Below are 72,089 nucleotides of genomic sequence, written 5' to 3'. Positions count from 1 at the left end.
AGGCGTGGTGTGAGGCATAGGTTTGGTGTTGGAGGACGTCTTCAACTGTTACCGTTCATATCACTGCAGCCATGACATCAGAGTCCCAGCTTCAGCGACTTCACATGCCTTCAACATGTCTGACCACTTTCAGTTCATGTCGAACGACTCCAAAATCGTATCCTGATTTAAAGGCTTGGCACCTGAAGATGAGCTGCCACCAACAGCTGCAGGACAAACGCGACGCACTTTTGAGAGTTAGCAACAGAAAGGTAGCTTTTCGATCTAAAAACTCAACCACTGCTATTGATCCTGTCTAATACCATTGGAATGTACACCTGACACCGTGGAAGTCCTGATCCATCTGGGACTGACCAGTTGTGCCGGAAGCCTGGACGGAGCAACGCCAGGTCCAAGTGGTGTCGGGGGTCATTTGTTATGCTTAATTCCCCACCCCTGCATTAACACGACAGACTTGACCCATTTCGCTCCAAAGCCGTCGGAGGTTTTCTCCCCAGCGTGTGTGTCCAAGGCAGGAATCTGATTTCACGGAGCACAACTACATCGTCAACAGCAGCAGCTTCTCATTTGTCTTTGTTTTTTCCTTCCTCTTCCCTCACGCTGCCTTTGCAGAGAAAATATTCCGTGAAAAATGGACTTGGACGCCAGATAAAGTACCACCTGCAGGTCCCGGGTGCCAGGCGAGCAGGATACCGGGTGACACCGTGATCCGTCATGGTAATGAGCGCGGCTGACGTACCTGCTCAGAATGATACGACTTTGAGGCCTCGGCTGGCGAGTTCAAGCGTCTCATCCGCCGTGAAGTTTTAACTGCCATCCTTCTTTTTCGGGCGGAATTACTCAGCAGTGGAGCAGAGAGTTGTCGGTCTCCATAGCGACGGCGGATGATTCATGGCAACACCATGTTTGTGCTCATGTTTGCCTTTATTTCTGACCGCAGATGCATTTGCTAATTGTATTCCACTTCCTGCGCTGCCGTTATTAATTTATCTCTGAAGAACCGACGCGGCGGCGGCCATCATTCATGTCCACGCATCCGATAGTTAAGAAGAGCGCTTCCGTAAAAATCCATCATCTACATCAATGCACATTAGCGAGGTAATTAAACAGGAGGTAATACCGCCAGATATCGTAAAATATCACGGGGCAATCAAACGCGGAGCGGCACATGATGCAGAAGATGAAGAATCAGCAGCGGAAATATCATTTATCTATTCTACACTCTCTGTTCTTTGCCACGTGAAAACCACTAATTACATGAAGCATACTGATCGCAGGACGGCCGGAAAGTGGCACTAAAATAATGACTGCGCAGCCTTTTTGGGTAGTTGGTGGATCCGCCGCCGCGTGGCCATTAGGAATAATCTGTCCAATTAAAGGTTGTGTAATTAATAAAGTGCGCGTCGTGTGATGAGGAGAGGAGAGGAGATTCATCACGCTGCTGAGATATGACCTATCTTGTCCCAAAGACTAATATGTTTAAAGAAAAGATGAGAATTGATGACAACATTATTCCTAACAAAATGCTCACCGTGCAACTGTGATGCATCTGTACCTGGGACCGGGCTTTGTGGAGCTGTCCTCACAAAACAGCTGTGATGGATCACCCCCGAGTGCCCGGCAATAACTTTCCATGAAGGGCGCTTTGTCTATCTGCAGGAACAGGCTGTTACCTTATCGCAGCGCAAACAATCATCTTGTCGATGAAGACGTGCGCCTCACCAAAGACAGATCCTGACATCGCTGGGCCAGTGGTACCGACACCTTAGAGCAACCTAGGCCTGTGCATTAACCCGCGAGTCGCGGATTGTGACTTGAAGTGCAGCGGAGCATGCGGTGGCAGGGTAAAAAAAGAGGAAAGCTTTGTTGCTCCTGCTTTTGACCAGGTTTAACCACACATATGTGAACACGTGGCAAACCTCTGGAGCAAAGCAACATTTCTAATGGCAGCCTTGGTGTTACGGTCGCTGATCTTTGCTCGATAAAAATATCTCCGGCTCAGTGAAGGTGTGAAGCAGAAACCATCTGGTGCCACCGGGGGGCTTGTACGTACGTCCTGTGTGCTAGACATAGACAGGGATGAGTGTTTGTTGCCGACGTAACACCCATCGAGCAGAACAAGAGACAACAAGCCAGCAGGTCGTGAGAACGCTCATCCCTCCGAACTCAACAACAGTCTGTCGGATCGTAACGTCACACAAGAGGAATGTCCGTGTTTGCAGCACAAACTGCGAGATGATGCAAAGATGGACACGTCAGCAGCAGGAAACGCGCGTCCGTCACTCGCTCCTCACGCAGTCTTCCTCGTGACAGGTTCTGTCTCTCCTCTACTTTATTTACAGTTCTGGACTCTGTTTATGTCACGCTGCTCTAAATGTTTAGACTCGACGAACGCCAGCCGAGTGCGTACGGTCCGAGCCAGAGAGATGTGCAGCGTGTTGACGGAGACGACTTGTTATGAGGAATGTGATTTGAAGGCAAGCAGACGGTTGTGTTCCGGTGACGGTCGTCAGACATTCGGGTCCAAAAAAGGTCACTGACTCAAATGACCTCACTCATGACTGAATGTTTTTGATCGACAAGTTGGAAGATACACAAGGTCAGTGCACACTGATTCCTCACCCCTAAACCAGCATGCTGGCTAGCAACCACAGTTGTAGCCAAGGAAGCCACTCCAGGTTGGAGGTCAGGAGGAAGGGGAGGGGCCACAGAATCCACTGAGTCAAGCACAGCCAACCAGGAGCAGCTTCCAGACAATATCGCCCTTGAAGCTCCTTCCTGCACCTGAACCCTCACAGAACCTGCAGGAACCAAAATAGACAGAATTCAGGGCAGAGCTGTGAATACAGGGAGGATCTTGTCTCTGGACTGAGAGGACCTCGCTTGATGAATGCTTTTCCCCATTGTCCATGTAGGCCGAGGTGTTCCTCTGTAAAGAAAATGGCTCTCCGTCCACTTTTGATGACTCGGTGCAGCAGATGTAATCATAAAGCCAGAGCAGGTAAGAAGCCAGTGATAAAGAAGGAAGTGAATCCCTAAAAGTCTCCAGCCACCTCTCAGTGCAGCGATGGAGCGGGACGCTGGCGGATGGAAGGCATAAATCCTGCACCTATATAAAGAGAAATACAATGTGTGTCATGAAAAGGTGGGACGCCCTAAAATGAGTGATAACAGACTCATTAAAAATAACAGCTGCCGGGGTGATGAACGGCTCGTGTCCCCAAAAGAGCTGAGGACAATGGCTCCAACAAATTAAGACGGCATCGTTGGCCGAAAGGTCTTATGGCTCTTTGTCATTGTGGCTGCCCTGAATCGCGGCAGAGCTGATGACCGCGGCTCCGGCGTCACAAACTTTTCTGATCGTGTCGTGGCTCTTCATGGCTCTGTTTGCCTGTTATAGTGGTTTGTTTATGTGATGGTGGAATTTTGCCTTGGTTTTCAGTTTTCTTTTTCACTCTTTTTTACTGTTGTGGTCAAAACATTTCTCCTTTTTTCTTCAATACCGTAAGCTCATTTTCAGAACCCCCCTCCCTGTTGACTCCTTGAGGATATTTTGTCATTGTAAACAAACATGGAGGATTCTGTTTGCCTCCTTCTTCTCAGTTCCTTAAATCTCTTCTGCGACTGTTTCAACCGTCTGAATCGGATTGTTCTCTGTGTCCTGCAGCAGGTCTCACAAACAAGTGACCCTGCGATGCGCGCGGCGTGGCCTCACCGGGGCGTGAGAGCGGTCGCGGACCAGAGCATCACAGAAGGATGCTGGCGGGCCGCTCTTGTAGTGCTTGATTATACAACGCCGTGAGCTGATAAGGCTTCACTGAAATTTACAACCGACATATGGACTTGCCGACGGAGATCACAGGCTGGCAAAAGCAATCAGCTTTTTTAATTAACGGAATTAACAGCGCGGTGTTAGAGCGTAATGGCGGCCGTAAAACGCGCTGATGTGACAATCAACGTGCGGCGACAACATTCATAACCGTTACTTTCATTAGCGGGGAAACACAACAGCAGCAGCGGGTCGAGTGCGGGGACTGCGGAGACACTGCGACAGACATGCGTCACATGTGACATACCGTGACTCACGAGGACCGTGACTCGTGAGGACCGGGCATCACTGAACCGATCCGACTCTCTGGAAGGTTTGGGACGTATTGAATCCTCTCCAGCATCCTGGACTGAATCACTTCCTGTCAGGCCGCCCTTCTGTAGGCAGTCAGCGTGAAGACTACAAATGCTTTCACCGCCGAAGATGACCTACGGCTACAGAGTCACATGACCATCCGTAATGAAAAGGCGCTGGTGAGGACTCAGCGGAGGCTTGTTGGGTTCCATTATTTTGTGTAAATGTTAAGATCGGCTGGCTCGCCGATCGATTCTATTATTTCTGACCTTGCATTAGCGTCGGCTAATCTCGCTCGCTGTAAAATTTCATTTCTTCGTGAGAAACGCAGCAGGCCCTCGGGGCGAGTTCCACACAGGTTGCGGCCCCCGCGGGATTCATAAGTGCACACGCGGGTAAACAAACCGTACATTTAATATTTCCTAGATGAGTGAGCAGCGCTGCGCTTTCATTTCTTTTTGAAAACCTGATGATTTCTTTCTGCTTTTGTCAACGTGGCCCGCTCTGAGATGAATGCAGCATCTTCCCGCCGTTATTGTGTTTCCACTCGCCGCAGAAGAATGCTGATCCACCGAGCCAAGTACCTGTTTTGTGTTCCAGCCTTTGTGGAAGATTGTATTTCAGATCAGCAGCAGGACACGGAGCGGATAACAAGGCCACTCTCTTGCTCGATTATTATATCCCAAAAGAAACTGCTGGGGTCCAGGGGGCGCTGTTCAGCAACAGTGCCAGAAAGACAATGATGTAGAACGTGAAACACGGGAAATTCATCACCACTTGACCACGTGGTTTGTCCTTCATCCCTCGCTTCAAAGACTTCTGTCCCAAACATGGAGGAGCACTTTAGCACTGCTTTCCACATGAGCACGAGAACGAAGGCAGCGGCAGTTTTTTCCACAGTTGTGGCGTCGCTTTGGTTAATAGCCTGCAGTGGGACTCATGGTGCAGCTGCATGGTTTCATGAGTCCCGCCCACTTCCTGTTCATCAGATGACACCACTGCAGCAGGTCTGAGTCCACGTTCTGTCCGAGTCTGAAGTGACAGCCACTCGATGTTGCATCAGACGAGGGAGATTCAACAAGATTGTTTTGAGTTGGGAGAGGACTGAAAACCCCTGCTGGATGCATGAACTGATGATTCCATGAGATTAATAGCAGTGCAGTGCAGGGAGCTCCTCACTCTGAAGGCCTGGTGTCTTCAAGTGGCCTGCATCCGAGGCGTAGCAGCTCAGTGAGGAATGCAGTGTTTGTTTTCCTTCTGAAGACCTCTATTATGTTTTCTAAGCCAGAGATGGAATCGTCCGGTTCCCTGGGGTTCATGCAGTCAACCTGAAGCTTGCCGCTCCTCTCATGGTGATGAATAAATGAGCAGACGGGTTGGGTCCTGACGCTCCCGCTGCATTTTTGATAGCGATCTAATTCATCTGGCAGGCGTGGATGTTGATGGAATCGGAGTGTCAGCCACTTGACAGGACAAGACGCTGGACCTGTTTGAACAGCGGGAGCCATGGCGAGATTGCGGTGGAGATCTGCGAAGGCGCGTGGCCGCAGAGCCCGCCGCCATGTTATCGCTTTCTGCAACACGTCCAGAGAGACAGACAGACGGGCCCTGGCACGGTTGCTACTCATGGTGACACCGGTCTACTGACACGTGATGATGTCTGGCTTCACTCACGTGCTTCACAACCCCAGTACGATGACTCTGATGGACGAGAGGCGACAAACGCGGCCTCTGAAAGATGGATCCTGTGCATTCATCAGCACTAACCACAGAGTCCGCGACAGAAAGCGTGTAGTTCCTCTTATACACCTGGTTTTAGTGTCCTCCAAGGGGCTCTGAACAAAGAACAAAGGAAGTGGTCAACAGGAAGTGGTTCTCACTCAAGGACGACTTGAAACCAACCAATGGGTTTCCACTTGTCAGGCCGAGTCAGGGAGCCAACAGCAAGTTAGCAGATCAACTTTACTCCGCATCTTTCAAATTTCAGCTCAAAGTCTTATGAGATGCTAATTTTCACCCTCCAAGGTTCTCCGAGCTTCTAATCTCCCTGTTACAAAAGGAATCTTTATTTCTGAGTCATAAATAAGATCCTGCGGCTGTTTAAACATCAGACACGACTCTGGAGTTCCAAGCCATCTTTTTTCCCCTCCATCCAACATTGATAAGTTTAATGACATTTTTAAAGACAATAATCTTGTATTATTACTGACAAGGCATCAGTCAACGCCATATAAGGTATTTCTTCCTCTCTCAGACATCCGAGGCCATCAATAATCCAGGCCTTCTCCGATTCCTCAGAGTAATTATCTGTGTTCTCTGACAGCCGCGGCGGCAGCAAACTGACAGGCCTCCATGAGGGACGTGTTGTGTAAATTTTATGAGTGACAAAGAAGATTAGTGGAGCGACTTTGTACATGCAACTTTGACCTCCTTGGAGCTGAGCAGACGTGAGGGCGAGACGCCGACCAACCCGCGTCGCCATAGACTTTGCTTCACCATCAAACCTGATCAAACTTGTGTTGACGTGTCAGAACACAAACAGTTCAAGTCTTTTGGACGGAGTGGGACTTGGGGTACATCCTGAGGACACAGGACACCTCAGGTGTACGCTCTAGATGCAGTAGTGTGTGTTGACGAACGTTTTCAGACACCATCAGCCGCCTCCTTCTTACAGCTCATACAGGCTAAGAGGTCAGGTTTGTGATCTCATCTGCCTTGAAGAGCAGTTGAGGGTCGGACCAATGTTCTTATCTGGTCATAGAGTTTGGTCAGTCGGTGGAGAGACCTGCTCACGCCGGCTTCACCGTGGTGCAGTTGACCTGCTCTTGGGCTCTGAGCTGTAACCCTGGCTACACCTCAGAACCCTTTCTGGTCACAGGGTGAAGTTGGAATGAAGGTTGACCACTCTTTAGACACGTCAGGGCCAAGCTCCTTTGATTCCCACATGTGACACAGCAGGAATGCCCTTTTTACCCAGGTTCTTTTTTATTTCTTAAGATGTCGGAGGGGCTCACGGTGGCTCACTAGATCTCAGAAACAAGACCCGTCTCAGGTCTCTGGTCAGTTGCAAATGGGAGTGGCAGCCTTTTTGATGCTGGCCTACCTGTTGAACAAAGCCACGTGCGACTATGAAACAGAAACCTTCCTACACAGCCATGTTTAGCCGACAGGACTGACCTGAAATCCGCCTCCATGGTTACAACATGGATCACGCCAAAGCCCTCCAACAGCAAATTGAAAAACGAGCGCGACAAAATCACGTTCCGCTGACGACTGATTCATCTGCAGCTCAGATCATCAACAGCTCTTTTTATAACCACAAAGACGGCGCCGCGTTTTAATCTCCTGCATTTAATTAAGAGCAGAAGAGATTGTTTGAGAGTCAGTGGCGTCGATCACACTCCGACAGATTCACAGCTACACAAGTGCCGGCTCCGATCTAATTCCGGGTTTTTAAATGCCAACTTAATAAGAGCCGGCGACTCGGTGTGCAAATCAATTTGATATCTGGGAGGACTGAAAAGTGCACATCACAGATCGGAGCGTGGATGGAGCAAGGGGGGCAGGTGCCTCTCCTCCAGGAGAGCAGCCGACAGATATGAATATACAATTAGTCTCATCGTGGTGGCTTCTCAGGACAGTGACAGCGTCTGGGGTTCCACTAAAGGCCGCGTGCGTGCAGCCATGAATCTGTGGCGACAGGCTATGATACCAGAGAGGCTATATTTAGGGAGGATAACTAGTCCCGCACAGTATAATCTGACATTTGTACCACGGGGGAGTCGTACTGCATCGCTGGCGAATGACAGTGTCACTGTTGGTTTGCGTCCCCGGTGGAATAGGTTAAGGAGAACAAAACATGTTTTTGCAGCTTGCACGGAGGCTCCAATAAAAGTGGGCTTGATCGCCGGGGTATGATCTGACGCCGGTTGTCAGAGGTGAGTGAGCTCCCGGAGCGCAGCGACAGCAGTTGCGAGGGAACACACAGTGCCTGAGAGCGGTCTCAGAAGACCACAGAACACAGGTCTGCATGACAGAACCGCCTTGACGGGTGGCTTCTGTAGGACAAGACGTCGCCCACCCGTCCACTGATGATCCACTCGCTCTCAAAGAACAAGAGCTGCGGAGACTGAGACAGACGAAAGTGAACATCTAGCAACTGCATCTGCACGCTGACTTTCCACTCCATGTTTTTCTCCACAATATAAGTGTTACATTTTGCTGAGTAAATACTGCTGACTTGCTTTTTTTGTAGATCTTTTTATTAGAGGATATCACATGTTACAATTATAATTACAATTGCAGACACAATACAATATTAAAAAAATGTTAACATTCTTCCATTTTTTCAACCTAAAATAGAACACACAAAAAATAAATTGTGACAACAATAAAATAAACAATAAACATAAAATAATAAATACATAAATAATAACAAAAAAACAGAGGTAGAAGTGGAAACTGGAGACGGCAGTCTCACGCATCAAAAACAGTGAAATCTAAATCTCTGACCAGGAATTAGTCTAAGGGGAGGGAGTCAAGAGAGCTGAAATAGGTAAGAAAAGGTTGCCATTTACTGAAAAACGTTGCAGTATTACCCTTAATTGTACGCTTGACTTTTTCCAACTTGAAGAAAAACTTGGTCGATTTCCAATGAAGATAAAGCCAGCGTCGTGCTAGTAAAGAAGTCACATCCAGTTGATCAAATGTAAAGTCCACTGCTGACATCACTTCTCACTAGACTCTTTGCCTCTGTACTGCCATTTGTACGACATTTGAACGCAATGTTTTAGACCTAAATCCCATGATTTCCGTCTCAGAGCCTCGACTCCCAGAGATCCCATCACTGTACATTGTGCTCCACCACTGCTGCCACTCTCATGACGGTTGCTATGAGCTGCTTCACCATTTTAAAGAGTTTTTACATCTTCTATTCTTGCGTTCTCTGCTGTGATTGTGTTCCGACAATGCATTGCTACAAAAGACTGAAGGGTTTATCGTGGCCATGGTGATGGGCAAACATCCAGAGACGTCACTGTGACGTCTTGATTCACGTGAATCAAAGATTTTTTTCTATTCTCACAAAAACATCTTCCATTTTGCTGGTTAAGCATGTGCGACCTGGTCCTCGCTGGAATAACACTGGAGTGTGTGAGCGGCTGTCGCCTCCTCTTAAAGCAAACAAGCATGATGTAATTCTCCCCCGCCAGGTAATTTTTTAGGCGAAGTGGAGCAGCGGTGCTGTCCTCCCCCCACGGACACCGGGGAGCCACCCAACACTTCGCCAAGGTGATCGAACCTGCGTCAGCCTCCACCTGCCTCCTCCCTCAGGAGCCCCTCGCTGCACAATGGCGCTGCGGCAGCACACTCCAGCCCTGTGTCGTCAATCACGGCAGAAAAAAAAAAAAACAGGGATGAGTTTGTTTAGATCGTGAACGGATATTCTGCTCCGGCAGTTACGTGACACCTCAAAGTGCCTTTGTGAAGGAGAAAGCACAATGCTAATAAATAGGTATCCAGATTTGGAGTGCTCCTTTTACCGCGGCACAATAAAGCCGCGCTAACAGCCGCGCTACGGCGCTGGAGATTTGGGAGATCAGCAAATGTGCCGGCTGTTTTTTTCCAATGATATGTTTGAATTATTTCTTATGGCCATGCATAATGGCAATATAAATCTTTCCGGGCGTGCAATTACAAAGACTGGCATGGTCTATTCCCCGCTGGGCGATCGCCTGCGAACAATGACATATTACAGAGCGGCCGGCAGCGGTCATTAAGCGCAGATATGGGATTTATGGCCAGTCTTTAAACATGAGATGGCATTAAAGAGATTTGAATACAGTCAGAAAGACGCCTGCCGGAGCAAAATATGAAGCTAATGAACTGCGCTAGGGAAGCAGAGGACAGGATGGTGGGGAGTTCCTCAGCTAGAAAAGTCGCTTCTGAATCTAAGGCTAACAAGCGCCTTAGCATGAGACGCGTGCTTTTATTTTGCTAGTTAAATCAAACCATGAGTTGCTGAACGACGAGGAACAAATTCATTCAGTCACCCTTAGGTGACGCAGAACTCAAAAAGAACCTTCCTGTTAGTTTCGGAAATGACTGTAATTCCATTTCCTGCCAAATATGTCTGCTTCTTTAGCCAAGCCAACGCTTGTCCCGGGGACTTCTGTTTCAGACCTCCAAATCCAAGTCTCCTCAACCATAACTTTTTTTTCTCGACAACTCATAATAAATAAAATAGAATAATAACAATAACAAAACAGATAAAAACACAATTACAAAATCAATAACAAATGTTAACCCCAAAACAACCACTGCAATGTCACTGCCGGACTATCCGTCATGAAAGTTAAAACCTGTTCCGTTTCTTCACTCAGTAATATCTAAAGGGTCTTTAATATCTAAAGGTTTTCTGGGATTTAGTTACAGAATATCTGATTTTCTCCATTTTGAGGCGAGACATGAAGAATTTTTGAGACGGAAGATTTCAGTCCAGAAAGTGTTCAGACATGAACACGTCCAAAACATATGGCCTAAGATGCCTTCTATGGTCTCGCGTTTATTACAGAGTGGTCTAGTTTCCGGATTTATACCTGGAAGCTTGACTTGATGTTTCTGATGATGGATGAATTTTCTTTTTTTTCTCAGTCTTACCTGTGATTTTTAAGATTTTGAATTCAAACCAGAGGGTCAGTCTTCCTGCTCCACAACAAACCCTCACCGGACCACGGCGCTCATTTCCAGCTCGGCATCCTGGCGTACCTGCGGCGCCAGCGTGAGCAGCTTAAACGTTAGACACGTCGGTGGAAGTGAGGAATAAAGACTTTGCCTCTTCATATTAGTGGCAGCCCTTAACGTGACTGTTTATCAGGAGCTAGAGCTCCAGCTTTAATGAGCTCGCTGTCTGTTCCGCTATAATTCCAATTAGTCCCTCTGTCTGCCGTAATGGCGTGATTACCTCGTGAAGCCTCCGCTGTTTTCCGAACACGCCTCGAAGGGGAACTCTGACTACTTTAATCTTGCTTCCCAGCGGCGGCACACCTGCCAAGCCCGGTGCCCCTCCTGCAGGAGGATCACAGGTACCTGCTTCACTAGTACCAGCCACATGCTTCTCTTTACGTCGCCTTACGTGGCGAGGAGGAGAAAAGTGGCGACGACCTGAGTGACTTGGAATCACAGGTCACTTTGTTGGCGTTGGTTGGCAAGTCTGAAGCAAAGTTTCACAGCGAAGCCTGCACCTTCTCATGATGCGTCCAGTCCACTCGGGCAGGCGGGTTTATCCCCATCCAACTAGTACCAGGACATATATCTGCGTGTGTGTGTGTGTGAAGAGGTTGCTGAACAAGCAAGGTTGAGGTGGTGCCTGGCGTCTTCCTGGTGTCCAGGCAAAGAAGTTACTGAAGCTCCTGCAGTGATGAAGTGATAACTTAAGATGATAACAATAATAACAACAGTCATGTTGAACAATGAAAAGATCGAGTTCTCTGGTTGGTGAACGACTGGGATAAAGTAAATCCCGGTCAGCAAAATGCCAGTAAGAAGGTGCAAATGACCAAAATGAAAAACAAGCAGAGCTTCACTTTTCACTTATTTAATTCATGATTCGACTTGCTCACAAGTCTCAGAAGACAATCCAGAAGTCAGACTGGATCTGAAGTGAAACCATGACTTCTCCGCCAGAGTGATTCTGTCGGTCTCCTCTGGACTCGGACCACGCTGACAGTTCTTCAGAGCGCTGACAGAGCACCGCGTTAATGAAGTCACGGTGGACTTTAATTGTGTGAAGAAGCAGAAGGCAGGAAAGGTTATGCAGTCGTCGCCATGTCAGATCTTCTATGAATATTAATGCTCTAATGAAGACAATCTTGGCTTCATCTCCTCGGCGCTCAGGTGCCAGCCTTGTTGTTGAAGAACAAATACGTCAGAGACTGCCACGTCGCTTCTTTCATTTCATCCTCGGCTCATCAAGTGAAACACTTTATTGCTCCAGAAAAAAAGCCGCCGTCGTGCGAGTGTCGCTGAAGGTGTGTGGACGTGTTAATGAGACAAATCCCACTTCTGACGGAACAAAAGAAGCTTCCGAGGAAATTCAAGAAATCAACGCGAGAATAAAAGTGGCGATTTTGGCCGACAGCGAGATGATGAAAGTTAAATACATACGACAGACGATCACACCTTCACCTTCCTCAACGCTTTTCAGGCTACTTCCTGTCACGTTCAGTAAAATCTTGAATTAAATATGAAGACACGACATTGCTACTATAGTTGACATTTGTCTTTCTTTATGTTACCTAAGCTCCTCTTTGGCTCCCCAGATTATTTTATAAATTTCAATATAACTGCAAACATGTCAGCACAGCTAATAGAAATAAATAAAATGCACAGTGGAAACAGTGAAAACATGAGAAAAAAAACTCTTTCCATCAGTTTCACATTTGTTTTGGAGGCTTCTGAGCCAAAACTGAGTAGATTCAAGGCTCAAAAGCAGGAGATCGCTATGACCTCTTACGCTCCACTGACTTAAGCTCCACTGACTCACCTGCGTGTGGGTGGAGCCAGCAGGTGGCATGTGCCTCAGCAATGCAGCTGTGAGGAAGAAAAGAAAACCTGTTGCTGTTACTATGGCAGTACAATGACATAGTTTTGAATTCAATTCATAAGAAAGTAGCAAAAACATCTAAAATAGTGACAATAATTGGTATTTTATATTGGTATTTTTCATTGGAACTTCGCTGCAGACCTCTGCTTTTTCATTTTTTATAATATAAATTGTATTTCAATTCTTGAATAGTCTCATTTCAAACATTTATTGAGCAATTTAAACTCTCCAGCAGTAGAAAAATGACAATCATGTAATTTACAGTCCTTTATTTATTTATTTTACCTACGGGTTTTGAGGTCAAAGGATTCCCTCTTCCTTCGTGTCGCCAGTGTTTGTTGGTTTTTTTGTGGGGAAACACTTCAGGGAATGGACGAACCACTTGGCAACAATTAATCACAGACGGTTGATGAATACGGTTCATTATTTATTTGTGATGATTCAGAAGGACGTCGGCAAACACGCTGAAGGGGGACGCTCCTCTTTCTCCCGCAAAGTAAATATTGAGGGAGAGAATAAACTCGTTAACCTTGACAAGTATTTGTAATTTTCATAAAGCAGCAGATTCAGCAGAACGGGCTGCTGTGGGAGTGTTGGGGGAGGACATGAGGGTGGGGGGGGGCGAGCGATAAGAACAAATGAGAGGGAAGAAGAAGGCTATTGCAGGACTGCTGTCAGCATCACCAGCATCGTCCCATGATTCATTTGTTTGTGGACGCTCTCAATTAAGGCAGCAGGAAGTGGCAGCAGAGAAGGACCCCCCCTCGCTGCTCTGAGGTCATCGGACTGTCCTGCAACCGCATTTTGACCAGCTGCCTCATAGTGTACTAGTCGCCTTCTGGCTGCCACGTTTCCTTTGTCTCCAGGATCCACAGCAAAAATGCTCCCGCCGACACTGAGCCTTCGCTAACCGCTGTGCTGCTGCCGCTGGAGAACCAGGCTGAATGAATAGGAGCAGGAAAGAGAAGTAGGATAAGTCTTGTCTACTCCCCGGGGGACAAATGTAAAGTGACAGATGTTTTCAAATGAATGTCTCTTGTGCGCTGAACTTCCAGCAAAGTCCCAGCGTGAGCGACGTCACGCACCATGTGATGCTGGAACCCTCAGCAGACTCTGTCCCAGAGCTTCAGGGGCTCTGCCGGGGGACTCGTAATGATGAGATGTGCTTCGCGAAAGGCGTCAGATCAGGAGTCAGGATCAGAAATATGAACAAAAAAAAAATCTTCGTAACAAATAACTAGTTTGCTCATTCAGAGTTATGGCGACTTAATGATTCATGTGGGAAAACCGAGCTTTACTTGGCCAAAGTGTTGGTAAACTTGTTCCTTGAGTTATATCTCCATTCTGTATGGTCACAAAGAGGATCGTGTGCACTATCAGGAATGCTCCAGCCTGGAGGAATCCAAGGACCAGTCCAGTGCGCGGCCTCCCTCCGCCAGTTAGGTGAGGCATCCGTCGGAGCAGCCTGTCACTTGTCTCATGCGATTGCTTTAGTCTGCGTCGACAGAGTGTCCACCCCGGGTTTGTCAGCGTCTGTTCGGAGACCTGACCTGTCTCGTTGAGCGCGCGGCAGCTAGATGCTGACGGACATTTCCAGTTCTCCTTCACGGTGTCCATCACTCGCCGCATCTCTGGCGCGTCTTAGTTTGAGCTCCTGAAATTTGTTGACAGTTGCAGAGGGTGGTCTGCAGTTCTGTCGGGCTCCATTAGCGGAGATGTGACGTGATTCTGACTGCAGGGATGTAGGTTGCCTGCTGTGCACAAATGCTCAATCGCGGTCGATCGATATCCAGCTAATAGGTTCTGAACATTGAAAACAATGCAAATAGAAAGCTACCAGGGGATTTGTTTTGAAACACAAACCAGAGGGCTAAGTGGAGGTGGTGTGGGGGGGGTGGGACTCACTTATTTATCTCTTTAGTCGCAGGATTAGCTTCTTTCATGTGTCTGGTCGCTGCCAGTCAAACTCTGTTTGTTTTCTTAATTTCCTGCCTGGTTAAAAAAAAGCCTTTTTAATCGGCTCTGCCTCGGTCCAGCGTGAGCGGGTCTTCCAAATGGAGACTGAGGCGATCAGATAGTTGCCACCCGCGCGCCCCGCCCACCCACGTCTTTGAGAGAACAACTTCAGCTTTTAATAAACATGTAATAAGAAGGAAAACAGCTGGTTGCTGCATCACAGATGGCGTCGTTCTTGGCTTCTCGGAGGAAAGGACCGCACTCGCAGATGGCTCATTATTCCAGCATTTGGTTTTGCATATTGCTGAAAATTCCATCGCGATGCTTAACAACCGGTGTAAGTAATACAGGTGTCACCGCTTTCCGTCGACTGCCGAGTAAGCAATCTTGTTTACGACTGATCTTGTGATGAGGATCGCTCGGGCGAGCTTGGGAATCTGCTCGATATTGCCTCGCCGTCTGTTTTTTAAGGTGTTAATCCATCCTCAGGTGTCAATCACAGAATTACACCTGTGTGTCATCCTCCAAAAATAAGCCCATCGTAATTTCAAGAGCGGCAGCTTCACTTCAGATTGGCTCGAGAGGCAAGCTCACTCAAGTGCGTCGTTTCTCTTCATGAAAACAACACATGGCCGGTCCTGGGATGCGCAGAACTCGATATAGTTATGAACTAGAGACTAGACAAGTACAGGAACTCAGGCAAAGAACGGTGCTGCCAGGCATTCTTCAGCTGTTAACCCTTCGCTATGTCTGGCTGAGCCACTTGATGCAGACTAGCTTCTCTCAGATGACATGAGCTTCTCAACCATAGTCCAATGAAGAGTCTGGTTGAAGTCATTCAAGTTCCGTTGGCAAAAGTTCTTCTGTCCACCTCCAATACTGCTCTGTTTCAAGACCTCGCTCGACCCGGTGTTGGCTCTGATGAGTCCAAGCATTTCAAATCCAAATTCAAATCCTAGTCACTGCATCCTTGAATCACATCCAGGGGTGGAGAAAGACGAGGGTAGCTCACTGAGGTGCCAATATTCAGGTTGGATATCACACTCTCAACCAGTCAGAGGCTAAGAGCCACATCCTACAAACATGTCGACTGAGCAGCTGCGGCAGTATGGCGGTTAAAGCACATCCTTGTCTGTCTCAAGGTTGCTGGTTCGTGTCCGGCGTATGTCTCTTGTGCATGAATTTTTTTGAATTCTTACATTTTACCGTGATCCTCCTGGAAATATCAAGCGGCGCAGATAGAAATGTCTGCGCCATTTATTTGACTTTTATATTTTTTATGTGGCTCATGCGACGCTGCAGACTGGAGCGTCTCATCTTCACTCCACTGAATTAAACGGACTTCACAGCGATCACCAATGAATAACAGGTGAAACACATGCCATACCTTTAGTTTAGGGAAGGACAAAGTTAAACATAAAGCTAAGTCATGTAAATTGTGTTGATCATGGATCTGATGACCGTCCAAGACTTAGGACCGCGACTCATATCAGCAATGAACGTCCTCCATGTTAAACGCAAGTCGAAGTCTTTCCAATATTTGGACATTTCAATAGCTCTTACTTTTTCCTCTTATTTCCTGCATAAATGATCACCTCAGTAGCAACTTGACCAAAAGTTTGGCGGCTCATTTGGTGAAGAGCCACATGAAACTGGGGAAAGGGAGCCGCGGGTTGGCCAGGCCTGCTTTAGCAAATATACTTCATGACTTTCCACTGAGGTATTTTAAACTGGAGGAAAGTGAAACAGCTAAACACAAAAACAGCGGGGAGCACAAAAACACTTCCCCTCTGGAGGAAAGTGTCTTTTTTTAGGTTTTAAATTACAGATGCTCTCTAATTGGCTATGGCCAAATAACTGCCACCTAATGAGCCTTCGCATTCATTTGCTCACTTCCTTTCAAGTTGTTTTGCTTTGTATCGTAAAGTCCGCTTGCAGGCAGGCTGGGTATTCTTAGTCTCCTGAATTTATGCCAAAATAAGCACTATATGGTCCAACACAAGACAAAAATTACACATTGATGTGCCACTCTTGGATCTGAGTCACACACAGAAATGGAGTTGAATTGAAAAAATGTATCCCACAGAAGAGGACTTCTGGGTTCACAAGATAGTCCCACCAGGGGCATCAAAAAGACATGTATGTTTCCCTAACACCAAGGTACTAAATCATCTCATCTGATTCATCCATGTCTACTGGAGACCATAAGTCCAAGATCTTCCACAGCTGTCATGAGCAGGGAAGCAAGACTTTCTAGAGCAGACCAGGTCAATCTCCCATAGTCACAGTGTAAAGGAGTCCAGTCAATAAGACACTTCCAGCAGGACGAAATCACTACTATCCAAGGGGAGGCCAAAGCACAAATGAAAGCACAGGCTCATGTTTTTAGGCGGCAGACGATGGTGGGAGAACATCAACAAGAAACATTGATGAAAGTAAGTGCAATGTCGAGACCAGAGAATCTAGAAGAGACTAGTACTGAATAAATGTCTCCATCAGAAACTGCTTGATCAGGACTTTAAATGTTTCAACATTCGGAGGACAGAGAGACTCACAAGCGTTAAACCAGAAACATCGGAAGGACTTTCTCGCTTCCACTTGGTGTTCGCTGCAGCTGTCCCATGCAATTTGTAGTGCGAGCCAATGTGACCTTTTATCTGCGCGCTGACTGTAATGCAGCGCAGCACGTGTCAGTCTCAGGTCGGGATCATCCCTCGTGTCATATGTTTTGTCTTGCATGTTTTACAGTCAGCGGGGACGTCGTGCTTCTGTGCCGCAGCCACGTCAACTCCCCGCTCAGACAGGTGACGGGCTTAAAAAACACCCAGCCTTTGATTACCCATGAGGCCTTGCTGTGTTGTCGGCTCAGATCAGCGTCCAACGTTTGAATCTCAATTAAACATCAACGACTGGAGGGGAGGAGGGGGCAGAGGCGGAGGCTGTGGGTTTAGTGCTGAATCATAACGTTGATATTTAGCAACAAAACCAAGAAGAAGATACGCGAGAACGGGAAACATGTCGGACCAAGGAGGCCCTGTTTAAGGAAGAGTGTAAATCACAATAAAGATGCCGCAGAAATGGAGGTGAAGACTACTTTTCAGTTTGGACCAAGGACGTTTTGCAACCTTAAAATGGCAACCACGTCAAGAGCTTTTGCACCAGAGACAGGGATCAAACTAATAATAACAATTGATGTCTCGAATGTCCAACAAAGGCATCTTGGTGAAAGTCCGCTCAATTTTCCGTCCAATTCAATTCAATTCCTGGACTTTTCATTCACTTCTGTCTTCTTAATTCAACTTTTAATCTTAACGTTTCCGAATGTCACTCAGTGCTACTTGCTTCACTGTTGTGAACGTCTGTCTTTCAAGGTCCCTTGAGCTGATTTAGGTCTACCTGCCTGGTTTAAGTCCATTTCTGGTCCAATTCTAGTCACGCTAACTCAAAAAGCCCAGAAGGATGATGCTGGACCCTCCTGCAGATGTTGTTCACCTGTCCCATCAGTCTAAGCGAATTGAGGTTGAAAGCTGCTGTAAGTTGTCCCCCCTATATCACTGCGATGTTGTGGTCCTAAATTAATCAGTGCGCCTCTGTAAATTACATCCAAGACGTCCAAAACGAGATTAAAGAGCAGAAAAAGGCTTCATGGAATCAAACTGACCTAAATGGACATAAAACAATGTGAAGGACTATCTATCTATCTAATCACTATAAAAGTGATATACCAGCAGGCCGATCAATCACCGCCCCGGATCCCGAGCATGAAATACGTGCGGCGATAAAACCCGGCCAACATTATGCCGCCACGTCGTTGTACTTTACTGATTTAATTCCCCATCTCCACTTAACAGTCGCGGGACGCCTCGTCATTAGCTGGTAAACCTTCTCAAAATAAATCTGCGTCCGTAAATCTACCTCGATACTTTTAAAAGTGACAGCGGCCGACCTTGAGATTTATTTTTGTCACGCCAGAGAAAGTGTGTGGCTCAGCAGCCGGGAGAGACGAGCCTGTCCAGATGGTTTTGTGTGGCACCGTCTTGCTAATTGTCAGTGATGCCATCAAAGCAGCCGCCCTGACAGCCGAGCTGATGAGCAACAAGACGGGAGGAAATGAGAGACACCCAAACACGAGAGCCTGGTTTCGGCAGCCTACCTGTGCCTTTGAATCTCGGCAAGTGATATGATGTCTTTGTCTCCCGATTGAAGAACTTACTTTTCTTTTTGTGGATCAACAACAATTTGACTTTGGCTCACCACCGGGTCTTGACTTGCCTGGTTCTTGTATTCAGTAACTACACTACTGGTCCTGTGTTTGTCAAGCCAGGATATATTGATCTCACTTCTCCTCAGGTCCACTTGTGGTTCCTGGTGTTATGATCGACGAACGGAGCCGACCTAAGTGCCGAGACGAGGAACTCACAGAGGCAAGATGTGGCGAAAGTACAATATTTAATATTACACAACAATAAATCCAGAAGAGAAAGCGTTACCAAACCGGGAGGAGTCCTTGAGTGAGAATAAGAGTGCAACAAAAAGCTTCACCGAACCGGGAGAATCCAATGAACATAAATCTGTAAACAGAGAGACAACACACGATGAACAGCAATAACAAAATCACGGGACAAACCAGGAAACACGTGGAAACAGAAGAAGGAACGAAACACTAACTCAATGATCCACACAATGAACCGAGCAAGCGAATAGCAAGGACAAGCGAGGACAACCAATATACCAAGAATTAATGGAGTCGATCTGGCACATGGAGTCCATGTGCTTAAGAGGTCTTGACGGTGATTAGAAGATTTAGCCCTGTGCCATTAACCAGGAAAGGGAGAAACACGAAATGGAAGTTCCAATAACCAAAATAAAAGCGGATCATGACGTCTGAAAATCCACCTCAGGTCCATTAAGTTCACTACTGATCCCCTGAAGTTGATTTCAATTGTCTTCCAAGTCCACTTCTGGCTTGTACTTCTTTTGGCATCTTGAAGTTCACTTCAGTCTGGCTCAGGTGTCATTTCTGAAACGTTTCAGTCCATTTCTGGCCTCTTCAGGTCTATTTATGGCTTCTGTATGTGGTCTACAGTCCACCGGTGGAATCTTAGACCTGGATTCTGTTGAAATCACTTCTCCTTTTAAAAAACATCCCGTCCTGAACTAATGATTCGACAAACTCCCACAGGACTTGACATCACTATATATTCTTGAAGACATCAGTTGCAGAAGATACTTGCCTGCCTGAACAAACAGCTAATCCTAAATCCTGAGCATCCACTGAGATACATTTTGAAAATGTGCTGATGGGGCATTAACTGTATCTCCACTCTGTGCACCAGCCATGTACGGAGTCAGTGGAGGGCGCAGGCCACTGCCCCAGCGCAGCGCTGCTCCAGCGCGGCACTCCATGTGTGCTTGTATGAGCAGTCTTGCGTGTGTCAATCCTCCTGTGGAGCAGTGTTCTCAGAGCTCTTCATTTTGAAATCAAGCATGAATAATTAAGACACTTCACGAGGCTGCGTTGACGATAGATTACACGAGAGGAAATAGGTCAAGCAGCAACGTTGGGAGGAGTGTTTGCTCACTTGTTTTGGGGGTGAAATGAGAAAAGACAGCAGATTATATAGATTTAGACTTCGCTTCAATCCATCCATCTTGACTTCCCTGACTGACAGCGTGGGTTTTGCTTCTTCTGATACAGTACGTTCCTATGACGGCCTCATCTGGGTCAGAGTTCTCCTGACAGCTGATCAAGGTGAACTGACTGCCGACTGCTGAACCGGAGCAGTTCTACTCTACCAGACGGGGTTGGCGGAGGATCGAAGGGTTTGCTTGTGTGGTTCACCCAAGAGTTGGAGAAGAAGTGGACTCTCAAGTGTCAGACCCAACGATGGCACACAGTGGGGGTGACCAAAGGTCCTGTGCTGCTGGACACATCCTCTTTTCTCACGACATTGTTCTACATTGCTCATGACAAAGAGCACTGCTCTACTCCTGCAGGAGAAGAAGTCTTTCACTCGCTGCCATCGCAGCACGAGGGCCCTGAGTCTTCATGTTGACCACTGCTGCTACACAAATGTGCATAACCAAAGTGCCACTGTTCAGTTAAAGGTATCTCAGACCACAATGGAAGCCATGCTGCAGTTAGATGATGCCTTATACTGGATACCAAAGCTTTGTTCAGATTTGATCAGTGTATCATCAATAGTGGCTTGCATGGCTTCGGTTCACTGATAAACACTATGACATTAAAATCGCTCCTGCTTTCCACTCATGCAGCATTTTTGTTGATATTTGTCTTGCTGCAGTTTCCCTGGCTAACCTGATAACAACAAGTGCACAAGCAGCTGTGCCACCCACAACAACAGATGATGTGAATTAACAGCGAGTGTAATTAGTGACACAGCTACACACTGCAGGTACACAATGTGTACATGGAAGTATGATGGAGGTAAAGACGTGATCAGAGCCGGATGAGGAGTGTGGAGCAGATGGCGTTTCTGCGCTTCTATCTGCTCTTTTTTCCTCCAAAAGCAGGTTTGTTGTCCACCTGCCAGCAGCACCTGTTTGTATGTTGCTTCATAGGATTATCAATACCTTTGTTGCGATCACACGACAGGTCTGAGCGCTCTCTTTCGCTGGCTTGAGGGACACACCTCTGATGCCACGCTGTCAGTGTTTGGGCCGCAGATAGGATTACCACTAGCTGTTAGGCTAAGCTAAGGGGCAACATAAGTGTTCTGGCTTGACCTCGGCTTTGCTCGAGAAGTAGTGGGTGTTGGGTGAGTCATGACGCATCCACCGCCAATGCCAGAGTGAATGGAGGAAAAAATGCATTCCAGGCCCTCCCTGCACGTCAGAGCTTCGCCTCAATGGTGATTTTCAACACACACACACCTTTGAACTGCAGATTTTTACAGCCTGATTATCATCTTCCTACTTCAGGAACACACTTGTATCTCACCACCTCACTTCCTTATCACTTCTTCATCCTCATGAATAAGAATAGTTTACTCCGCTGATGGTAAAGTTATTAAAATGCTTCTCCTGACATGTAATAAAGGTGTCACGCAGCTGCACCAGGGTTCGGTACGTTTTAATGTTTGTCGCCTTCGTTTCCTTGCAACGTAAAGCGAAGCTGCCGGCGGCCGACGAAATCAAACCCTTCCTCTCTTATCAGTTATCTGCTGGATCAAACTGTATTTCTAAATTGTCTGTCACTTCAATTTCTCCCCAAAATTGTGCAAAGGTGGCGAGTTGTGTGGAAAAGATGAAGCCTGGATGATCTGTGTCATCTGGTACATTTAGCCCGGGGACAAACACGGCGCTGCTTCCAACAGCAACAACGCTGCTTTCAAAACAACCACAAGTGTCTGCTGCTGCTAAATGGATTGCCACGTATCAAAAACCGTCATTAGTGCTCCTCTTGATATCTGCCATCAAAACAATAATCACTCTTTCAAGATCCTGTTTGTTGTGGCGATCACAAACACAGAACCGAGAGCCAGGTTTTATTTTTAGCTACTTGTCAATCATGCAGCCTGGAGTTTTTTTAAGACATCATTTGAATTTGTAATAGCTATTTGTTTTTTTTTTTTAGTTTTATTCCTATTACATCGGCCGAATCAAGCGACTGCATATGTTGTTGTTTTGCTTTGAAAATGATAAGACTGGATTTCAATCACCAGCTGTCCGTTGTACACGAAATTCATCTTTGAATTAAAGACAGGTTTGGATTTCTTTGACGGCCGGCTTTCATCGCCACGCCGGCGCTATAATTAGAGTCCCTCTTGTCAGAGAGACTTAAATAGTCGCTGTCAAATATGAATGAGAGCAGTGTTGAGATGGTCTGGAGTTGACTGACCGAAAACACAAGCCTCGCTGAGCGTTTGAAAACTTGCTGGCACGTCTTGGTTGAGGCTGACGTGGAATAGAACGTCTTCACTTAAGTTCACACGTGTAGTATGAAGGGTAGAATTTGCAGAGTGGAGAGGAGACTTCCTCTGTCACACGTGAAGGTCAGAGGTTGTGATAGTGGGGGAATGTTTCTGTAGTTGGTGTCCAACATTGGAACTGCCATAAGACGGAGTGGAAGAAACAGTTGACCAGAGGTTACTCTTTTGTAGTCCACCACCAACGACATCCCTTCCGATGATTTGAATTGTCATAAGTAGAGCCAGACACCATCCTGGTCCTTTCCTGGATCTTCTTGCACTTTCTGTCAGCACTACCCTGAGAGTGGCATGAAGGCTGCAGAGTGAGTCAGAATCTTGCTAAGAACTGTAGCGCAGACCGCCGGTACAAACTCGTGGGAGTCAAGAGACGCTTTCTGGGGTGGCTTTGTTGACGCCACACAGAAGGCCAATTGTAGCTAGACACCTCAAACATGTGGGCAAACGTTCCAGATTTCCAGAGGCAGCACAAACTCTTTCTGTTCCCTCTAGGTCACTCAACTTGAAGACTTAATGTGCCGATAAAACACTAAAGGTGCTGAGACACACGCTCAGATGTATAAATCACATGATAAATACTAGGAACAGTCACATGTCTGGAAGGTGATGATAAAAACAAAAGTAAGCAGATGCTTAAGCAACTTAAAAAGTGAATTATAATGCCACAAAAGCAGGACAAACACACACACACATACACACAATGTACACTGGCAGTGAACTGAACTGACATACGACTCTGACTTGATCCCAGCTGTGATTGATGACTCAGGTTCAACCAGAGTTCACCAGAGGTGAGCCAGAATGACTGGCAGACATGAAACAGGGTGATGGAATATTATCAGGAAGCCATTTGTAATGCGGGTGAGCCCGGATCTGAGGGTGTTGTCTCTGTGGAATCATGTCATCCATCTCCTCCACTTCGTGTTTGATTAGGTCACCGCCGGAGAGGCAGCAGACATTACTGATGTCTTTGCTCATTTTTGACGTCTTATTTGAACGTACGTTTGCGAAAGCGTAAACGTCAAAACTGAAATAACACTCAATATTAGCATGGTCATTCGGCAAAGGGTCAGGATTTGTTTGTGGTTTGAGCGTCGTGAAAGCTCATGAATGAACTTCACATTAAGTTGACTGTAAATTCATATTTTTACATCTAGTAGGCATTCCATTAACTTTTTTTCATAAAGTTGTTTCACAAGAAAATGCAAACGAACGGCCCAAAACACACGCGCAGGCCAAGTCTGGTGAGACCGGAACCCGTAGTTGGACCGCCCACACTTGACGCAACCGTTTAACCTGAGGGGAACACCGGTCCAGACGGTCCAGCACCGAGCCACAGCACGTTATTCAGGTAAAAGACAGATTTGAGTGACGAATGTCGAAGTTATATATACATATATTAATGAAGTCATGCATTAATATCAGCCCTCTCTGCAGCCCGCGGCCTCTGGGGCAGACGGTACCACAGATATGGACCGAAGACGATGAGAGGCTTCTTCTCCTCCGTGAGTTTTGTTTGCATTATTTGTGCTCGAAGCCAAAGAAAAACTGACACGAACTGTCATGCTAATTTTTAGGCTAATTACGTGCTTATAGTCGAAATGTTCGGCAAAAAACCGTCCCCTTTCTTAACTTAGCTTGGTTAGCAGTGCTTATGAGTACATTCTTTATCTGTCGTGTGCTTATTATTTTCCCCAAGAAACTTGGAAATGTGTTGTGTTTAGTCAAACGACTCGGGAATGTTCACTGTAAACCATTAGCTTTAGCTAACGTCCGCAAATCAATTGCCTTGACGGCAGGAGCAAGTTACACAGGTAAGTTGTACATTATATTGTCGTTGTAATTCTTGGTCAGAGTTCTGAAAATATGACATATTCACGAACTCATGACATGTGTGTTGGAAAGTTCATTTGGCTACTATTAGCTGACGCTAGCTCATGACGTCACGTTCGCTGTCATTACGCGTATTTCAAGTTTTCTTTCTGATGTTGCTGGGTATTTCATTCACTTGACTGCCTGAATGTGTTTGCTCACTTCGTTTTCAGCTGTCGTTAACTAATGCTTGAACCCAGTTTGTCGCATAACTCAGTACATTTCAACAAACAAACTCGCATTCGGGACGTGTAAAAATCTGGCGGTTTTCTTGGGAGGCGGGGGGGCTGCGGGTGTCATCGGCTCCGGGCGACAGGCGGCGGCAGGCAGCGTCTCTGGCTCGGCCTCTGTTCCTTTAATAAACTCCTGGTTATCTAGTGTAACAAATGTCTCGCTGCCATCATCAAGTCCGGGCGAGGAGGGAGGAGTTTTTAATGTTCACTTGCTGCCGCGGATCGATGTGTGCCGCCAGCGCCGCTCCTGCTCGTCTCATCCTCCTTCCGCACTGAGAGCCTGCGGACCTGACAGTACCGACTGACACGCGTCGATCAAATGGACGGAACCGGACGCTGAGAACCAAACAGTCCACCGCCAAACAAGGACGAAGGGGAAGCGGTTGTTTTGTGTGCTTCGCCAGAGTGGGATTTTTTTTTCCAAGACTGAAGAAGTCCGAGGTGAAGACGGCGTCTCTATGCGTGGACCGTCCGCACCGCATTCCCATCACACCTGAACTGAACCCCGAGAGAGAAACACGTCCAGGGAGAGATGCCACGGAGGAAACAGCAGGCGCCCAAACGGGCTGCAGGTAACTATCTTTCTTGACGAGATAAAGCGATTCCAGTTGTTATCAGCCGCGTTCGGATGGACCCAACACCGCAAACTTTTTCACACGGGACCTTTCTTCATCTCAAAATAGCCACATTTAACGACGTCTAGTTCGATGGTTTCACGGTTTTTATCTCATCACTAGCGCACCAATTGAGCTGAGTTCGAGCTCCACGCTACTACCCGCATTTGTTCGGTACAAGTCTTGGTCTTTGATCGTAATTTTAAGATGTATCCATGTGAAAGTTCCCGGCCGGTGATCTATGGAAATGAGGAGGGGAATTCGCTGGATCCGTAGCAGATGAACTCTGAGTGAACTCTCCATAATCTTATGGACAAATGGAGAATGGGTTACACACACTTCCATGACAGGCAGCGCTTCCACACACACTGCTCAGATGAGCTATGATAGGGACATGAATCCTCCTGGCTTGAAAAGGGATCAAAATGTAAATAAGATGTGAGCTTTGAGATTGTTGATTACAGTTATCACACAAAATGAAATTTAGCGTGGATAAAACAGCACTTTAGTGAGTATGAAAATGCTGAAGATGTAACTGAGCTACATATATATTATCAGAGTAGTTTCTTGTGATTCCAGGTCTCTAATCTCCGCTCCAGATTATTTTTCACCTTGACCTTGTTACTGAGCGGTTTATCCTTTTGTTGGGAGAATTCATGTATCTTTCTCTGTGGCTCATCCGTCTGTATTATTGATGTATGAAGCAGATGGTTGTTGTTTGCTGCCAAAATATTGGTGGCGACCCGTGGTCCTGAACCCCGGGGCCACCATGGATGTTTATTCATAACCCGGGGCATGGAACCTAACAGATGAAGGGCAGTAACACTAGAAATGATGTTGTAGTGATAGAGGAAAGGAAGAATGAAGGAAAGGAATTTAGAGTAGAGTTGGAAGGTGCAGTGGCGTTAGGATAGCATGATGGACTGCTGAAGGGTTTTTGTTCCAGTGCAAAAGGATTGCTGACATCAAACAGTCCAAATGTATTGTATTAAATAGATTATCATTGTTGTATTTGTGCCAGAACCGATAAATGAGAGCTAATATAGTTTATCCTTCGGTTATTAGTATTAGCGTTGATTTTACTTTTTGAATGTCTGAGCTTCAGTTATGTACGCTGGAAACTCAGCTGTTTTGCAGTCGCTTCAGAAATGTGTCACTCTTGAGCCTAGTCCTTATTTTGATGCAATCATCTGTTTATCTTCAACACAAACAGCAGTTGTCAGGTGTTTTGCCAGTATTTTACTCTTCTCTGCTTGAAAACAATCGTCCTCTAAGCATTTTATTATTGTCATATTGTGACTTAAATCATAGTTATTGGTAGTTTTTAGATGGTTAAATCACAGACAGTTTTCAGTTTTCTCATTTTGTTTTGTTTGCAACTTCCAGTGCTGCTCACTGGTGAGGTTGTCATTCAGCTTGACTATTACCGTCACACTAATGCAGTCATCCACAGTAACATTCTCGGCAATGTTGCGATCGGAACCGCAGCGAGCTGCTGTTTCGTGTATGCTGTTTCGTGTATGAAAGAGAAGTACAAATAGCAGTTTGTGGTGGCACCATATTCGGTGTTCTGCTGCCATCCATGGCCGAATAGCAAATATATTTCGCAGCACAGAGATTGTGAAAACAATCAAAATTAGTTTAAAAAAAAAAAGATATATTCAGTATCCGACAAAGATCAAAACATTTTTCTATATTGTAAATGAAGCATCATTGGCAATGTAATCATTGTTCATTTACATCCGATAGGGGAGCTAATAGTGGCATGCTAATGTTAAATATTGTTGAGCAATATTTTCCACACTGTAAAACTGTTTGTACAATTTTTTATTTTGAGGTGTATCCCACCGACAAATTAGAAGTTGCAAATAAAACAGCAGCAAAATGTTCACAGTTAGCCACTTGCACTTGCAGTTGTTACCTTCTGTTGAAATAAACATTTTTGTGAGCCATGTCATATGATTTCCATATAACGGGAAATGCTGAATGCTTACCACAGTTAGCCATGATGCATTTATATTTTTGTTGGTAATTCTGCTGGTAAGTCTGCTGATCGACACCTGAAGTCTTTCAGACTGTCAGAGCAGTAAATATGGGATGCTTTAAGACGGGAAGTACATGACCATCTTTTTCATCGCCGACAATGAGTGTTTTACTCATACGTTGTTGTTAGCGGAACATTTTTGCAGTCAAGCCTTTATCGTCTTTCTCTGCTCTTGATTTCTTCGTTTTGTGCTGCCTTCTTCTGCGTTTGTTTCAATTCCGTGCTCTCTACTGACACCTTCAGGCCTGTGACCACTAGCTCTTGTTTGTTAGGGGAGTCTTGGTAAGAAAGATTTTTTAAATTTCCTTCAATTGTATTCAGAACAACCAAAATACCTTGTGACCCTGGGTTACCGTTGCAGAAACACATTCGGGTCATCGTCCAAAATGGATATTATGGGATCGTCCTCACAACAAAAAATACTTCTCTTTTCATTAAATTTGACCCAATCCTTGATATGATAGGACAACAACAATAACAATGCTACTTGGATTGTAAAAGCTAAACAGTAAAGGCTGACAAACATTTCCATTGCTATAATATTCGTAATTCAGAGCTAAGCGTGAATAAGATGTAATGAAATTCACTATATAAACTAAAATAAACACAATTCAATCAAAGTTAATTGAAAGTCATTTATTAATTGTTCACCATTTCTGTTTTTATAAATGAAAACAGAACCCTTTTTCAAAATGCTATTTATTTGGTGACCTCCAGAGATCACATTGAGTCACGCTCTCTACATGACAGTAAATATTTAGTTTCGCCCTCTAAAAGCTCCATTTTCCCTCCAAAACATGAACAAAGGCGGCGGGTGAAATTCAGAGGAGTTGCGAGGAGACGCCTAAGTGATCCGCTTGCTGGCTGTGGCTGGTAAATGTGTCAGGCGCAGAGAAACCAGAAGAGTTTCTTCATTGTTGAGGTAATTGTCTCCTCTCTGACAGGCACATTCATCAGTGGCTTAATGGTCAATCAAAAGTTGGCAGGCAGAGTGTTTTCATTCTTTCCCATCCACTACATTAGGAATACTTAATCAAAATGTCTGCCGGTAATGGCTGTGAAGAGTTCATGACTGACTGATCCGTTGTCTGCGCCCATAGAAAATTAACAGCTCGGCACCGGAGGAGATGTGGGCCTGCAGATAAACAAATTGTGCATTAATATTTCACCGTCAGGACCTGGGATGTGCTGTGAAGCGGCGGGAATGTTCCAGGGCCGCCGCCATTCCCCCCCCTCACCCTCTCTCTCCCTCTCTGCAGCTGTAACTCATTTCACTTGATGACTTTACTGAGGTTACAGAGAGTGACGACAAATTGATTACCTGGCAGAGCAGGAACGCAGCGCAGAGACGCCGGCTGACAGTCGTGTTATAATAATATGTGTAATGATGTGTGGAGGGGAACAAGGAGAGAGGACTGCCGAGGCTGCTTCATGCAGAGGTTTCACTTTTGCTTCTTAAAGAGACGATGTCCCCTTCAGTGCTCCGCGCTCTCATCCAGTTGGTTTGAAGTTATCGGCAGACATACAGGAGCTGGTGGGATTACAGCATTGTCTCATGAACCCCACCGCTGGGTGTCAGTGGTTTTGTTGCTGCCGGGCTGCAGCGGTCAGTAGCTCAGCGCACACTTGTGTGAAGCCTCAAATGAATCTGTGTTTGCTTATATTGTGCACTGACCCTCAGATTTTTGGAAGGTGCTTATAAATAAAATGTGTTATGTGTGCGTTACATGTAACAAGCACACATATTAGTATATACATTCGTACGTTTGTGCAAACACAAGACACACACACATGCACAAATTAAATAGAAACATTTATACTCACAATAGAGGTTAACCCACTCAATGCATTTATGAGTGCACACACTTAACACACACACACGTTTTGCTATTTTTGTGAGAACCTCTCATTGCTGGCATTCCCCAACCTCTCACCCTTAACCATCCAAAACAAATGACTAACCTTAACCAGATCTCTGAACCTGTGCCCAATTATAATAAGCTACTTTAACTGGCGTGTGTTAACCCCTTTTATTGGCGTGTTAACCCATTTTGCTTTGTGAGGACAGGCCAAAATGTCTTCACAAAACAAAATGTCCTCACAAGAAGGTGGCTTTTCAAGACATGCTACTCTACTAAGTATGGCAAAACATGCCCACACACACACAGCCACACATGTGCACAGAGCCATATGTATAGATACCCAGAGTCACTCAAATCACAAACACTCCATGGTCATTGATGCACATTAATTAGGATTTACAAGCAAACATTAACACACATTATTTTATTCCTCACCAACACACAAAAGTTGGACACACAAACCTTGTCTGTTTGCATTATAGGACACAGTCTGGATTGGACCCACACAAAATCATGAGAACTGGCTTGTTGCACAGTTGTGGTTTTCATTTGAGCTCAAGCTGTAAACTTAAGTGTGTGTGCGCGCGATCACTCGCGGGTGTGCATGCTCCCCCTGCACACCCTCTCCCCTTTAAAGACCAGTTTGCTGTTAACAAGATAAATGGCGGAGCAGACCAAAGTGAGTGACAGCGGCGCGTGAGAATCAGCAGCACAATTCCTCCTGAGTGGTTTGTTCCGGAAACATCCGGCGTTCCAGCAGATGTTGTTTTTCCAGGTTAGACGAATGCCGAATGACAAAGAGCAGTTGAGTTCCGTTGAGTTATTGCTTTAACATCACAAAGGTTTACTCTCGTAGTTTATCATGTGCATGTAGTCTGAAAATTCAAATGATTTTGCTTTTTTAGGATGAAAAAACAGCAATTAAAATGATATGGAAGTTAAACCTACTATTACTTGAGGAACCTTTGCTCCAGCTTCTGGTTTAATTTTATCTCATGCTCATCTGTTTTCCCACTTAAACAGGTGCTTATGACGTTGTGCGGTTCCACTTTGTTTAACAAGTCGAGTCCCTGCAGTGCGCGACTTGTCGACACACACACCTGAGAGAGCCAGGCGATCGGGACATGAACCTGCGGAGGTGACAGCTGCGCGGCTAATGGTTCAGCTCCCGTTTGTGCGGCAGACAGACAGTGAGGTGACGAGACGCCGTGCCCTCCAGCGCCGCCGCCGTCTCTCTCCTACGCCTGCTCTGGCAAACAAAAACAAAGAACAGCGAGTGTTGTGATTGGTTCTGTGTCGCTCACCAGCACTACGTGAGTGTGTGTGTATGTGTGGGTCTTTGTCTGTAATATTCCGCTTCCAAATATAAAGTTGACAAAAGTTGAAAATATTTTGGGTGAATCAAGACCTTAAACAGTTACTCCAAGTAACTGTTCAGGGACTAAATAATCATTTCATTAGATTCATATGAATATGATGTTTGTCTGGCTGACGTTCACATTTATCGTATATATTGCTGACAAACTCTTGAATATTGTCCAAGATGATAAACTGGATTATTTCTGATTTGGATTATCATCTGATCCATTATTATTCACAATTTTAATACCAAAAATAGTCTAATATTGTCTAGTCTAATCTGATGTAAAATCCCCATCAGAGGTGAATGCATGGTTCGATGAGATAATAATTTGGTAAATTTGAAAATCACCTGCAATGGATTTTACAGTATATGTGAGGCGAATGTGGGGTAAAACGATCTGAAGTTAATGCAAGGTAAATTTGCAATTTTGCAAATCCGGGGTAAATCTTGACTATTTCTGAGGTGAACCACATGGGGGTGGGGGGGTGACAGTTGTGGGTTCCCCGACTACAAATTTGGCACCTAATGACATTTTTATTGCTCATAAACATTGTGCTGGTGATGGACAACCCTTCAGGCTCAGCTGGGTCTGTTGCTCAAACGTCCACTAGGATTTGCTCCAGTTACCCTGCAAGTCACTGTAACAGTCTGGAGAAAACACTCTAGTCCTGGACTTGGTGATTGACCTGTCGGCGAGTGTCTCAGTGCAATGCTGTTTTGTGATCGTTAGCAATCACGTTGTTAGCTCATTGTTGTCGCTGCCGCCAGCGGCTGAGCACTAATTTGCATAATAAATCTTAATTGAGGCTCATTAAGAGTTTGATCAGAAGCAAATCAGGTACAACGTGGTTCCACTTCAGATGAATGTGGCTGCTATTCTTGTTTGTTTTGGGCTTTTTTTTTTGTTTCTTCAGCTTCATCTGAGGAATTTATGAATTTGTTGACTGAAGTCTTGTTACTTGGTTCATTACCATTAGGCCACCATGGAAACATTCATCTTCCTGTTCTAACTGTAGAGAATAAAAGTGCTGATGTCGTCGTAAACCAGTTCAAAGTGAGAGCAGGATGAGAGCTCCTCTCCTTCAGGTCTCCATGGCAACAGCTCCCAGTGAGGTGGCGACCCCGAGGAAGTGCTGTTGGCCGCGTGAGTCCAGAAGTGTATGAAGTTGTGAACCCAGGACCCTGAATAACTTCATTTTGTGGCGGGCTGATGGCTCACCGACAGGTTTATGACCAGTGTGTTTTATGAGCCGCCGTGTGCCGCAGTTACATCGCGGCTAATTTGATGAATAAAGTTGATGTTCTGCCATCCACTGACGACCCGCTGGTCCCTGATGTTCTCAATCGCTCTGTAAGGGCCAAGGCGTGGCTGGATCACATCACTGTGATGAGCGACATGCATTTATAGCCATGTATTCTGATTCATAAAAACATAAAACCTCCTGTTGTTTATGGAGCAGCTACAAAGAAGCTATTGTGACAGCAGAGCAGGTATTGTGATCACGAATCCAGTCAAAATGAATGACTCTAAAGTAAATCCAGCAAACTCTGCCTGAAACAAATTTTAACTTGAAGTTGAGCTAAATCAAGCGACAATAACCCAAACCATGATGCCAAGTTAATTGACACCAGCACACCCAACTCAACCCTTGAAATCAAAACAGGCTAAAAAACAAATGTACCCCTAACACCAACTGAAAACCAGCATCACCTGTTCTCACACAAGGTCCAGTATCAACCACCAGGCTCAACCCCAACACCACCTCAAACCGTTGAACAGCACCATCAAGAGCTAGCTAAGTCACTCCTGGCAACCGTCATCCACCGGCCGAGAATTAGTGTCATAGTTCAAAATCTTGTCTCAAACTCTGAGGATTATTCTGCAAAAACATGCCCAAACCTGCTTCCTGCTTTGTCCTTTTTGCCGCCTGCTTATGTCGGCGGTTTTCCTGTGAGCCAGAGTGTTGAAACATCTTAATTGATGCTCATTAAAGCACCGTGACAGCCGTGGTGTCCGTGATGAATGTCGAATTATTCTGTCGGTCTTACAGCTTGATTAAGGAGATGCACGCGACAGTGGCGGCGCTTACACTGGTCTGTAAACACTCCCTGGTTACTCTACGGCTGACCGCTCCTCCTGTGTTGTGTGTACTCAGCCGAGGATATTCAGCTCATTTTTGGGTCTCAAAATATGGATCTGTGATTATCCTTCACGTCAATGCAATAGTCACTGTAACACTTTTCTGCTGAGTGACATCAAATCATACATTGTCTCACGGACATTTTTGACTGTTTGTGTTCAAGCTGCACAATATATACATGGGTGCATAAATATATATATATCTTTAATGCATGACTCTGCGCCTCTCAGACTAAACAGTGGACATGTTTTTACTTCTAGTGTCATAATCACAGTCTTTCAGAAAGATGATGTAGTCTTGCAAGAATCCCTGCAATATTTGTGTCTGTAATAATGTTTATTCTGAATCAAAAAGCAATACAGTTTCCAGCAGTTTATCAGTCTGATGACTTGTACTGAGCACTAACTTTATTTTGATGATATTGTTTTTTTTTTCTTTGCAAACACTACTTGTGGATGTCAGGTGGATGACGAATGGGCCGCTCGTATGATTTCAGTTCAGAATTAAAGGTTCAAAATTGACTGTCTTTGTAACGAGCTTGTGATAAATGGTATAATTTAGGGCATAAAATGAATGCTGGGAAAGCAAAGATCCCGCAGCTGCTATATTGTGAGGAGATGAAGTAATTTGAGTAAATGCTGTGGATTCTTTTGAATCCGATATTGTTGCACGCAGAGATCAGGGCAGGTTTTTAATAATCTGTTGTTTCTCTGTCATCACGCGACACCACATCAGAGCTTGAAGGTCTCTGCAGTGCCTTCGTCTGGCGCCCTTCTGTTCCGATGAAAGAGGTCATTTCTGCATGCAGAGGATTCACAACTCACATGGTGAATGTAACACTGGGAGGTCTTTGTACAGGAAGTGCCAAAAGGCAGCCGGACGTGTCACACAGATGGTACACGTTGATGAGCAGTGACGTCATTGCCAACTCGATTTCATTAAGAGCACTGGAAACAGCCAGGAGTCCAGCTGGTAACTACAAATATTCCATGTGTGGTTAAAACACCAGAGTTGTGGTGGTTTAGTTTGAACTGCTTTTACAGTGGTTGACCTGCAACAGTTTTTTTTTTCACAATGTAGCTTTTGTTTTTCAAACTGACTGGTTTACTCAGAAGATACTCTCCTAGGACCACAGCAATGAGAGTCCAGTCATATTCGTTAGTCATCCAACTAGTGAGTTCAGAGACGTTACCAACTACAACTACTGTGCCTGACATGACCTGGCACAATGCCTGGAACAACATGTAAAACCCGACAGAGTATTTGACTGCCCATTACCCTTCCATGGCCCTTTCCTGCAAGAGATCCTCAGTTCTTGCCTCGAACCTCAGAGTTATCCAGACACATCTAACCTCGACAAGGTACAAGACACACCTCTCTGCTAGCCTTCTCCTCTCCCTTGCTTTCACTCTTATGTTATAGTGGTAATGCTTGCGGTATTTGACCACTCCACGGTAAAAGGGAAGAAATGTGTTTGAGGTGTTCATCTCCAACAGCTCCCACGATGATTCGTAGGAACCCAGGCAAGTGTAAACAAGCGCAGTGACGACAGTACGTCCAGACACAGATCCGTCATGTTCCTCCTTTCTGCAAATCCTGACAACCATTTCATGGTCTTCAACGTCCTCCCACAATGGTGGTCATATATCATGGCCCAGACTTGGGGAGAGGTCGTGGGCCGGGCTTGACATAACTCTTCCTGTCCATCACAGGCTGCCTTAGCTGTAAACTGTAGCAGCATTCTTGAGATTAACACAGCGAGGCCTCTCAGAGCACACTGTTACAGTGGAATATGTTGCTGGGATGTGTGTGTATGCGTCTGTCTGTGCGTGTGTGTGGACGGATCAACAGATGAATCTCATGCATGTCTTGCACCTCCGGGAGCATGAGAATTAATGGCACTGTGTTGCGGTGAGATGAATTCTTACCCTCATCTGCTTCACTCCAGGAGGAATGTGTGTTGCTATAATCATAGTACAGTGTTCTTCCACTTGTGATGGTTTCTGCCTGTCCTTGGTGATGTGCTTCAGGTGCTACTACCCATTACTACGTGGACAGCTCTTCTGCAACTTGTACTAGATCTTCTTTTCTCAAATATGTTTTGACTAAATGGTTCAGTATCAACTGTTGGTAATACTCCAACTTGTACAACTATTCTGGCTACCTCAAAAATACTATTCAAGATACTAGGGGTAGTGCATGAGTGCATTTACTAAAATATGTTGTATTACTTACAGATGCAGGAACTGAAATGTCATGTTAAAAATATCTCATCGTCGATTTTACACCAGACAAACTTTTCTCACTTGGTCTCAGAGGAGTGCTACAAAAACCTAGCATTGACATGTCGGCATGTCTCTGTGCGGCCATGTGTTATTCTGTCAAGAGTCGTTCCTGTCACTCAGATTCAGTGTGAGCATCTACCTGTGCTGGTGACAGACAGTCCTCTGCGGGTTGTAACACGGTATCCGTAGCAACTGTCGCCGACGGGAACATCCCTAAAGTGGAGTTGAGGTCGTGCACTGATCACTCTTGATTCTACCTCAGAGCCGCCCGGTGCAGGACAGAGGAGTGTGGCTGGTTCACATCTGTGATCTTGTTTATTCAGACATGTCGGAACAGAAATGAGAACAAAACAAGGATCGCCTGGTGATATTTAATTGTGACTCTAATATTATAGACGGCACAAAATGCTACAATATACTTAATATTGTCCTTTTTGTTGCACTAAACTCGTACCAACCAGCTAAGGTGCTAAACATACATAGACCGATGAGCGAATGCTGAGATATTTAAGGTCAGACAGCAAGACTACAATCATAGCTGAACATCTCAGGTGCTCAGGTGTTTATTTAGTTGGGTGTGTAACATGTGAAAGTAAATAATAACAACCATTCTGCTTAGTTCTTGGAAGTACTTATTCTGCTATGGTGCCAGCATTGGATCTATTTTGTGTGATCAATTGTTAACGAAAACTGTTTTGTTTCAAGAAGTCATACAGATATTTGTTGTGGATTAAAGTGATCAAACTCGCCTTTTCTCCCCGGCACTTTGTGTCAGGTGTAACATAAGATGAAGGTGCACCGGTGGTTGAGCTAATCAGTCCTGGTGTGTTGAGGTTGCTGTGTGTGTTGGTGTGTTGCACACTCTGGCAGCGGCCCAGCTGAGAAAGTTCCGGCACTGTCCAGACTCCATCCTTCAGGGACCTCATCAGGCCCACCACTCCTTCCTTCCCTCTCGCCTGAGGGCATCCATATTCATTTCCTGCTCTGATTTTGGGGATGAAAATGATGAAAGGCTGGCGTTACTCCCGCCTCCCACTTCCTGCCAAGGTTGCCTGCATTTCAATGAAAATATGGGGAAGAACCTGATGCACAAACTAGGCTTGATTCAGTCCCAGTGTTGGTGTAAAGAAGAAATAGGTTCAATCAAGTTGTGGTTGTAGTTTTTAGTCACAAACAGGTATTTTGTTAGTATGTTTTGTTTTTTGATAAATTAAAAAAAAAGATAAATGTTCAGTCTCTACAATATCAGCTTTAATTTTTAATGAGTGGCTTATTTTAATAAAAAATATTATTTTTCTATTAATGAACATGGAAACAACAATTTCAAAAGTGGAACATCAGATGAAAGTTATCATACAAACTAAAGAACTAGCACATTTCAATGCGCCGCTTTGTTGCATGATTTACCACATCGTGTTAACAATGGTTACAACAGTTGATTTAAATGATTTTTAAAAGGGAAAAGAAATGCTGTGTCATCAAAGCAGCCTGCCGACCCACGCACCTGGAGAGCATTCCGGTGACGCAGGTCTTTATCCGTCCAGAGGCGGAGATGATCCGCTCTCGCTGTGCGGCCTCATCTCTGTATACAAGTGTGTTTACCGTCACCATGGCAACCCCAATCCCCCCCCTCCCACCACTCCCCCACCCTGATGTTCATAATGGCGGGCAAGATCCCGCTCACGCTAATCGTCTACCTGAGGTGGGGTTAATAGCCCAGTGTCTATGTGTAATTACAAAGCCGTGTCGTGACGTGATGCTTGGTTTTGTTGACATTTCCTGTCTGAGTTTGTGTCAATACACACCTATACTTTTAATCTCTATGATTTGATGATGTCACTACAGGACCAATCTGTGACACTGTGCTTTGACTGAAGACGTTTTTTCAAGCTCTATCTTTTAGTTGAATGGTATTTTGTTGGATTGTTTTGAGTAAGTTTGCATTAACAGTTGAAGTTGTTACTACTCCCGTAGTCATTACAGTATTAGCTATTGTAGTTTTATTATTCCAAGCACTATAAAGTATGAGCATAAATTTTAAAAGTAGCATAATCGGTTATGGAAATAGAATTTGTGGGAAAATACTTCAATACTTTTATTGAGAAGACCTGGATAAGATGTCAAAGAAATTGTTGTTCAGGTAGTACAGTGTTGTACATTTGTTGTAGCATTGGCAGTAAAAGTCGTCAAAAGGGTCATATTATTGTTATTATTTTAATTTAATCATAATATGACAGAGTACTGTCATGCAAGCAACAGAGACATAGAAGCCGTAGTAGTGATCATGATTCTTAATGCATGCTAAAGGCCTCAGTAATACGTGCTGTATTTGGTTATAGAAACACTTGTTATATGACGCTCTTCAATGGAGTAGAGCGAGAGACTGAAATGCAAAGCAGATGTTTTTCTTGCTGTATTCTAATGGAGGCGAGACATTACTGCTGCCATTAACAGACCTTTTACAGCGCTTTTATTCCCGCCGCCAAAGAGACGCCAAAGTTGCGTCTTTAGCTTCACAGCTACATCTACATACTTGACATCCTCCATTATTGTTTCAAATCTAATCCTTCTAATCGTCACTGATGTGAGAGTAGCATCAGTGAAATGACATCAAATGATGACATCATTGCTGCACATCCTGTTGTGTTTACTGTGATTACTTTATTTATATTTTATCTTTAAGCAACACGGAAAACAAAATCTTGATTGTCGACTGATTTGGATTTTCTATTGGATTTTGCAAATCTTAGTGTCAAGAGAAAAACTGAACATTGAAACTACAATGAATATGTATTAATTCCTTCCATAAATATTAATTGCTAATTAAAGAATACAAAAAAATAATGGAACAAATTAAACCATAAATGGAAGGGAAAAAAAGGAATGATAGAAACACAAAATAAAATGAAGAACAATATCCAAAAATGTAGACTGATTTGGTATTTTTTAAATAAAATAAAGTAAAATAAATATATGTACTGAAAATTGACCTATGTTTAGTAAAAAAAAATGTATAAGTAATGTGAATAAAATTCATCATGGAGACTAAACCAAAAAATATCTAGTGGATGTTGGGTCAAGATCATTTGCTCATGGATGCTAATGTTTCATGGCTCAGCGCCTTCCTGCAGGAACTTTCTATAAGGAGCGTTGTGAAGAGAGGATGATGATTTGCAGCCAAATTAAAGGAGTGACGTTAATAAACGACTGTGAGAGTTTCATCTTGTCGGGCTTGCAGCTTCCCGCTCCTAGAAAGCTCAGAGGAGCACTTCAGGGGTCTGGTTAGGGGGCAGACACGAATCCCACAGTCCAGCCGGCAGTATATCAGCGGCGGCGCTTGCGTGTGTGTGAACGCTCTGCTCGTAAATACCCACTCCTCCCTCCTTCGTCCACCTTCCCCCCAGAGGGGCCTCTCTCTTCTGATGGTGAAAGGATGTCGCTGTCCGGGTGATTGAGTGCTGCTGGTTCTGGCTGTGGGCGCATGGCGGTCCTCTGAGCCAGAGTGGGAGACCGGCTGCTGATCGCTGGCCAACAGGGACTCGCCCGGAGGCAAGAAGCCACCGAACAGCAGGGGGCGTCTCTCCATCTGTCCCAAAATCTTCTACTCAATATATTCAGTAATTCATCACAAACTTTCATTTCTTCTTCCATGGAGGATCAGAGCTCAATCCCCCATGAAATTATGACTGCCTGCCAGATTATAATTCCTCATTGAGTTGTGAACAACATTGACCAACACCCTCAACCTTTCCTGTCAGTAATGAGTTGTCTTTCAAATTTCAGACTGAAAAAATTACGAGAAATATATTTTCTTCAAATCCATCTTTTTGCTTTGGCGGAGCAAAACCCTGAAGATTTAAAATAAAATAAAAATGCAATTAAAGGTGGGGAAAAATCTGAATAAAAGCTTTCACCCAAAAGTCTGAAATAAACTACCACACAATGAATAAGTAAAACTAGAAATGTGAGCAAAAATTTAAAAAATGTGTTTTTATTTGGGTGCAAAAATTGAAGCCGTTACAAAACAATTTGCAGAAATAAACTGCCTATATAGTCTGCATCATGAAAAAATATGACCTAAACAAAAAAACTTTACATCAAGAGATTGTTAAAAGGAATGGAGAGCACTTGAAGACTCAGAGATAACCTCTCCACAGTCATTATCTTCAGGATCTGGATCTTAATTGGGGCCACACTGAGGTTCTAGTTCTGTTGCGCGGCCTGATGATCCTCCTTCCTCCTCCTCAGCTCACAGTTCTTATTTTAATGATCTCTCATCACTTGTCGTCTGCAGTGGCAGCCAGAGCGCCTTCATTACTGAAAGCTACTGTCTTATTCCCTTTTTGGGCTCCAGCACGGTGGACCCCCCTGCATCCCCCTTCCACTGACACTGTCCAGGTCCGTCCTACTTGGCAGTGGCGGAGAGCGGCAGAGTTTATTTCCTGTTCTTTTGAATCATACATCAGGACAATTCCCCTCTGTGCTGTTTGGCAGCGGCGGAATGACGGGTGTCGTTTATCATCCGGGCTGAAAGAAGCGCTGGGAGAAAGGGATTTGGTTCTTCTGGAAGTGCGAGGACTCTCCTCAGCGGTGAATCATTAAACGAGGAGGGTTTTTTTTCAACAAACGCGGCGGCTTTTGTTCTGCGACTCGGTCGTTAACCGAAAATATTTTCAGCTATCAATCGCAGCGCCCTGGCTTCACAGGATTGGTACAAATTCGATAACCGTCTGTGAGTGGCAGCTTCCCTCTCTGGTTTTTAGCATTGTGCTTCGTAAACATTTTGTGTTGTTTGTCTCTGAAACATTTCTGAGTGATCAAAGTGAACGGACCTTTGATGGGCTGTCAGCAGTAAAACAGCGCTGAGCTGATACGCCCAAAAACACAGCAGTACCCTGCGGCTCTAATTGAGTCGCTCCATCTGAAACTCCACACCAAAGATTGATTATGATATGGGGATTTTCTTATGTTCCGTCATCCAGTGTCAATAAAGTTGATTCAGAATACTACTTGAATAATTTGCATGGTAGTATATATCATTAACTTGCAGAACAGATTAGCTTACAGTAGAAAAACTGCTAGTAAAAAAAAACGAACGACTACTTCACAGTGTTCATAGTGAGGTCGCGTGACTCTCCCTCATCTGCCATTTTTAGATTCAAGAGTGTGTATGTAAGGATCACAGCAGCTCCACAAATGGTCGTGTTGTGCTTCAAAACTGTCGCTTTACGTCCTCTCTGGACTCTGTCTCCCGTGGAGGTTCTCTGAAGGACGGTATGAAAGTGAAAGAGACAGATCTCAGTGTTTCCTTGACCGCAGACGAGCGTCCACGACCTCTCTTGTGGCCATCCAGGTCCCGGGGCCAGTATCTTGACATGCTAGCCGCCACCACAGATGCCCCAGAGGTAAATGAAAACATTTGGTTCTTGCCAGAGCTGTTCACGTCTCCGCTGAAGCTGGCAGGTGATGCGTGTTCTGAGGAGAATCGTTGGGCGGCAGTGGCCTACTTACTCTCTTCTCCCGCCACAGAGGGACACAAGGAATTGTGTTCTCGGCTCAGTGGAGGTGACAAAGACCGACCTGGATCCAGGTGAAACTCAGATGCCAGCTTTTGTTGGCTGCTGTAACAGGCGGCAAATGAACTCAATTACAATGTTATAAATAGACACAGCATTACGATGACCTGCGTCACATTCAGTTGGTCTTCCTTTTTCTTTTCTGTATGTATGTATGTTCTGTATGTTTTGCAGGACGAGACTAAACCACTTTTCCCTTATTGAAATATGCAAAATAGTAAAAGATTTTTTTTTAAATTCAGACTGAATTGCAGAGTTTTCTTGGAAAATAAATAAAAAGTACGACATTCCAAATGAGCTTGACGGCCATCCTTCCATTGTCTAGCCCACTCTGTCCTCGACTCGGACGTCACCGTCGTACATCAACGTCTCTGAAATTACCAGACAATCCACGTGGAGGTCCCGTGGGGGTGGGCACATGTGATTGCAATTAAAATGGTGGGGCAGAAGTTAATTAAGAAAAGAACAAACGTGAAATACTCGAGTGCCATTTGACGGATGTTTTAATGTGAGCGATTCAGGTGAGTTACTGCTTCTACCTCAACAAACATGATGGACAGACAGACTGCTGGATAGATTCTAACAGGGTTGCAGTCAGGTTTGTGTAAGCTGACCTCACATTTGTTCCCTTCTGGTGTTCACTGGGTCTAACATATACATTTGTGATTGATGATCAGAGCTGTTCAGCTGAGGCAGCTGGATTGTTGCTGCGTCGTTGTCAGGCAGATGGCTAAGTTAGCCGGTCTACCACACCTGCTGGGGTCTTTATCCCACCTCTCTAACTCTGATGACATCATCGATGTTGGTCAACTCATGAGTGAGGGATGATGCTTGCACCTGCAAGTAGTTGGCTGAAGCAGATAAGAATGTAGGAGGTTGGAGTAATCAATCACCCGCCGCTCCTACCCCTCCACTGGCCAGGCTAGAGGCTAGAGCTGATCTGATCTGTCGGCCCTGTATCAGCGCCATCAGCTCAACCCCTCGTCGCGTAAACAATGAGATCCCGCACCAGGTCCTCTGCGCCCTGCTGGAGGCACTGCAGCTCCATGATATCTATTTGGTCCAGTCAGATTGCAGTTGGCGTTGTGTCAAAGCTCCTTGTTACTTGACTTTGTACTCTTTTTCTCGTCTTATGTACATTTTTTAGGCCATTTATGTCGTCCTTGTTCCACTTCCTATTTAAAAACAGGTCATTTGTGATCCAAACATAGCTAGGTAAATACAAACGTTAAGAAAAAAATACTCAGCAGTGCCACTAAAAAACATTATACAATTGCTCCTCAATCTGCCTTGCTTATTTCCTTCATCTTAGATACATTTAGGTTCAGTCGTTTCGATTTTTGAGCTAGTTCATTGAGTTGTTTGATTTTCTGTGATAGTGTTGAGGTTTCTCATTTTGGTTCCCAGACGTTTGACGGTGAAGACCTTTGCCAGATCCCAAACAAGAAGAAATGTCTCTGTTTCTGTGTACGTAGAGTGTTCTTGTGTAACGTTTGATCTTGAGAGACGAAAAAGTTCTTGTCGACTGTCGATCGCTGTGAAGATGGATCGTTGCTCGCTCGCTTATTGATTCGGCAGCGGCCACAGATATAAGTATCATTTGTCATTTCTGGAATTATTTGGAGTCCTAGTTAAAACCCAGAGTGGAGGAGGAGAGGAGATGGTCTCTGCGCCTCTGGTGGGGCGGGAGGATAGAGGGAGTTACAGACTTTGATGAATGACTGCACGGGTTCTTGGTTTGTGAGCGCCGAGGCCCTTTAGCTGCTGTTTGCTTTCACCGAGGTCCAAGAAAAACAATAGGAAGACTCCGTCCTGTCAGAGACTCGGCAAGCACGGTGGTCTGCGGGGGAGAGGAGGGAGGAGGGGGAGTAAAGGGAGGGCGAGGACACTCAAAAAAAAAAATAGATCCAGCTGATTGTAAAGACCAGGCACATGCTCAGACTGTCAATATAAAGTTACGGCTGCAGTGTAAACCGTCTTTTCAATAAACTTTTGTCTCATTGCGTCCACCCATAGTCCAATAAACAAACTGATGATTTTGAATACTTTGAGTGTGAGAGTGATTGCACATGAAATAAGATAAATGGCAGAATGAATAAAATAATATACATTTTTGAAAATGATTGTTGTTTTTTGTCCCATTTTAGTTCTATTTTAGAACTCAAAGATCCTGTGTGGAGGTCATTGTACGTTTATGGTGGACAGGGTCCTGCATCCCTGCGTTTCACCTCTTGACTCACGCAGTGTTGCGGTCCAGCTCTGGGTTCTCTCAGACTGTTTGCCTCTTGTGGCTCAGATTGAGTTCCACTCTGGCACGGGTCCAATCCTGAAGCTCATTACTGTATGGATCATCTTTAAACTTCATTTACGATCAGCTGCAGCGGTTGGTCGTTGGTCGGACAGGTGCGTCGTGCTGAGGATCATCTCTGTTGCGTTGCAGTGCAACTGAAGCCCAACGTGGATGAGCGGAACCAAACTCCGACATCTGAATGACACGTCATTACTCTTGCGTCCATCACAGTAGCCATGACACGATACCAACAACTCTAAGCCTTCAGGTGGATGATCTGACGAGAATGAGCTTTTGTGAAGTGACACACTCACAGACACACACACGCTTAAACACAAGGCCCATCATTCCATGACACCGTGTTCTACAACAGCAATCACCAAGACCAATATGCTCAAGATATTAAACTGCACATGGCACAACCACGCAGAACATCCTACGCACCTACACAAAACAGCACTCACCATAAAGCTATGCTAAAACTCAAAGCAAGACACATGCAGACATCAAGTTAGCATGCTCAAAGTTTCAGAAAGATTCAAAACAACACATTTGTTGCTTGTTATTTATTCTCCATTTCGAGTGGTCGCTCGACACCATTTTGTCCTCAGTATGGAGAACTGGTGCATGAAGTTGCTAACGTCTTCTCCGGAACCTGAACAAACTGAGTGCGTGTCGGGACAGATGTCTGAGATTACGTTCATCTCGTCGCTCCCGTTGGCTCTTGATGTGGAGCAACACTCTCTCTTCCAGATTATAATCTGCACTACAACAACACAACAGCTTTGTAAGATTGTGGTTGTGAATGTCCAGAGGCTCCCTAAGTCATGACCTTTTTTTTTACAGCTGTCTGTGTGTGTACTTTGGTGTGGGTACGTGTCGCAGTAGTGCGTGGTCTTATGTGGTTTCAATGTGTGCCATTCTGCGCTGCTATTATAGTATGTGTCAAGTGATGCATAGGCATCAGCATAGGATGCTAAAGTTCACTTATAAAGAACAATATATTACAAGATGGGAGTGAGGATGGTTTGGTTTTGGGGTTTTGTGTGTTCGACTTGAAACTTGTTTTGTGGTCAGCTTTATGATGTTATTTTTTTACACAGTTTTGTTTCAGTTGTGGTTGAGTGTGTGATTTCTTTTGTGATTCGAGTTGTTGAGTTATAGCTATTCGATCCTAAGACGTCTGGCAGAAATCCTGACTGGTGGGATTTTGTTTTTGTTGCTAACCGATGCACATCACCTTTGAAATGTGTGTCTGCTTGACAGTATTAAAAATCCCGACTGGACAAAAACGGTGTGGCAGTGTGTTTACAGGGGTAGGAAGTGCGCTTCCCAGTGTCGAGGGTCGACGTTATCGTGCAGAAGAGCTCTTATCTCAACTGCTACTGTTGGAGGAAGTGATGCTGGAGTAGACAGGGGAGGAGGGAAGGGGGCGGCTGCATCTTTAATTACCATTGATATCAGAATAGAGAAAGGTGAGGCGGGGGGTAAGGGGAAGCGGGCGGAGGGAGGAGACCCGTGCTCATTTTTTAATTAAGGCTCGGTAGTGTAACTCGTCAATGTACATTATTGGAAGAATGAGCGTCAATGCCGCCGCGCCGCTCCCCCTCCTCTATCTCTGTCGATGATTCAAAGACATGATTTATGGTTCGTCTCCGTCTTTCAGGATCATCCATCAAGCGCCGCTCTGCCGCAGCGCCACCCGTTGTAAATCATTCTGAAAGCCTGTCACTCATTTCCATTAACCGTTCCTCTGTCGCCCTGGTCTCCTCCCCCCTTCCTCCTCCCCCTCGGTGCACCACCTACAGCCGTGTGGGGTATCAGTTCCGTCCCGCTGCTCCGTCCGCCTACCTTCTTTTCAATAAATTAACCGCTCGCTGCCACGCCATGAATAAAGAAGCTTGTGCACCTTGTGAACCTGCGCGATTACGACCGGCACCTTTCAAATGTCACGTGCCGACATGCACTGTGGAAAATGTTGTTTTCTCTCAGACTTCAGATCCTGACCAGACTTCTCATTCCTCTCAGGATTTCATCGCCTCTCCCTACAAGTCATTCCAAGCCAGAGGGGAAACATAAACCCTCTACATGTGTTAGCCTTGTATACAACCACACACACTGACCTCAGTCTTGCCGATCCGATCGTCAGTGGCTCATGGTCCAACACCACACTTCCCACTTCTGACACATTTGTATATTGTTGCATATTCGGCAGTAGGAAAGACATGATCTGGCTATATCAGAGAGTTCATCTTGGATTGGGAAGCCGAATGATCGTCTTGTGTATAAAAACCTCTAATTCTATCTGGTTGGTTAACTAGGTCCAATCTGCCGTTGTATATCTGTGCTCATGACAGAGAAACAAAAGACTAAACTCTCTTCGAGTTGACCTCAGGTTCCGATCTCACTCTGGAACTCTTTAACAGCTAACTGACGAGAAGTAATTGGCTTAATGGCGTTGCTGTCAATCTCCTCGTCCACTCTGCCGATTAATGCTCCGCGTTTTTTTTTTTATGTAATCAACATCTCAATATCAACAAATATCCTTGCAACAGTTTGTGAGGGGAAACTTTTTATTGTTCTCTGAGTGGGCTGTCAAAATGACAAGATGTTTCGGGTGAAGCCGCAAGTGCCGCCAGGCCGAGTCATCTTCTCCAGGACGCCTGACAACAAATGGGCCTTAAAAGATTCAAAAGGAAGGAGGCTGTTTCTGAAGCCTCCTCGCTGCTGAGAGTTCTCCTCCTAGAAGCTGGCCCCAATGCCACCCCTTTGGTCTAATCGGAGGCTGACAGTCGCTTGCTCCGGCGGAAAACCTGGTTGTAATTGAAAAAATGGCAACTTCTGCTAATGAACTGCTGGAAAGTGCTTCAAAGTATGTCTGGAGTTGGTCCAGGACCCTGTGAGTGTGACACGGCCCGCAGGAAGACTTATGAGATGCAGATTGTTTTTGTAGAATACACACAGCTGCACTATCAGATCTGACCCTGGCGGAGGCGGCCAGTGTTCCAGGGTCAGGGAGAGTTTATTAGATAGACTTGCTGGACCGGGCGACTGAGGAGGGGGAAGCAGCTGGACGGAGGCATTGACAGACGTGGACGAATGACGAGCAGATCTTAATCAGGCCGATGTATGATAACATTGTTGAATAATAGTGTCAGCAAACGTGCACATGAGTCGATGGAAGGGTGATGATGTCCCAGGTAGTCAGGGTTGTGGACTGCTAAACATTCACATTCTTTTCCTCTTTAAAGAAGCAAGACGACCCAACTTTGTGCTTGTAAAATGTTTGAGCTGCCTTGAACCAAAAACACTGTCTTGTTTGAGCTGCACTGAGCTGGAGAACTGACTAGTGTGTCTAACGTGTTCCAAAATGTAATTTATTGTTGAGTTAATTTGTGCAGTGGATAGTCGCATACTGAACTTTGTGAAAGGGGATGATTTCGAGTTAATGTCAAGACCTTATAACATAAAACAAACATCCATGTTTAGTCGAAACAGGTGGCTATCTTTTTGTAACTGAAAAGTTATCTGGGGTTTCGATTTTAAATCAAAACTAACAGTTCACCGTTGCACCTCGGAACAGAACAATAGCCTGTCGTGTGCTAGTCAGCACCTCCTCGCCGCAAACATTCTTGACTGACATTCAATCAAGGAAATTTGAAGTGAAGCAGGATGGTCTTTTATTAGCGCCGCCCTGTTTGCTGGAGCGGTCGGCTCCAATATGTGCAGCGGCTGGACGGCGACGGAAGATGATGGCTGGCTCGGTGATGAGGGTGAACGAGGGCTAAACTGCTCCTCTGCAGAGAGGAAGCATCAGACCTCATCATGTCGCTGCTGGAGAGTCGTGTCACAAGCTTTTCACTGAGAGATAGCGGAGGGAGGAGGGGAGGGGGCAACTTCTGCTCCAGCGACTGGAACTCTGGATCAGTCCAGGCCTGAGAAGATCATCTATGTGACAAATGCAGCTGCGATTTGCAGCTCCTTCGATCAAAAATGGGTTCATGGGCTCACGCTGAAACACATTTTCATGGTTGACAGGCAGGACGCGTGACACTTGTTTTTAGCTGTCTATATGTTAATTCCAGACTTTGTTAAGATTAATGCACCTTGTTGAACCAGTGCGAGACGCTGACACCAGGCTTGGACAGAGAGAGCACTCCAGTGTCGTGGAGTTTGTCATGAAAGTTTGAGTAAAAAGTTGCTCACCAGAATGTTGCTGCAAACATTCTTTTGATTAATGAGCGTAATTATTGTGATCATTTTTGCGCAAATGAACAGCCAGATGGCGGATACGGTGTCATATTTGCCATCGTCTCGTATTAATCTGGATCCGGGTCCATCTGAGTACCTTCCTCCCTCTTTCCTCTCTCCCCCTCGCCGAGCTGCAAGTTTTCATTTGATTATATTAAGCGATTAAATATTAAAGTTGGGGCTGTGCGGCAGCGAGGCATTTATCTGCATGAATAACTCGTGCTTAGCCGAGGAAGTAATGTGCTTTAAGTAACATCTCCTTCATGCATACCAAAATCTGCTCACTTCCGTATCGCGGCACCGCAGCTGCTGCCCATGCACACATGATGCTAACACGTTAGCGACGGGCTGATTTAGCACCAAGAGTAGGAAGAGAAACGCCAAGATTTTCATTGTGGTTCAATCCAGTCTTTGAATTTGGCTCACTCCCTGACTGTGACTGATGCCTGTGACCTTGCGTTTCCCTGGTAACCACGGCATCTCCCAGGTCGCCGCAGGGCTCAGGAGGAGTTTCAATTCAGATCCGTCGTCAGGTTGTCGGGGTTTGATGTCGACGAGACGTCTCGCTGAGTTTGTCAGATTTGCTGTCAGATGGGAAACTTTGCTGCCGCTGTCATGTGACACCTCGACTTCACACATCTGAGTTTGATGCAATTTATATAGTCTAATGTCATTGCTTTACGTCTGTTATATTACTACCGTGAGTCCTCCATTCCTTTGCTTCTCCAGGCCTCATGACGAGTGTTTGTGTATTAACACTTATGTACACTGTTTGTGTTTGTCATAGCAAATGAAAGCTTTTTCACTTTCACTTTCTCGACAGTGGAATTTTATGTATGATCTTCCCTTTCTTGGTTGCTACTGTAGTTTTTTCTCCACTCCTTTTTGTCAGATCGTTGACCTTTGACCTTTTGACATTGCTATTATTTTAATTCACATATGCTGTCAGTCTAACTCAAGTGTATTAGTCACCTATCCATTCTAACATATTAAGTGTTTGTCATTTAAACTGGCAAACAGTGAGCACTTCAAGCGTCCTACCCCAATGACTTTCTACTGCCCAGCTTCCGTTCCTCTCTTTCCGTCATCTCTCCACATGGAGTTACTCAGGATCTTCTTGCAAAGCGGTTTTGATTGCCACGTGTAATTGATTGTTCCAAGCACAGGAGTTTTGTGGGGAGTTGGGGGGGCATGTCATAACAGACCTGCTTAGGTTGGTCCCACCGCCAGAGATCAATGCGACGTAAAAAAGGAGATATTGATCGCGGAGAAAACTGTAGCTTGAGACGAGGCGGTGAGGGGTGTAGAGGGAGTCTGACTCAAAGACCTGTCACCAAAGAATCACCCTGAATTCCCTCTGAAGATAGTGTTACGCAGCTTACTCTGTCAGATTAATGAAGGAAGTGTTGACCTTCCAGATAAACGTTACACAACGTGGAGGCATCGGAAACAGCTTGAGTGTGTCTACCATGATTGACAGATCTGGAGAGTTGTGTGATGGCTCTCTGAAAAGTTGAGCTCTAAATGTATTGTCAGATGTGATCTGGGTGGACGCAAACACACTCCTGACATGCACTCTCATTGATCTGATAGAGCGCTTCCTCCTCGCAATTTTGTTGAAGTGAGTTTCGAGAATAAGTTGTGTCTCTGTGGTTTTTCTGGCTTGCGCTGCTCGTCTACCGCTCACATTAAGCGTGGCACAAGCCGTAGCACATCCTGCAATCTGTGTTGCCATAAATTTATCTGTTATATGATATGATAATATGCAAAGGTCAGAGGAGCTAAGTATCCATCATGAATCAGGCTGAAGTGTTTATAACCTTTATCCTTGCGAGCAGATACAGAATAGCAGAAGCCGGTGTGTGAACATCAAAACTCCCTGGCATCCTTCTTCACTGGTCAGGCACGTAAACCCTGTCTGACATTGTGGGCTCCCTCTGCTGGTCCACCAACTGAATTTTTAATTCTTAGTACATCAAAACAAATTGTGGAGAAAAAGGTTGGCATAACCTTTTTAAACTTGACAAAAACACAAGGAAAAAAAAACCAAAACTTGATTGGTTTAAAGAAGAATTTATAATGTCATTGCTGGAAAGAAAAATAGGAAGAACAACAACGGTGGCGACTTCACTCTCAGTCTAGATAAAACATTCCACTCCACTGTTCTCAGACCATCAGGCCTGTTCAGGCGGCTCCGGTTTGCAACTCAGTGGATTGTGTGAGTGTTAGTCTCTTGCTCGTCCTCCATGTTTGTTGTGAAAGTCCGAGGCTCATACCCATTTTGCTCCATTAGCAGGCGCTTCAGCTCCAGGGCTTCTCTGGAGGCGCTCCTGAAATATTGATCACCAGAGAAGAAAAGACTCATGAGTGCTCAATGGAAACGTCCCCTCGTGCTGTGGCCCCCTAAATCCTCACTTAAAAGACCGACCACGTTATGTTTCATCTATATTTAACTCTGCGCATTTACCACCAAAAAGTTTCAAGGAGGAAAGCCATGGCAGAGATGACATTATGAGATTGAAAATTCCAAGATAAGCCTCTATTCTCTACTTGTGTCGTGTTTTGGTTTTTGTAATCTGTTAATGACCCTTTTTTCATTTGTATTCTAAATATGAATTTATGGATTAACTTTTTTGTTTTCTTTTATTAAATGTATTGTCAAGTCAATTATTTCATTTATTGGTATTGTATTATTTATAAATTATTAATAAAGTAGATTATTATTGTAACATGTATAGACGGTTGTTTTTCTTTTAAATATGAGAAGATTATTTGTACAGATAATACTTAAATATAGATATATCTTCTGCATGCAAGTGAATATTTTTTTCCTGATCAGGTTTTTATAAGAAAATAATTTAAATTTTGTTGAGAATAAATTGCATTGTCTTTAGTTTTTATTCTCTAGTTACCCCTTGATTATTTTTGTTCCATGTGTGAAGGGAGTAAATTTCAAAACTGTAACTGTTGCCCATGTTGTGATTGTTACTGAAATTCTCATCTCTTCCTCTATCGTCAGTTTATGCCTGCTGACTTGGCATTCTCACTAATTGTACAACGGTGACAATTAGATGCCAGTTTGTTGAATTACCTCCTAATTGAAGTGATGATGTGGATGTTATGAGAGCAAGCAGGTGAAGAATGATGCACTAATTGTGTTTATGAGACTTTTAGTGACGGATTGCAGCAAAATGGCGGGTGTCGTTGTTGTGTGCGAGGTGATTGCAAAGGTTCTTGATATTGAAGAGCATGTTTTATCTTCTTTCATTGGAATTCACTCAGTTACATTGTTCAGAGTTTGGCCAGATTGTTGAAGTGTAGTCGACACTCAAGCTAAGATGTGTGTGGTTGTGTTTTGACTCCAGGGTTGAGACAAAGGAACAGAAATTTACTCACGTTGATCATTGGCTTCAAGTATGGGTCGCCTTCTTGAACATACACAAGCACTTGGGCAATATTAGTCTCTCTACGAGATTGAAAACAAAGAGTGAGACAGACTCAAAATACAGAACAGCAAGTGACTTTGACGGGTTAATTTGTCATAGCTGCAGTTGCTCAATGAGTCATTGTAACTGTTATGATTATAGACTGATGTGTCTGTCTTTCCTTTCACAGTTTATATGCCTGATGAGGATCCTGCTCTCCAAAACTCCATTGCTGAGGAGGATGAGGAGAACGACACTCAAACAGAGGACGACTCCTCTGAGAAGAGTCCTAAAATGTCAGAGGACAGAGAGCTGGACAACAAGAGTTTCAACAGCTACAGCAACCTGAACTCCCCCGTGAGTGTCCTTTCTAACCAGGAGGCTGAGGTGGAGTCGCACATGAGTGATACTAGTGACCGACTTTCTGACTTCAAAAACCAGTCGCCATCAGAGATCCAGAGGGACGATGAAAGCAGCAGCACGAAGCTGAAGGATGAAACAGGCAGCAGTTTGGAGAAGATGAGGGCGGCCTACGCCAACTTTCTCTCTGATTCATACTGGACGGGGGTCGGAATGGACTTGAAAGTGGGAAAACAAACCAGTAAGGTCAACTGCGACAGTACCAATGGGAGTTCCAAGACTGAGTTTGACTGGCACCAGGATGCCCTGTCCAAGACCTTGCAGCAGACTCTTTCGCCCAAACCTGCCACGAAACCCAACCTCTTCAGCTCGGTACACTTGTACCGGCAAAACGCTAAGTCCTGTGGCTCTGTCTTCACGGGTGCCAGTCGCTTCCGCTGCAAAGACTGCAGTGCTGCCTATGACACCCTGGTGGAGCTGACTGTCCATATGAACAAGAGCGGACACTACCAGGATAACAACCACAGCAAGCAGAGCGGCTCATCCACCTCCTCGTCAAAATCACGAAAGCGGAACTTACAGGACCTAGAAGGGAAGGAAGATGCACAGAAAGTGTTGAAGTGCATGTTCTGTGGCCACTCCTTCGACTCGCTGCAGGATCTCAGTGTGCACATGATCAAAACAAAGCATTACCAAAAGGTGCCTTTGAAAGAGCCAATCCCGGTGATCACGCCAAAATTGTTGCCACCGGCAAAGAAACGGGCCTTTGACACGGCAAGACCATGCTCCCCCGACTCCACGACCGGCGTGGCTGGCTACAGTGAGGCACAAAGAGCCGCGAGCATTTCAAATGCCACCAACAATCGCTACGGCTACCAGAATGGGGCAAGCTACACTTGGCAGTTTGAGACATGCAAGTCTCAGATTCTAAAATGCATGGAATGCGGAAGCTCCCATGACACGTTGCAGCAGCTGACCACGCACATGATGGTCACCGGACACTTCGTTAAAGTTACAAACTCTGCATCTAAGAAGGGTAAGCAGTTAGCACTTGACCCCCTGGCTATTGAGAAGATTCAGGGTTTAGCAGATCAAGAATCTGCTGAGTCGGAAGGAGAAAAAGTGTCTCCTAAAATTCTTTCCCCAGCATGTAGCGAAAAGGACAGTCAGGGTGAAAGTGTGTCAGAGAAAATGGAAGAATCTGACATTAAAGATGAAAAGTCAGACTGCGACGATCAAAAGCTGGGAGATTTTAAGTACCCCTACCTGAGAGAGGAGGATCTGGAGAAAGACTCCAGTGTAGGTGGCGACATTCTCAAATCGCTCGCCAACACGGTGGCATCAGCCATCAATAAAGCTCAGACGGGAACGCCAAGTTGGAGTGCTTACCCGAGCATCCATGCTGCCTACCAGCTCTCTGGCATCATCAAAGGTGCCCCTCTCGCTGCGTCTCCCCCGACACAGCTGAAGCAACCGTTTAACCACAAGCTGAGACCGATTGCCCCAAAGGGGAAGATGTTTCCCGGTGCTTTGGAGGCCTCCCAGGGGCATCAAAACTTGAACATCAAACATGAGAAGGGCAGTGTTGGTGACGGGAAAGATAGTCATAATCTGAAGTTTGATCTGGCAGAGAATGATGACAGCGATTGTCAAGATGATTCTTCTTTCTCTTCAAAGCTCGACAATGATTTCGTGAATGAAGAGAGTGAGATGATGAAAGGAAAGTCAAGCCCAGAGTTCTCTGACAGAGGCAAGACGCCAAGTCCATCTGCTTGCAATGGTCAGGCTTCAGAGCTTCTCAATGACTCTGCAGATATTCCCGCCATCAACCCACTCAGCGCCCTGCAGTCGGTCCTCAACAATCATCTGGGCAAAGCTAACAAACCCAACAACTCTCGAGTCGAAAAACTGTCAGCACATGCTCAGGCAGTCTTTACAGACATGAAACGCAGCAGCGAGAAACCGGTAATGACACTAGCAAAGAACAATGGCAACTTTCTGTTTGTGAATGAGGACCAGCCCATTGACCTAACAAAATCAAAACACTGCAAACCAAGTCCCACAATAGTTCCTTCCGCTACACCGACCCCTCAGAAATACGCTCTGTCTGACATCGCAGACATGGTTAAAGTTCTTCCTACAGCCACCACACCGAAACCCTCCATACCATCCAGGACTCTGAAACTGGAATCTGACGTAAGGCGTTTCGAGGACGTATCTACCGAGGTCTACTCTGTCCATAAGCGCAAAGGCCGACAGTCCAACTGGAACCCGCGACACCTTCTCATCCTGCAGGCTCAATTCGCCTCTAGTCTCTTCTTGACCTCGGAAGGGAAGTACCTGCTCTCAGACCTTGGACCTCAAGAAAGGATGCACATTTCTAAATTCACAGGACTGTCCATGACCACCATAAGTCATTGGTTAGCGAATGTTAAATACCAATTACGGAAAACTGGTGGAACTAAATTCCTAAAGAACATGGACACGGGTCACCCGGTCTTTTACTGCAATGACTGCGCCTCTCAGTTCAGGTCGCCGGCGACCTTCATTTCCCACCTTGAATCACATCTTGGGTTCCAAATCAAAGACATGTGCAAGATGCCGGTGGAGCACCAGACGAAGGTGGAAGAGCCGGATCTCTCCAAGGCACTCAGTGTCAGGGTCACCGAGGCACTAATTGCTGAGGAGGACATTGATGCAAAGTTTAAATGTAAACTGTGTTGTCGGACATTTGCCAGCAACCATGCGGTCAAACTCCACTTGAGCAAAACTCACAGCAAGTCGCCTGACAACCACTCGCAGTATGTGGAGATGGACAAGGACTAGCGTTTCTGATCTCCGTTTTGAATACACGGGTCGGAAGATTTCAAATGCTTCCTATTGTCGTGTAGCGTTCTTGGTTTTCACGGAGACACTGGTCGTACTCGGAGACACTGACGATTGCACTCACCAGAAAAGAAATGTACAACTGCTTGCGGAAACAGAAGCGCTTATGTTTGCATGCTAACGCTCGGGCTGTGACTACTATTTATTTCTACGTTGTGTTTCAAAGTGAAGATGCGCAGATCTGTACATCAAATTTCTATGTTGAGCGAGAACAGAGTGAGGAAAAGCACTTTAAATAAACATTCAATCACTAAGATCTGGATTCTGTTTGCAACTCAATTGGACGGTTTTAAAGATATTTCTGATGTAAATACGTTTTGGATGAAAATGGAGACCAACATGTGATCTGCACCTTTTTTTACTGTTCAAATAAAGAGCTAACATTTGATAATCGCTTGTGGTCCTTTTTTTAATTCATTCTCTTCTCATCAAATTTTTGTTTCTTAGTTTTTTTTTTGCTTTTCTTTATCTATTTTACAGTATGCCTCTTTTGGTGTCACTCTCTTCTCAACATCTTTTTTATCTTTCATTTCACAGCAGTGGCATTATGACCACGGTGCAAACAATGAAATCAACTAGATTGTTATGTTCCATGGATGTTGCAGAGCAGAGATTTTATTTTTTTATTTCAGTCGCTTCTTTATCAGTTTCTTAGTTTATAACTGACACAAATACAAAATATTGGCTACTTGTCACTTCGAACTATTACAAATTTCAATTAAAACAAAATAAGTTAATAACGCACAAATTACTTTTTTTACAACACATTTTAATGTGATTCTCAATTTAGAAGGAAAACAACATACTGTTGTATGAGTCTGAGATAAGTAAGCAATTGAGTTCACTTCTTTCACATAGTCGCGTTGCAGGTGTTCGTCGGTCCTTACAGTCCCAACTCAGGCCCAGGGCCCGGGCTGCCACACGCTAGGGGAGAACTGCTGAGTTGTCTGTGTTGGCGCAATAATTTTCCTGGACGATGAAAACAAACCTGTGCATTTGTTGACGAATCAGAGATCCTCTCATGAACACAGTAATCTGTGAAGACTGGAGCTGTAATTTGGTTTGAACATAACGAGGCTGCAGAGGAGCCAACCAAAAAAGCTCTAAATAATTTACGGCTTTAATCTGCTCGCCGAGGTGTGCACGCTCTGACAGTAATTATGAGTGCGGCCGAATTGCTGTGCGTGATTGCTGTGGCGCCCACAATGGAGGCCACAGCGTGTCAGCGCGTGCACGCCATCGTCGCTTCCCCCATTCACCCTCAAATGTCACTCGTGATAATCGAGGACTTGATGGCGGGAAGAGATGAGCGCCGTTGAATGTTTATGAATCTGGAAGGCAATTATTTTTAATGGCCGCTGAATAGTGGAGCAGCAGGATAAGGTTTAATTGTTGTGGTGGCACTTGCCGCGGTACTAGTCACCACCCTCGCAGTCGCGCTCGCCGCGTGGTAGCAGTGTCTGACGACGACTTCAGGTGCAGTAGAGAGGCTGCCGTACACTTGCAAACCTGAGTGTGTTTCCTGTGGGGATCTGTGTTAGTGGGTCTGGATGTTGGTGTTTGTACTTCATTTGTGTCGCATGTTTGCTATAGTTGTGTATGTGTGTCTCTTGATTGTTTCATCGTGTGGTATTTGTGCACATCACTAATGTTTTGTGTCATTTTGTTCTTTATGTATATGCAGGGTTGTACTGTACCCTGTTTTATGCACATTGTTTTTGCTCTGTACTTTCTTGTGTGTTGGTGTGTTTTCTTGAATTTCTGTGGGTTTGTTTGCTTGTTTATTCTTGTGTGTTTTATTTGTAGGTGTGTGTCTTGGTGCTGGTGGTTTTGGTGTATGCATTTTCATAGTGTTTTCAGAGTGTCTGATGTTAGTGTACGTTTCTGGAGTGTGTTTGCTGTAACAGGTCTGTGGTGTGTGTGTAAAATGAGAAGTAGTTGTGGGTAGGGTTGTGTTTGACCATTGCTTGGTTTCTTGAGGTTGTTTGCGTTTTCATGCAGATTTGAGTCTCTTGTGCATCATTGTCTGTTTCATTAGTGTAATAAATGTGTGTTTAGTCCCATTTATTTCATGTTGGTCTCTTGGACAGTTGAGTTGTTTTTTAGATTTCTTTAAGTTCTGCTGATGATGATGGTGTAGTACGGCTTTGTGTGTGAGTGTGTGTGTCTGTGCATGTCTATTTCATCTCTATAAAAGCTCATAATGGAATTCAGAGTTTTACGATCTTCTGTGTTTTAGAGCGTCGTAACTCGGAGAGTCTCCTGATACGAGACTCCAATTTAAGATTCTTCATCTTCTGAGACCTTTATATATTTCATATTTAATCACAATAAAACACCCACTCGCGTCTTTGCTCAGACTGCCCTCAGCTGTCGGTAGATGTGGGTTGAATTGCGATACACAGTTTGACTGTCATTGTTCTTCAATGAGCTGTTTTAGGAAGCATGGTAAAATTGTGCAGTAAAGAGTGATTAATTTGTAGGTGTTTGACTTGCGAAACTGAATGACTGGTTAATGTTGGGGGTGATGCTTGTTACTGTGACGATGAAATAATGTCGGGGAATTAAGAATTTAAACATGGAGACACTGTGTTCCTGGGACAACACAAGATCCTGTGAACAACATGTAGGGGGCGCCGTCCCCAACATAGGCATAGAAAAACTGAGTCTGACTTATTTCTGCAGAGTCGACCACCCCGCTTGAAAAATCACATCAAGTTCAGTCGGCGAAAAATAAAGCAGCCAGCGCAGATCGTGCGACCGTACATCAGTCTGTCGTTAAACATTCAATCAAAGAACGATGAGTGTTCTCGCTCGGCGCCGTCCTGACGCTGATGTGCCGTAATAAGGCGGATGTGAAGCTTCCTGCTCGGATACACAAGAAACATCTCGACCGCATCGCGGCGGCATTGGTCAGAGTGGAAGAGGAGGAGCGGGTGGGGGTGGAGGAAGAGGGTCATCACTCTGCTGTAATGATGAGCTGTTAAATGAACGGCTGAAGAACTGATAGCTGTAACGATCCGGGGCCCTGCTCCGTTTCAGCTTATCAGGTCCGTAAAGAAAGATCAGTCATTTATTTACTGCACTTCTTCCATTCTGCTTTCATTTATATCCCAAATCTACACGCCAAAGCCTCTGTGGTTTTCTTCCTCTGAACACAGTGAGACCTCCCATCTGAAGTTCAGGTCTTTAGAGAGTGGTGTCGAAGGTAGGATGAGCAGCACTTGGACTTGAGCGAGCTGGTCCTCACAGATGTGACTAAACAGAGAGCGTTGCGCGTGATTAATACCATCCTATTTCCGTCACGTTGCTCGACAAGACAAAGAAGTGCCTTGTCCTGCACATACATCACTTCTCTCGAATGGGCCTCCAGTCCTCCATCCTAATGGTGTCGCTTGAAATATGCTAATTAAGTAAAAACAGTGATGAATGGAACACATTTGATCAATCAAGTGGCCAGAGCCGGCGCTGCTGCATATTCATGCTCATCATGAATATGGAAGTCGTTCATCAAATATCAGACGCACACTTTGCCTCTATTCATCACAAAAAAACGGCCCGGGAGAACATGCTTGGACGTACGGTTGGTACAACAAAAGGGTGATGAAGGTTAAGTTTAGAAATGAAATATGGAGTCTGAATATTAACAAAAACATTCAAGAAACAGTCAGCATGAGAAAAGTCCTCTGTTTTTTTTGAAGATGATAGAAGTCGAAGTGACTACATGGGAAATTTGGATTGCCGCTGTTTATTTGACACAGAAACCATCTGGACCTTGTTCGAATGGCCACTAAATTCTGGATTAGAAACAAGGGGTGAATAGTAATCTGGTTTCCTCCAACGTGAGAGCATGAGCAGGATTTGAACACTTCATCAACGCTTCCTTGGCGTCTGTCAGCCGCCGGCGGTCTGCTCGCTCAGATCGAAGCTGACAGCCTCCAAATATGAAAGCAACAAATCACACGCTTTTATTGAGCTTAATCTGAAGCTCGCTGCTGCTCAGTACAATCAGGGCTGCTCTGACTCCACTGACGAATTCCTCTGGACTCATCAGGAGCGTGTCATGGAAAGGATTCATTCATCTGCAAACAGGAGTCTGGGAGGAACTGTAGACCGTTTCAACCATCATGAACTCTTGTCTCAAGGAAAAAACTTTTACACTGCATGTTTTAGTCAAGTAAATAAATCAGATAATGATTTTTAAGATGATGGAGCTCCCACTGTTCCAGGGTGCCACCTGCTCTCAGTGAGTGATTTCGGATGGTGAGCTCCCCCTCCTCTTCTCTGAAAGACCACGAGACCCGGGAGTCAGTGGAAGAGTCTGAATGAAAGTGAAGTGTAATGACCGTAGGTTCCTGCCGACAATTGCGTCGCCCAGTTTCGTGATGAATTTGGGAGCAACGCAGCTTTTACCAACTCGCTGGCTGAAACTGGGGGAAGATGAAACGAGCAGCTGTGGTTTCAGACAAACGCTGCAGACGAGGGTCTGCGCAGCATCTGTTCGCTCGTTTAAGTGTCAGACACAAACATCAGACTTGAGTGATCGCACTTGCACCCAAACTTGGAGACTGATGCATCCCGCCGACGCTTTTCCTGGCGTTCCGGATTCCGCTGATCGGTCCGAGGGGAAATTACATCTGAGAGAGAAGTGACAGATTTGCCGCTGATTGGTCCAGATGGGCACATTTTAGGGGGACATGATGACGATTACGCTGTTTTACTGATAAACATCTTTAAAGGGCAAATATTTCTGTCGACTGTTAATCATGCAGCTGATTTAAATTCTGCCCAAAACTTTTACCGACTGAAGTAATCTCTCGATTCACCTGCGAGCCACAGACATCCAGGTCCACCACTAGAAGTCCCTCCCACTGGGTCGTGCACAGTACTCTATTCCGAACATGTCTCTTTGGTCTTCTGGATATGAGGCCCAGTTGAGTGCTCCATCCTCCTGAGAGGTTTTGGAGCTGAATCACATAATCGTAACAGAGTTTTCCAACAACAGTTTTCCTTGGCTGTCAGTCTTCCTGGGTCAAGAGACAGACCGGGGGCGATTGGAGTCGCTCCACCTCTGCCCCCCTTGGTCGCCCCCCAGTCTGCTGCCGGTTGTGTTCGTCAGGCTGGTAATCCGTCTGGCTGTGCGGGTGCCGAGTCACCTGTCACTCACGCTGACGTGAATCAGTGGTGACGGCGGCAGATTTCCGCGTTTTTCTCAGCAAACGCGAGCTCGGGCGGCCTGCAGCCAGAGACGTAAAAATAAAACATCCCAAAGTGCTGTGAAGTGACCCAGAACGCAGTTCTGCATGTTCTTTTGGTGATCCGGCTTCAATTAGATGTGTTGATGTGAAGTGACGTGTCAGGATTCTGGAGCAGCAGTGGACTCATCGGGTCCTCCATTGTCTTCTTCTCCTACGGTACATGATTATGACCACAAACCCCGTTGAAAGCACAACCTTTAGAAAACTTGACTCAAATATTCAGTCTGACCTTTAAAATATATATCATTTCTACATTTACAACTTTAGTCAACTGGTGTGCACTTGAGCTTTGACGTCACTAGTCTTCACCTCAGATGGTCGATCAGTCGGAGTTGATTTAGAAAGATGCGTGCTGAGCCTGCTGGGAGCTTGTATAGGTTCACAATTCGTCTCAATGTCAACGTTTGTGCAACTTAACAACTTCAGATTATTCTGTTTTACACAGCTGCAGCGTGTGTTGTTCACTTTCCGAGAGTGGATCTTCACGAGGAATGCATCATCTGGATCATTTGAAGATGAATATTTGTGGACCGTCTGAAAAGGAACGTGTGGATCACCAGCTGCTACATTAGTGCAGATCATCAGTTGCTGTAGATCATCAGAACAGTGACTCAATAGCCGGGTGCAGTTCTTCTTTGACTTTGATTCAGACGCGGACGTGGGCCTCCGCGGTGCAGACGGCTGAATCAATAGCTGTGTTTGTGATCCATCTCTATCTGGGCCGTTAAAGGAGAAAGATTATGTGTCATAGCGAGAGCTCAGGCGTGGATTTGTCATCGTAGCGCCTCCTTCCTGTGTAAATCATGTGTCATGCGAGTTCATTCTCTGGCCAGCATGCACATCAGGACCTCAGTACTCCATCCCTCACACTTGATCCAGGTGGACCTGAGAGTGGATTAGTTTACAACCTTTGTGGGTGACTTCAGGCCCTGTGAAGGAGAAATGTTTTCATCAGCAGACGTGTGTGAGAAGGGCCATCAGACGCGCTGGGATCATCACGCACGACAAGACTACAGTCAGGTTCAGCGAGGTGTCGTTGAAATGGTCACGAATGGTCACTCAAATAGTTGCTCCTGTCCCCTGTCCATCCATCCATCCATCTACCATCCGCCCGTCCATCCTCTCTGACTCGTCTGAAGCACCGTCCTGCTTCACTCCTGTATAAATGATTTTCAGTTCTCAGTGAATCAATCACCTTTCAACAATCTAAATTAAATGTCAAGGGAAAGGTGACGTTGGAAAGTCTCTTAGCAGGTCGTCGTGGGAGGAAGTGACCTGACCAAACAAAGGCGACGTAAATGCCGTCACAGCCATAAAGACAAAGAGCGTCACATTGTTCTGTGGGAGAAGTGAAGAGACGTATCGAACCGAAGACGGTGGAGGAGCGTTTGAAAGCCGCAGGCTTGAACTAATACAAAAAGTCTAATCAGACTAGCAATCCCTGATGTTAATGAAGGTGTCACACATCGCACAAAGAAAGTTGTGCCTGGCAATCTTCCATTTTTCGGCTGCCTACACCAGTGACATTTCATCTCACATTCAAAGAGCGCAGAGGCCCCTTAATGAAATGCATAATTAACATATTCTAATTGTGCTGAGCTGGTGATGGTTTTGACAGAGCTCACTTTCCATGTCTAATTCAATGCTAATTTAATCTGTTCTTTTCCCGCCGACATGACCTTTCTTGATTGAGTTTCACCGCAAAGAATTTTTTGATGGATTGATTTATCAAGCTCTTGGAACGCTACAAAAGTGCCAGTTTCTAACGGAGCGAGACTGAGTGGTGGTGGGGGGCACGTTCAGGTGAGCGTGGAGGAAAACAATTTGATATTTGGAGAATGAAAGTGATCTGAGCAGGATGGTTTTTTTTAATCCAACACCTCTCATTGGTCAACCTTCCAAGGTGGGATTAGGAGGGATTTGAGTTTCAGCCAGTCCTGATCTCAATGGTCTCCTGATTTTCCATCGAGACGCAAATTTCATCACCTGACTCCAAGTTTATTTTCAAAAATTCGATGCTGGGTTTCCCGTCAGTTGGACTGACATTCAGGATCAAAATAAAACAAATCAACAGACTTTTTTCGGGGGCCGTTTTATTTCTAGTCTCCGTTGGAAAAATGGAAACTCTTCCGCCTGCCACGAGAACCGAGGAGGAGACATGAGGGTAGAGGCGGCAGAGCTGTCAGTCAGTCGGTCGGAGAGAAGGGGGATTATGCGGAGCTCAGAGCAGTAATTGAAGACGGTGGGCCCGCCCTCATTTACATCTGTGACCGCTGTGATTGGCAGCTGTACATGAAACGCCACATCAGTTGAAGAATGTTGCGAGCTGCCACTAACAACCGCGTGGCTCCGGGGAGAGCTGCCATATTGTAATTTGGTTATCAGGCATGAAGGAAATAATTCTGAGTGCCAGGAAATGTGAGGCAGAATAAACGCTTCACTGCTGCGAGTTGCCCCGGGTGACAGGTCTTATTTAATGTACGCGTCACGTTTGCAGTGGATTTGGGAGCAGACACAGGCATTTAACAAAGTGGATGAAAATCTGTTTAAAAAATGAGGACTCAGTGAGTTTGTTGCTGATTCTGATTCGACCTTCCTGAACCTGTCATGGCAGCAAGTCAGGACGGAGTGTGAGAAATTATTGTCACTTTATTTTGACTGTTAGCCTGTTGTCTTCATTTCATTTCAACTTTTTAATGTTCATTTATTTCCTCTTTGCATTTATTTTAACTTGATTTTTCTTTTGGTGCATAGTTTTATTTTATTTTATTTTTTTGAAGATTTTTTAACATTTTTTCAGTTTCTTGAATATCATCATAATCTTTTTATACTACATTTATATAACATTTTTCTCATCATATGGACAGAGTCCTTTGGTTGTGAGAGCTTCTGGGTGTGTCGACTGTACATGGTGCACGTTGGGTTCAACGATACCGATATATTTCAGACCACTCCATGTGTGGTGAGGGCTCTCATAGATCTTAGTCATTGGTCTGCAGAACAATCCAGTCCTGCAGCCCCAACACACCACAGATGGAGACGTGACGAGTGTCTTTCTCCAAAGAAACGTGGAGGAGCACATGCGTGTGAGCGACTGACATGTGAGTGAAGATGGCTCCACTTCTCCTAAGTGGCTGGGCTCTTATTTGTTTTGATGCTCCGCTGCTGCGCCGAGTCGTCTCTCTGGAGATGGAGCTGTCACATCGTAAAAAAAGAAAAGAGGAGAAGCCCCCGATGCTGGCAGCAGCCCCCGGGCAAAATGAAAACAAGTAAGTGGCATAGATAAATCATGCCCGCCGCCGTCTTGTTGATGAATCCGATAAGACCAGGGCGGCGCTGGAACACCAGGCATAATGGAGGTCCTGGTGCTGAGGAAGGCGGGTCAGGACCGCACTCCCTTTGTTTCTTGGTGATGAGGACATGGATGATGGAGGGACGGACGGATGGATAGATGAATCGTGGAACAAACAGAAAGAGGGTTTGAGACATAGACGGATGATGGAGGAGTGAATGGGTGGATGGTTGACGAATGTAGACATATCTCACTCAATAACCTGAGAAATTACATTAAAATAATCACCTCACCATTGTTGAGGCTAAAGTAATTACCTGAAATCTACTGGACACCATCTCTCTGGTGATGGGCCGCCACGGTGTCTGACACTCACCACATCATTTGTTGACGTAAATCCGGGGGCTGCAGGTTTGGGGCGCCCAGTAACGCTGAGCCATTATCCCGGGTGTCAGCAGGGCTCGTCCTCCATCTAAAGGTCCGCTCGCCTGCACCCAGTCGTGGGGATCATTAGGAGGCCTGTCAGTCTAAAAATACTCCCGGTGTTTACATGGCTCCATCAAATATCAATCATGATGTCATCGCAGCCCCATCCAGACATCGTTACACGGCACGCGCTCACATTAGACCAATAAAAACGTGTGAATATCCCAACCAGATCAAACCCGTGCAGCATCATTACGCCGCAGTGAGGGTCCACACCACCGAGATCTGGCTCAGCGCCGCCAAATTTGGTGGAGGTGTCAATCACCAGGCGCTAAGAAGCCTAATGATGTCTGCGCTTGCCTGCTGCAGACGACCGCAGGATGCCGGACTCTGGTTGGACGCTGGCTCGGTGATGAGATGATTTATCTCGTCTGACAAACAAGCAGCAGACGGACGAGGCTGGCTGGGAAACAATACCTGAAGCATTTAAACTACATTGTTGTTTTGGTCTCGAATTATCTTTTATATTCATCTATCAAGTCATTCAGTTCGTGTTATTTTTCTCTTTCAATGGCCCAGACAAAGTACTTGAATCAAAAGTCATCAGAGCTTCCAACTCATTTGTTGCTGAAACCTCCCAACTTTCCGACAGGAAACTTTGTGGGGGCTCAGCTATTTGGGATGAGAGGCAGATCACTGGTCCACCACTGCACAACCACATGGCACAAATAGTCATCAAATAGCCTCATGAAACCGTAGCTCAGAGTAAATCCGTGCAAACACAAGGAGAACCAACAAGCACCAGCCAGAACGGACAGGTTTCTTCTCTACTTTCACTTCATTCGGCCAGCCGTTAATCCAAATATAAACAAGCTTGGGACAAGTTTTGCTAATCGAAAGTAAAACCAATTTGTTGTGTTTTTTCAAAATTTACATCTGGAGCTATTTGGAACTTCTGTGGTGACTTTAGAAACAGTAGCCTGACTTGTGATGTGGTTTTGTTGCTGTGACATCCCTGACAGCTGTGGGTGGAGAGAGACTCAACCTTCACGGTCTTCAAGTGCACATGAAACTTGGATCAGTTGTTTTTTCTTAAAGTCAGCCACATCAACATTTCAAAGTCTTCACTCCACGCGAGGTGGCAGATCACAGAGAGTCATTTACATCACGGAGACATCTGAGTCCAGGCGAGAGATGAGTGTCTTGGTATTGAGCTGCTCAACTTCTATCAGGAAAATATTTTGTCAGTTTTCAGAGTCTGAGATGGTCAAAGTGCGAGTGAGGATTCTGGATTGATCATAAATTTGCAAGTGATTCCACTGAATCTCAAAAGCTTGTTCTGCAAATGAACAAGCAAAATTCTTGTTGTTGAATTCGTAGATTTAGTCACCACCCGACCATCCACGGTCAAGAAGTCATCCACTGTCACTAAAATGACAAAACCATCCGATGGTTTCCCAACTCCAGTTTCGTGATGGTAAACAAAGTAGCAGCTTGTCTGAAGTGGATCCAGTTGACATTGGCTTTGTTTGACAACATTGTTTTTGTTGGCCATTTGTGGACTTATCTGTGAAGTTAAAAATCAGATTATCTTGTGCCATTATATTTGCCCTTGTGTATTTAAAAGTTTTGACTCACTTTGATGTTGCGATATTGAGTGGAAAAGTTGTTTTTGCTCATGAATGGTTGATATTTGACTTTGTCTTCTGGTGCGACTATGAAACTGGTGGTGTTGATGAGTGGTCTTCATTAGCATTTGTAAGAAGCCCCGGCGCTCCAGTATTTGCATTCCTATTTAGCTATTTGGCGGAGGTCGCAGCGTGATTAAACCTGCCGGGGGAAGTGATTGACGGGGTCAGATCTTCGCATTCCATTCTGCTCCAGTGAGAGAAAGTAAGACAGACACCGGCGCTTCCTTTTTTTTCATCATCTCAGTCAGGAATGTTTTAATTTTACGGAAGAGACTGGAGCTGTCAGAGCCGCCGGACGGCTTCTGGTTCCGGAGATGAGATGTGATGGGTGTAAAACAAAGAAAGAGAAGGAGGGAAGAAAGGAGTTGATAGGACAGATTTAATTACACCGAAGAGAGATTAAGGCCAGCGATCTACTGAGGTGTGAAATTAACCCTTGATTAGTGACGAGGCTCAGATTGACCACTCCTAATTATATTGCTTTTATTATTCCCCTCGTCCAGCGAGGTAGCGTTAGCATATATGAGTGCGCGGCGGGATAGGTAGCTGCATTATTAACCGGGATGCTAACAGAGGAGGACTTGACACGAGCTGAAACGCAGCAGCTTGCTTTCATCACAGATCTCCTGCCTTCCCCCGTAACGCCGGGCGCTTGTCTCCCGCGGGAGGAGCCGCGAGAGGGGGGGGAAAAAGTCATAATTAAAAATTCAGAAATGACTTGATGCAATCTGCTCGCTCCAAATCATGTCGCAGGCTCATGAAATTTTACTTGAGTGTTTTTTTGAGGAAAGTTGACCCAAAAGTATGAGAGCCAAGTTTGTTGGAGAAAAGTGGTGTCATGGTTTCAGACTAGATGAAGTCGGATCATCGCAGGAGAGTGACGTTGAGATTTGTGATGTCATAGCTAAGCAACATATAGTGCTATGTTGTTCGGCCTGGGCTTGATACGTTCGCATACTGTTCTCAAGTTCAATGTCGCAACATGCATATGTAAGATTCAGTTTGTCATTGCGTTATCTGTTAAAACCAGGTCCATAAACCACGTCCACACTGTGGAGGGTTATTTTTGGTTTGTGCTGAAGATCCTAGGCTTGAGTTGTGGCATAACTAGATGGGGCCACACACATAATGTGTCACGAGTCAAGGACGTGGAGCGGGACCCAAGTGCAAGTGGTGAAAGTCACAGGGAACTAGAGGAGCAATCACAGGGAAACAAAAGGAGAGACGATGTGGCCCACGTTGCTGGAGTCCAGGTGTTCTTGTACTCAAGTCATCAGGGGTTGATTGGCTCCAGCCGTGTGCCAAAGGAACAGGAAGAACGGAGGGAGAAAACAAAACGGGACTCACGTGACAAAATAAGAGCAGAATCATGACATAATGTTTTCCAAAAGACCACAAAGATGAATATAAAAAGTCTGCCGTAATCGTGTGTGGTAACCACAGACTCTCATGGCTACACACCTCACGCAATCATCATCGTAAGACGTAAGGATTCTCTCATTGGATATTTGATCGGGAAGGAATCAAAGGAAATCGGGAGAAAAACAGGGACAATCAGCACAAATAGTGATTTGCGTTTTGTGTGTGTGGCCCCCTTCAGTCTGGTGGTGGTGTCTGTGGGTTCATCAGCATCCACAGCTAGCACAGCATAAGTCAACTAGTGAATTGAATTTCCTAAAATCTTAAATGATCTCTTATTGAACGCCAGAGAATCTCTAATGGCTTGGAAATGAAACACGATTTTCTCTGGTCCTGATCTCGAGACATTTTTAACTCTTGTCCCGTCGCCTGTTCCATTCTTTTACTTCCGTTCTTCATGTCCTGCTCGATTGTCTCCTCCCCTACGTCCTGTGCCCCGACCGTGCTAGCTGTTCTCGTAATTAGCGGTAATTAATGAAGAGAACGCAAAGACTCGTTCGTTTTTTTAATGATCTTAAATGTTCTCATTAGCGCTTGTCATTGTCGTGAACACCAAACAGCGTGGGTTCAATTACTTTTTTGTCACTTTAAAGTGCCGCCACATTTTAACCAACACGTTAAATATTGAGTCTGAACGATTCACGGGCGTCTGGCGAACAAAAAAGTAGCTTAGCTTGTGGCCGGACTGCAGCTCAGACATCCAACTGTGCGTGTGTGACAGCGTGTGTAGGATAAAATATGTATCCTGTCTTGTACGCTTCATTCCTGCGGCAGAACGGACAAGAACGGAGGAATAAAGTGCCATAATGAATCTAAGAGGCGTAATTCATTCCGATCACTCGGGGATGAGTCATGCTCCGATGAACCCTACGACCACTGATGGCTCCAAACACAGGAGGAAGGGGCCGCTTGACGAGCGCACATAAATTCTAATTATTCCCGGAGCATACCGCGCCGCAAATGATCGTCCGCATCGCGGTGGTCGGCATTTTTCCAGCACTTTTTTTCTCTTTTGCTTTTTAGTGAAAATAATGTGTGAGAGGATGGAAGGGTGTGTTTGAGGGTTCCCAGCACACACACTCACAGAAACGCAGACAGGGGTTGTGTTTGTGTGTCGAATCCCAGGGATGGTGCACCACAAACACCACCGTACAAAATCTGAAAAAAGCTAATGGCGTCATTAGCACTCCACCGCTGTCATTTTCAGAGCTGCTATGACGACGGGTATTAAAAATACTCTATCAATACAGTTTTCGTTACCAGATCAGGGCATGCATTGTTCGATACAACTCACAGACGTACCGTGCTGTTTGATGGCCAGCAATAGCTAGTGCCTTGCTAAGCTAGAACATACTGTATGTTGCACTTATGACTGCAAACAAAGATGTCATGTCTAATGTCTAACTCTTCGCGTTCAGTTCAGCTAATACAATTTGTAAGTAACTTGATATATAATATAATAAAGCAGACTTTATTGAAATTAACCTAAAAGAAATCATGAATTATGTGTAAAAAGCCATTACTGCATATGTTAAACTACTATTTAAATGAAAACAGATAGATGGATTTGAAAATAACATTTTAAAAAAATGATTTGAACGAGTTGTGTCCTTATACATGCTTAATAATTAGTCACTGTGTTGCTGTTCAGAGTGAACCAGCCTGGGCAGAGAATACAGCCCTGCTGGAAAAGATGCTGGTCCGTGCTCTATGATGACTAATGTCATGCTAATACACATCGGAATAAGTTGTTTAAAAAAGATAAAATGTCCATAAAATTATTATCCAGAAAATATCCAATGTTTGTTTTTGTTTTGTTTTTTCGGGACCTGATTTGCCCCTCCGTATTTGGGACGACCCCCTGACAATCAGCCGCAGCTCCTGCAGCCCCCCGTTGTTTCCAAAATGATCAATTAATCGGCGCAGTAATTGGACGTGTGTGCGACGCTGTAATGAAACTCATCCATTGTGTGTGCTTCCTCTCCGGCCGGTGAACCGTCCTCCCCATCATCCTCCAGATCTCAGGTGCTTAGCCATGCAAATCTGCCTGACAGCCCGCTACGTCTCTGTCCGCCTAATTGGACGGTACGGAGTTGTTTATGGCCGTTGCAGACGCTCCGAACTCAGTCGGGGGCCGCTCAAGAATCATTAGCCGCGGCCCCCGCTACCGGACTGTCAGCCTCACTCACCAGCGTCAAAGCTCGTCCAGAAGAAATGTTTATCTCAGTTGATGGTGAGCAGAAAACTCGCTGAACACAGTGTGTTGTGATCCACTTTCTTGTTACCTTCTGGTGTTTTTCAGCGTCTGACTAAAGAAGAGCTGAGCCGGGAGGAGGACGACGACAGCGCCTCCTTCAGAAAGACGGAGGTAGGACTCACTACCTGTACACTGATAACTGCGGTGGTTTGTATCAAATGACGTTTGCCTGTTGTGTCAAGGCACATGTCGCTGCTTGACCCAGGTATCTGTCGTCCACTTAATGCAGCACGCAGTGCGCTGAAGCAAAAAACTAGCTGTATGACCTTGTTTATGGGGTACATATCAAGGGGTGACCCGGAATGTGCCATACAACATATCGAGGTAGGCATTGTGCTGTGACCCAGGTATTGAGGTACGTTTCTTTGCCGACATATTGCATGGAAATTCAGGTGTTTCGGTGAATGTCAAACTTGAGGTACCTAATGTATCATTGGGTTTGTATCGCACTAGCCATCCTCTACAGGACTAACTACAGGAACCTTCCTTCATTAAGTCTTCCTCATCCTTCTGTCCCTGTAAAACCACAGTCCATTGTCTCCCCTCCCCAGACTGTTTCTTCCCATCAGTGGCCGTACTTATCACTTCCCGGGTGACATTGAACTCCTCATGGCCTGGCCACAGAAACGCAACTCTGAACTCACACGATCACTCTTCATCCACGCTAACAATTTAGTAATGAAGTATTGATTTCCACATTCCTCTCGTAGGGCTGATATTAGATTGTGTTTGATAAACTGTGGCCGCGCCTCTAATCCTCGCCGTCTCCACCGTCCACGGAACAAAGTGCCGCTGGAGAGATAATGACCAGGGAACATCGATGAACTCATTTCATCAATTTGTAACACTTGACAATGAAAAAGGGCGGGTATCGTTCACGCCGCAATGTCAGGCTTTATTGCGGCGGCTTTGCTCTTATTGGATGCCAGTCGCCCAGCGCTGCCTTCAGGTGTAATTTACGGCGCCCAGGCGTGCTAGTTACTTGAAGAGGGAAGGTTTGGATACTGGAAGGAAATAAGCGCTGCACCTGGATCCTCTGATTTCTGGGGCCGCCGGGGATTCGTGTGTCGCGTTAGCAAACAGCCGAGAGTGTGAGCGGAGACATAAATCACCGGCAGAATGTTTGTGCTGCATTCAGGGACGCCACTGTCGCAATAACACTTGTGATGTCTGTTTTTTCTGGTGTAATGGTGCAACACAACGGAAACTGTTGAAATCAGAGCGTCAAGATTTGGCCGGTCAAGAAATGAAGATCACAAGATACAACAAATGACAGCTGACGGGAATATGGCGGTCCATATTTGCACATAGTTCAACCATGAACATGAAGCGTGAAAGTTAGATGGCTTAGAAAATCATGTTTGTCTTAAATGTGCCTTGTTTAATCTCAATCAAAACAATAATATTGTGTTCCTCTTTAGTGTGAGGCTTTTTATAACAAATCATGCCACCCATAATTTACCAGATATTTGCCACTTGTGACAAATTTATAAGATGTAATTTGTGAGAAAATATTGCAGCATTTGACCTGTAAATTCTATGATGAAGAATTTTTGTCCAAGTTTCAATTGTAAAAATATTTGTATTAATAAGATAAAGTGATTTTGTCTAATGACGACAATTACAGTTTCTAATAGAAAAGGAGTGTGTTTTTCATATTTATCATGCTACAGGATATATATGTTTTACTGTAATTTTGAATTTTCAGTGAATTATGTTTTTCATCTCGGCTTTTTGTCCGATTTCTCTATACATTTCTTTTGGTGTTTCAAGTGTCTGAAAAATTGTTAATCAACACATTCATTGTTCATGTTAATCATTCTTGACATGACAATGCGGCTGTTTGGTTGAGTAGCCTGAACACAAAAGTGGTCATAATGTAATGGCTGGTCGACGAGTGTACCAGTGCCAGCTCTTCAATAAAAGGGCTTGTTGTGTCATGCTCACATCATTTATCAGCTGCAGTGGAATCACTTCCTCGCGGGTCTTGATGGAACCAAGACTCCGAGCCAGACGCAGAATTCCACTTCAGACGGTGGTAATGTGATTTGGTGGCTCCCCAGAAATCTACATGTATAGTGCTCATCAAGTGGCAGGTAGGAGGGAGTAACCTAATTTGGGCGTACTTGTTTCTCTGCGTGTCGTATTCTCTGTCGCTTCCAGTTAGGCGATGGGATCGATTGCTCGGCAGACGGACGTGCAACCTCCATCTCAGGCTGCTTTGCATGTTTTTATTTGGTTTCCATGTGACAAATGGCCTCATGTAAATGCGGCGCAATCAGATAATGGCGGCACGGGACGCCACTTTTGTCTTCAGTTTGGGAGAGCGAGTGTGTCTCAATGGGGGAAGCGGCGGTCACGTTTTTGCACGCACATCTGCTCACCAGATCAAAGCCCTCGCCCACACGAGTCACAACCTTACCTGGATAGAACTCCCTGATCAGATTTAGAGCTCATATTAAATATCAATATCAGGTGGGTCACGTCAAATGGTTCACACTCATGAGCTCCACTGGCCACTTTACTGTCTCGACAAACATCCGGTCTCTCTACCACCCTCCTTGTCCACTGAGGGTTGAGACCCGCTCCGCGTTTGTCATCATCGGACTCGTCCTTGTGTGGCGACACTCAGGTCCATCAGAGGCGATGATGGTTAAAGGACGACAAGCTGATGTACACAGGGACGACATTAGGCTCCCTGACCAGTCGCATACGCCTTGCTAATGTTGGGACGCTCAGGTGGGAAACTGCTCCCTCAGCTCTTGGCGTGGAGTGAAGAACATCCAGCAGCCAGCGAGGCGTGACGGTTTTCTTTCGACTCGGCCGATAATGTCTTTCAGAGGAAACAATCATCTCTCTAGATCAGGACCCAAGCGCACAGACACACGCGCACACACAGGTTTCTTCTTGAAACTCACCGTCAACCTTCAATCAAAGAGATACAGTGTAGTCTTTCAGGCATTCCAGAGCTAGCATGGTCCGTACTTCAAGCTGAAAGGTAGTTGGTGATAAGGTCTTCAGGTTAACATGTTATCCAGTTTGCTGGTTGGATGTGTTTTGAGTGGATGAATAACAAGCGTTTGGCCTTTGATACAGTGGCAGTAGAGAGTGGGAGCTGAGCCAGGAAGACTTCTTCGCATGGAAGCAGGTGGGCAGGATGGAGGAGGTCAGTACTTTGGTAGAATATCAGGCCAGTGTAGAGGAAGATAGGCCAGTACTGCAGGTACTGGGAGACACCTCACATTCTCTTTCCTTCTTGATCTGGCAGCTCATGTATTTTTCACTTTTACTGTGCTGATGAGACCGTGAGTAAAACATGGAGAGTCTGAGGTGTCGTGTCCCACCAATCAGTTCAGGCTTCTAACAGGCTCAACGGCACCGGCGGGGGAATCTGGTGGCCCGGGTCCCAGAAATCCTGCCGCATCGATGCCACGCGCCATCTGCTCCAAATATGAGCGTGAAGAAAACAGCGATTGTTTCGTTGACAGAGCTTCAATCTCTCCGACACCGGACTCATTTTTCACTTGCGTAGTTTGTGTTTTAAGCTTGGTGGTGTATTTCATGCACCTTTGTAATGTTCACTGATGAGGCTCAAAAGTGGCTCCTTCTTTTATTATGGTGTGCTCTGAGCATATTTTTTATTGTTTTACCTCCTCTGACTGCCAGTGACTTCAGCGTGAGCCATCCTCAGCAGCAATCAGGCCAGTGCAGATGAGCACAGAGCAAACCGTGAATCATCTCTGAGTCTCAGCGTGGACTTGTGACAGTGAAAAAGGCCCAACAGTGGGACTCTGCCGGTGTCACGCTTCCTGTAAATAACCCTCCACGCCTTCGGTTTTATCATCCCCGAGCAAATGATCCCGGGCCCCTCCAGCGCCCAGGCGAAACAGCATTATTTTTACGACGCGGGCGGC

At 45.3% G+C, this 72,089-nt stretch overlaps 1 protein-coding gene across 4 annotated transcripts; it reads left to right on the top strand.

The window, feature by feature from the left end:
* The first annotated feature begins 23,863 nt into the window (after positions 1–23,863).
* On the top strand, positions 23,864–54,228 carry LOC128749855 (teashirt homolog 2). Of its 4 annotated transcripts, none has more exons than XM_053849813.1 (3): positions 23,864–23,981; positions 24,056–24,135; positions 50,777–54,228. In XM_053849813.1, the coding sequence occupies exon 3, from the start codon at positions 50,782–50,784 to the stop codon at positions 53,770–53,772; it is 2,991 nt and encodes a 996-aa protein (XP_053705788.1). In that variant the 5' UTR covers positions 23,864–23,981; positions 24,056–24,135; positions 50,777–50,781; the 3' UTR covers positions 53,773–54,228. The 4 variants fall into 4 exon arrangements, with proteins under 4 accessions (XP_053705788.1, XP_053705789.1, XP_053705790.1 ...); XM_053849814.1 differs by having other exon boundaries at positions 23,926–23,981; positions 24,068–24,135; XM_053849815.1 differs by lacking the exons at positions 23,864–23,981; positions 24,056–24,135 and adding an exon at positions 24,795–25,307 and having other exon boundaries at positions 50,777–50,943; positions 51,028–54,228.
* The last annotated feature ends 17,861 nt before the right edge of the window (positions 54,229–72,089 follow it).

The sequence above is a fragment of the Synchiropus splendidus genome, chromosome 18 (genome assembly GCF_027744825.2).
Source record: "Synchiropus splendidus isolate RoL2022-P1 chromosome 18, RoL_Sspl_1.0, whole genome shotgun sequence".
Taxonomy (NCBI): Eukaryota; Metazoa; Chordata; class Actinopteri; order Syngnathiformes; family Callionymidae; genus Synchiropus; species Synchiropus splendidus.
The sequence above is the reverse complement of the archived record's forward strand: the minus strand, read 5'-3'. Positions and strand labels throughout refer to the sequence as shown.

What these genes read in the sequence shown, in the direction of transcription:
- LOC128749855 (XM_053849812.1), top strand. Translation starts at nt 25,268, where the DNA reads ATGCCACGGAGGAAACAGCAGGCGCCCAAACGGGCTGCAG. An exon ending in GGCGCCCAAACGGGCTGCAG is followed by an intron (nt 25,308 to 50,776) that starts GTAACTATCTTT and finishes TTCCTTTCACAG; the next exon opens with TTTATATGCCTGATGAGGAT.